The sequence below is a fragment of the Aquarana catesbeiana genome, linkage group LG06 (genome assembly GCF_042186555.1).
Source record: "Aquarana catesbeiana isolate 2022-GZ linkage group LG06, ASM4218655v1, whole genome shotgun sequence".
In the NCBI taxonomy this organism is placed as follows: Eukaryota; Metazoa; Chordata; class Amphibia; order Anura; family Ranidae; genus Aquarana; species Aquarana catesbeiana.
In genome coordinates this window covers 184,892,925-184,965,013 of record NC_133329.1, presented here as the reverse complement: position 1 = coordinate 184,965,013, position 72,089 = coordinate 184,892,925, and positions in this window count along the sequence as shown.

Genomic DNA, 72,089 nt, shown 5'->3' with positions numbered 1-72,089 from the left:
CCCCATCAACATGGGGACAAAGTGCTTTGGCACTTGGCAAAGCACTCCCCCGTGTTGAGGGCTAGTGGCCTGGTATGGTTCCGGAGGGGGGGCTTGCTCACCCCCCCTTTCCTGGCCTGCCAGGCTGCATGCTCGGATAATGGTCTGGTATTGATTTTGGGGGGACCCCACTGCATTTTTTCTTTACATTTGGTGTGGGGTTGCCCTTAAAATCCATACCAGACCCAAAGGGCTGACAAGGTTTTTTATTTTTAATTCAGCTGTCAGTTGACAGCTGATGACTCATCCGTTGTTAAGGACACAGTGGCCAGATTCCCGGCCCTCTCCTTAACAACCAGCTATACACTGTGCCCCAACTGAGCAAAGCCTATGTGCATTGCTTCAGCCAATCAGAGTAGCGTGTTCGGGAGTTCTCCGAACGGGCGATGTTTGGGCCAAACTTATGCTTGGCCGAACCGCTCGCCCAACACTAATGGCGGCTTTGAAGATTTCCATCTTTAATATCTGACACATTATCTTTGACTTTCTGCCAAAACATACTTTTGTTCTTGCCTAAATAGTTACATATAGTTGGTAAGGTTGAAAAAAGACACAAGTCCATCAAGTCCAACCTGTGTGTTTTTTTAAACTATCTATGCTCCCTGCTGAAACCACTGCTTGTAGAAGAGAATGCCACATTCTTAAGGCTCTTACTGTAAAGAACCCTCTACGCAGTTTCCGGTTAAATCGATTTTCCTCTAATTTTGGTGAATGACCGTGACTCTTTTTAAATGCCCTTTTGCTGAAAAATTTTATCCCTATTGTGGGGTCACCAGTACGGTATTTGTACATTGAAATCATATCCCCTCTCAAGCATCTCTTCTCCAGAGAGAATAAGTTCAATGCTTGTAATCTTACCTCATAACCAAGATCCTCCAGTCCTTTTATTAGCTTTGTTGCCCTACTCTGTACTCTTTCCATTTCCAGCACATCCTTCCTGAGGACATAAAAAGCTTCACGGCCGCAAGTCGACAGATATACTACACCCTTAGTTTTGCAATTTACAAAGTGCTTGGTAAAAGTTAATGACCCTATTTGTCATGGGCCTTTTTCAAATCACAAACATTTTCAAAAGGGGCAGTGGCCACACTGGAAGGAGCCTTTAGGGCACGTTCCGCATGGGTCATCCCCTTGTCCTCTATCAAAAGGACTACATACCAGTATATCCCTCAGGGAACAACCTCTTCTGAAGGTAATACATGAATGTTCATTCACTAAATGTTTAATAACATTGTCCTGTGTAAGCTAGTTCCAGCGTTCACCCAAGATGGTCCTTACCTCCTTACTTTGTTTGTTAAATTTAATAATGGGCCTAATTTTAACCTTTTCCTGCCAGTGTTCACCTTGAAATAGCAACAGTTTACGAGGCTGTCCCTGGCTCTCTGATATGCTAGTTTAAATGACTTACAACTGTAACCTTTATTTAGAAACCTGTCTCTTAGAAGATCTGCTTGCTTGTGGAAGTCCTGGTCGTTAGTACAGTTCATGCAAAGATGCAGGTACTGTCTACTAGTATTCCACTTATAACATGTCTAGGATGAGTGCTCTTAGCGTGCAGCAGAGAGTTACCAGCTGTCAGTTTTCTATATAGACTGGTGGAGAGCAGGCCAATCAAAAATTAGTAGGTCCAGGAAAGGTAAAGTTTCCAGATCAAAGCTGAGAGTGAAGCATTGATTTAGATTGTTCTTATTAAGTTTCTCCACAAATTCAACTAATACTTCTTGGTCCTGTCCACAGGATCAAGAAGTCATTAATATATCTGCCATAGGGATACATGGAGGAGATAATCTGACCCTCTCGTCTGACCTGTAAATTAACCGCTTCCACACCCCCAGGCACAGGTTGACATAAGAAGGGGCATAAGTGGTCCCCATGGCTACCCCCTGCACCGGAGGTAGTGGGAGCGGTCAAAGACATTATGTATGAGTGTAACTCCAAGTAACTCCAGAACAAAAGCATTATACTTATAGTATTCTGTACTTTTTCTCAAGAAATTTGGCTACCATTCTAAGGCCCTGGTCATGTGGAATGCAGAAATACAGAAAGTCCACATCAGTTGATATGAGAATGGTACTTGTTTCTACTTGTATTCCGTCTACATTTGTTAACACATGTATAGTATCTTTAAAAAAGGATGGCAAGCTTTCTACATGTGGTCATTGACCAATCTGCTGGCCTTCGATGTTAGACTGTTAATTCCAGAGACGATTAGTCGCCCCGGGGGGTTATGTGGATTTTTACTGTATGCATTTTGGGAAGTGCATAAAGCGTTGGTGTTATAGGGTGCATGACTTTTAGAAAAACCTCATGTTTGCTTAGTGAGGATGTGATGTCTCTATGCATTATCCACTATTTTGAAAAAAAAAACTTCCTGAAAAAATGTTGTGGTGATAGGGGATTTTTTTCTGTACCGCGCCAGTATCCTTTAGCACATGTCTATACATGCATCATCAGAACAATGTTTTCCCCCTTATCGGAAGGTTTGATAAGTAGGTTACATCGCTCTCATAATTTAGCCTAAGCCTCACGTTCATTTTTACCCAAACTGGATGTTTTTGAGGTACCATTGTTATGTTTTTCAATATCTCTCATCACTAAATGCAAAACGAGATCAACCCTTACATTACTTTGAGTGGTAAAGCATTTTGAAATGTTTTTGTAGCTAACTGTACACTCCTTTGGCTCCGGTTGTAAATTTCTCTCGTGTTCTATGTCTTCATCATTTAGCAATGCTTCAAAGTTAACATCAGTGCTCTCTCTTTCCAATTCAGTAAGTATTTTTAATGCTCTATAGCCTGAGTGTGAGCAATCCCACCAGTGGGATATGGTACCTTCCCATGGTAACTCCCTCCATCTATACTTGGGGCCCTCAAATTGGTGCTTAAAATTAAGTTTCCGTGTAAACAGATTAGGATCCTATACCAAGGATAACACCAGTGATTAACACACTGAGTTCCTCAAGATTCCGATCAAGGGCGAACGCTGCTGCACAAAATGTGAGTAGGTTGCTTTTTTTGGAAGCCCAGGTCCTGAATCTAGGGAAGCAGCTGTCATCACTGCAAAGCATCTCCAACCTGAAAGCGAGCTTGGAACGTACCCGATAGGTGCTGGAAGGAGCCAGCACAGAAGTGGTTGGAGATACAAGGGTGGAGGCACCAGAGCAGAGTAGTTGGGTGACATTTAGGAGGGGTAGAGGGGAAAGCGTCAAGGAGTCCGGTCCTGGGCTGGAACATCCCAATAAGTAAGCCTTGTTGAATGATGTTGGGGAAACCAGTCAAAGATTGGCATTGCTGGAGCAGAGCAACACCCCTAGCTGCCAGAAGAAAAACTCCTCCAGTGAGGGTGGGGGTAAGGCTAAGGGTAAGGAAAGACAGATCCTGGTGGTAGGGGGTTCAATTATTAGAAGGACAAAGAGGGCTATCCATCACAAAGACAGTAGGTGCCGAACTGTATGTTGTTTACCAGGGGCTTAAGGTTTGGCACATTGGGTGGACAGACTATTGGGTGGGGCTGGGAGGACCCAGCTATCATAGTGCATGTTGGTACCAAGGACAAAGTTACAGGAAGATGGAGAGTCCTAAAAAATGATTTCAGGGACTTAGGAGCTAAATTGAAGAGAAGGACCTCGAAAGTAGTATTCTCAGAAATACTACTGGTACCTCGAGCCACACCAGAGAGGGAGCAGGAAATTAGGGAAATTAACAAATGGCTGAGGATCTGGTGTAGAAAGGAGGGGTTTGGATTTCTGGAGAACTGGGCTGACTTCTCAATTGTTTATCGGCTCTTTAGTAGGGACGGACTGCATCAAAATAGGGAGGGTTCAGCTCTGCTGGGAGAGAAGATGGCCAAAAAGTTAAAGGGGCTTTTAAACCAGGTGTTGGGGGGAGGGTCCTGATGTAGAGCTAGCCAGCATTGAGCAAGGTTTAGTGGGTAATATTGGGGGGCATTAGTGGTAGGGTGAATAGAATACCAAAAGCCAAGGCAAGTAAGTTGGCAATTCCAAATTACAGCCTCATAACAATTGACATGGAAATAGTATGACAGGACAAAAGTAGGAGGCTTGTATATCAATGCTAGAAGCCTAGCTAATAAAATGGGAGAACTGGAGCTGCTAATGTACGAGGAGGATTTTGATTTTGTGGGAATTTCAAAAACTTGGTTTGACAGCTCACATGATTGGCTGGCAACCATTCAGGAGTATTCCCTATCTCGTGGAGATAGGGAGGGTAGGAAAAGGGGAGGGGTATGGCTGTTTGTCAAGAATGATGTGCAAGTGGAATCCTTGTGGGTGGAACTCCAAAGGGAGGAAAATAATGGAAAAGTAATAGTGGGTGTATGCTACAGGCCCCCTAAAATGAGGGAGGACGGGGAGGCGGTCTCTTATCATAGCTTGAAATAGCGGCAAGACTGGGGAATGTTATTATAATTGGGGATTTTAATTATCCAGATATCGACTGGGCAGAAGGAACTGCACATTTCCAAGGCTCGGCATTTCCTAAATGTCTTGCAGGATAATTTCTGTGGGGTCAGTTAGTGAACGCACCAACAAGAGATAATGCACTAGTAGACCTACTGTTTACAAACAAAATAGACCTGATCTCAGATGAGGAAATATGGGGTAATTTAGGAAACAGCAACCGCAGGTCAATTAGATTCTATATATATATATACACACACACACACACACACGCACGCACACACATATACACAGTATCTCACAAAAGTGAGTACACCCCTCACATTTTTGTAAATATTTTATTATATCTTTTCATGTGACAACACTAAAGAAATTACACTTTGCTACAATGTAAAGTAGTGAGTGTACAGCTTGTATAACAGTGTAAATTTGCTGTTCCCTCAAAATAACTCAACACACAGCCATTAATGTCTAAACCGCTGGCAACAAAAGTGAGTACACCCCTAAGTGAAAATGTCCAAATTGGGCCCAATTAGCCATTTTCTCTCCCCGAGGTCATGTGACTCGTTAGTGTTACAAGGTCTCAAGTGTGAATGGGGAGCAGGTTTGTTAAATTTGGTGTTATCGCTCTCACTCTCTCATACTGGTCACTGGAAGTTAAACGTGCCACCTCATGGCAAATAACTCTCTGATGATCTAAAAAAAAAAGAATTGTTGCTCTACATAAAGATGGCCTAGGCTATAAGAAGATTGCCAAGACCCTGAAACTGAGCTGCAGCACGGTGACCAAGACCATACAGCACTTTAACAGGACAGGTTCCACTCAGAACAGTCCTCACCATGGTCGACAAAAGAAGTTGAGTGCACGTGCTCAGTGTCATATCCAGAGGTTGTCTTTAGGAAAAAGACGTATGAGTGCTGCCAGCATTGTTGCAGAGGTTGAAGAAGTGGGGGGGTCAGCCTGTCAGTGCTCAGACCATACGCTGCACACTGCATCAATTTGGTCTGCATGGCTGTCATCCCAGATGGAAGCTTCTTCTTAAGATGATGTACAAGAAAGCCCGCAAACAGTTTGCCAAAGACAAGGAGACTAAGGATATGGAATACTGGAACCATGTCCTGTGGTCTGTTGAGACCAAGATAAACCTATTTGGTTTAGATGGTGTGTGTGGCAGCAACCAAGTGAGGAGTACAAAGACAAGTGTGTCTTGCCTACAGACAAGCATGGTGGTGGAAGTGTCATGGTCTGGGGCTGCATGAGTGCTGTAGACACTGGGGAGCTACAGTTCATTGAGGGAACCATGAATACCAACATGCACTGTGACATACTAAGCAGAGCATGATCCCCTCCCTTCGGAGACTGGGCGGCAGGTCAGTTTTCCAACTTGACAATGACCCCAAACACACCTCCAAGACGACCACTGCCTTGCTAAAGAAGCTGAGGGTAAAGTATTCCATGTCCTTAGTCTCCTTGTCTTTGGCAAACTGTTTGCGGGCTTTCTTGTACATCATCTTAAGAAGAAGCTTCCATCTGGGATGACAGCCATGCAGACCAAATTGATGCAGTGTGCAGCGTATGGTCTGAGCACTGACAGGCTGACCCCCCCACTTCTTCAACCTCTGCAACAATGCTGGCAGCACTCATACGTCTTTTTCCTAAAGACAACCTCTGGATATGACACTGAGCACGTGCACTCAACTTCTTTTGTCGACCATGGTGAGGACTGTTCTGAGTGGAACCTGTCCTGTTAAAGTGCTGTATGGTCTTGGTCACCGTGCTGCAGCTCAGTTTCAGGGTCTTGGCAATCTTCTTATAGCCTAGGCCATCTTTATGTAGAGCAACAATTCTTTTTTTTTTAGATCATCAGAGAGTTATTTGCCATGAGGTGGCACGTTTAACTTCCAGTGACCAGTATGAGAGAGTGAGAGCGATAACACCAAATTTAACAAACCTGCTCCCCATTCACACCTGAGACCTTGTAACACTAACGAGTCACATGACCTCGGGGAGAGAAAATGGCTAATTGGGCCCAATTTGGACATTTTCACTTAGGGGTGTACTCACTTTTGTTGCCAGCTGTTTAGACATTAATGACTGTGTGTTGAGTTATTTTAAGGAGACAGCAAATTTACACTTTTATAAAAGCTGTACACTCATTACTTTACATTGTAGCAAAGTGTAATTTCTTCAGTGTTGTCACATGAAAAGATATAATAAAATATTTACAAAAATGTGAGGGGTGTACTCCCTTTTGTGAGATACTATATATATATATATATATATATATATATATTTTTTTTTTTTTTTCAGGCCCAGATTGCAATAAAAAAAAGTTTTTTTGACAGCAACATGGTTTGCTTTCACGATACGTAAATCAGCAACTCCAGCGCTATAGGAGGTGATTTCACCACCATAGTTAAAAAAAAAAAAAGGTGAATGTATGCCCATGATTAGAAGTGGGTGGATGCAGGGCGGGATTCTAATAGTGGGCATACCACCGTTCAATCAATTTTTCCATTCAGCCCACAGGCTGCATGAAAGAAAAAGAGAACATTACAATATATGCCCAACAAGGACCAGCGACTTACTGGTATGTTGCTGGACTTTGAGTGGTAATACCAGAATGATGCCTGCAGGTTTAGGTATCATCTTGGTATCGTTCTTTTCAGCCAGAGGTCGGCTTTCAGGTAAAAGCAATCCTGGAGGCTAATTAGCTGCTAGACTGCTTTTACAAGCAGTGGGAGGGAATATCCCTCCTCCCGCCATCTTGCATGGTTTCCTCTGGCTCTCCTGTCCAACCGGGGAACCAGAGAATGCAGCTGGTGGCTCCACCAGCTGACCATAGAGCTGATTGGAGATCAGAATGTAGGCATGAGCTCGATGTTCGAGTCGAACGTAAGTAACATAGGGTGTTTACCTGTTCGCCGAACAATATACAGTGTTCGCGGCAAATTCGAAAGCCGCCGGAACACCGTTAAAGTCCATGGGACACAAACATGAAAAATCAACCGTGTTAATTTTAAAGGCTAATATGCAAGTTATTGTCATGAAAAGTGTTTGGGGACCTGGGTCCTGCCACAGGGGACATGTATCAATGCTAAAAATGTTTTTAAAAACAGCTGTTTTTTCAGGAGCAGTGATTTTTTTAATGCTTAACCACTTCCGGACCGCCGCATGCCGATGTACGTCCCTACTTTGTGGACGGATATCATTGTTATGGCAGCAGCTAGCTGCTATAACCCCGGTATCCCCGTGTTCAGCCGGCGGTCTGGTACAAGATAAAAGTGGTCTCTGCAGTGGATTCACCGCAAGCTCACTTTTATCGGAGGTGGGAGAGGGGCCCCCCTCCCGCCGTGATCTGGTGCCCTCTGTCACTTACCAGAGCCGTCGGCAGCGGCGGAGGTGATCGTGTCTGTCCCCTGGGTTGACATGGAGACGAGTGAGGGGAAGATCGCCCCCACCCGTCTCCATGACACTGCAGGGCGGTAGCAATGTCAAAATGTCACTTTCGCCCATAGCTCTTAAAGGACCAATTTATTTTGTTTATTTTTTTAAATGACAATTTTTTTTATTGCATTTTAGTGTAAATATGAGATCTGAGGTCTTTTTGACCCCAGATCTCATATTTAAGAGGTCCTGTCATGCTTTTTTCTATTACAAGGGAGCCTAGCACTCAGCATCAGCAGCAGTCTTTAAGGTATCATTTACAATCCAAAGAAACCCATGGACTTGTATGTAGCTGGGAGGAGGCGGCTGTGGATCATGTCATCCTTAGTGACCCAGAGGACTCCAGACCGAATGCCTCAGCAAACCTACGCTGCATGGCCTCCCTGATCCTGCAAAGCCTGCGGAAGGATCCTTGTATTCGTGGTATCAAGGAGAGGGATCATTACTGGCCTGAAAACCTCCTTGATCCACGTTACAAGGGTAAGGTTGCTGACCTTATCTTGCCATTGCAGAGGGAGCAGAAGATGGAACATCTTCAGGAGGCCTTGCAGAAAGGTTAGTGCAACGCGTTTCCAGAGCCTGGGAGGTTACAATTTCCTGGTCCTCTGAGGCTTCGGTCAGTCACAGAAGGAGCGGTGGAGAAGGTGGCCATCTGACCGATGCGTTCAGACAATTTTTTAGTCCACAGCCCCAAGGTATGATCGGTTCCAGCAACCATCACCAGCATCTGATTCACATGGTGCAGGAATACCTAGGGGCAAGATCAGACTTGGACACCTTTCCCACCGAAAATCCTCTGAGTTACTGGGTGTTGAGGATGGATCACTGGCCAGAGCTTGCACAGTATGCAATTGAGCTACTGGCCTTTCCTGCATCCAGCATTCTTTCAGAACGCACATTCAGTGCTGCTGGAGGCTTTGTAACCGATCACAGGATTCGCCTGTCCATGGAATCGGTCGATCGGCTGACCTTCATAAAAATGAATCAGTCTTGGATCACCAGCTACCAAGCACCTGATGCTGATGTAACCGAATATTTTTTTTTTTTGAACAATGTGAGTTCCCTTCAAGACTGCCTAGCTGATGCCGAGTGACTATCCTCTTCCTCCTCAATGTTCATGCTGATAGCTTGTAAGAACATTTTTGGTTCTGGGCACCGCCACCAGTGGCTAAGGCTCAATTTTTCTGCCCGTGTGTAAGGTGTGTAATTACAGTTTTTGATGCAATACTTTGCAGCAGGGCTCATTCCTGCGCTCCAACTAGAGTATTTGTGAGGGGCTGCAGTGTTGTGGCAACGGCACCAGTGCCTAAGGCCCAATTTTTCAGCCACTGTTTAACAGGGGCATGTAATTACAATTTTTGATCTAATATTTCACAGCAGGGCCTGTTCCTGCGCCCACCAAGAGTAACTGTGAGGGATTACAGTGTTGTGGCAACACCAACACCTAAGGCCCAAATTTCTGCAGAGTATATAGGGCAGGCCCCTGCTTTCAAACATCCAACTTACAAATGACTCCTATTTGCAAACGGAAGGAGACAACAGGAAGTGAGATGAAATCTACCCCTAGGAAGGGAAATTCTCTCCTGTAAGAGTTCCTTGTTTCACTAAAACTCCCAAATTTTCAAAATCCAATTGTCATTGGGACAGAAAGTGAGGTGAAATCTTCTGAAGAGGTGCACAGACAGCAAAACAAATGTTACAGGGGTGATAATCATTCCCTATGTTTTCCAAAAAGCTTAAAAATAGATTTTTTGGCTGGAGCTACACGTAAAAAATGTAGTTCAAAATTGCAAACAAATTCTACTTAACACCAAACCTACAGTCCCTGTCTTGTTTGCACCGCCTGTATACTGCTGTTCAGAGTATATAGGGCCTGGGGGCCCCACGCATTTCCTTTCTTTTATTTGGGTGCGAGGTTCCCCTTAATATCCATACAAGACCCAAAGGGGCTGGTAATGGGCTGGGGGGGTTCTCAATGATTTTCATCCATATTGCCGAGATCCAGACATGACATTAAAGCCGCAAGCAGTTTTAAATGACTTTATTTCCCTTTAGAAATGTCATTTTGAGCAGGGACTGTTCTAAACACGGGAAACACATACCACTTTACAGGCATACTATAGACACCCCCCAGGCACAATATTTAAAGGAATATTTCACTTTTATTTTTTCACTTTAAGCATCATTAAAATCACTGCTCATGAAAAAACGGCTGTTTTTAAAACTTTTTTTTGCATTGATACATGTACCCTGGGGCAGGACTCGGGTCCCCAAACCCTATTAAGGACAATAACTTGCATATTAGCCTTTAAAATTCGCACTTTTGATTTCTCATGTTCCTGTTCCATAGAGTTTGCGCAAACTTTCGGTCCGTTTGAATGTTCTGATGCGAACCGAACCGGGGGTGTTCAGCTCATCCCTATTCTTTACCTAAGCCCATATTTTACCTCAGAACTTAGTTTCCTAACTTTGCAATACATGATTATCATAATCAAATAAAAACAGTAATACATATTTAATCAGTATAACAACAAATATGACAATCCAAAAAGGTAGTCATTTTAGGACTATACTTAAATAATAGACTTGTGCACACTGAAATATTTTGTTTCGGAATTTCGTTTTCGTCCGAAAAATAAATGTATTTAGTTACTCCCAAAATTCGTTTTTATTTCGTTTTTCGTTAAAAATTGCATTCGTCCGAAAATCCAAATTAGGGTCGAATCTGTCATTGAAGGCTTATGGTGTCTGTCGAATGTTCAAAGAAGATTCGACGGAGCAGCTAAACTGTACGGTGCCGTATAGTTTACCTGCTCCGTCGAATCTTCTTAGAACTTTCAAAAGACACCATCAGCCAAAGTACATGTGCACTTAGTTCTAGCTATTTTACTGCTCCTCCTCTTTGGTTACAATCAGCCAATAACATTCATCATCATCATTATTTTTATTTATCTTTTCTCCCCTACGTCGAATCTTTTCTCCCCTACGTCAAATCTTTTCTCTCTGTGTTGAATCTTTTCTCTCTATGTAGAATAATCTTGGACTAATAGAGTTAAGGTTAGGCACATTCGACCACAGATTGTTATTGTCAGCATCATGTCGAATCTCCTATCTATATCGAACTGTTCTAGCAACGAAAACGAAAATAAAGCATTTGTTTATGTCGGATCTTTCGTTTTTCAGATTCTGCACTTTCGTTATTGTTTGTTAAAACAATAACGAAAATACCTGAAATTCAGAAGAAAATGCATTTGGACAAAAACGAATGCACATGTCTATTACATAAACTTTCCCACCAAGAAACCCAAGTATCTTCTTTAGGGGCATACATGTAACACTTGCAAAACTTGATTTCGGTCATTAAAGCTTAACCTAAGTAGCTCTTAAAGCATTTATAATGTCACATTTTTTACCAAACTTCTACTTCAGCTCCAAACCCTAGGGGAATCTTTTGTAAATATATAGAGGTATTAGGCTTATGCCGCGTACACACGGTCGGACTTTTCGTCTACAAAAGTCCGACAGCCTGTCCGACAGACTTCTGGCGGACTTTCGGCGGACTTGCAGCAGACTTTCTAACGAACGGACTTGCCTACACACGACCACACAAAAGTCCGACGGATTCGTACGTGATGACGTACACCGGACTAAAATAAGGAAGTTCATAGCCAGTAGCCAATAGCTGCCCTAGCATGGGTTTTTGTCCGTCGGACTAGCACACAGACGAGCGGATTTCGGGGTCCGTCGTAGTTACGACGTAAAGATTTGAAGCATGTTTCAAATCTAAAGTCCGTCGGATTTGAGGCTGAAAAAGTCTGCTGAAAGTCCGGAGAAGCCCACACACGATCGGATTACCAGCCAGCTTTAGTCCGTCGGCGTCCGTTGGACTTTTGTAGACGAAAAGTCCGACCGTGTGTACGCGGCATTAGTATTTAACTTTTCTCCATAAAAAACAGGGGTAGTCTTTTTGGCTTAGCAACATCTACTCTTATGCCTCGTACACACGATCGGATTTCCAACAAATGTTGGATGTGAGCCTGTTGGCGGAAAGTCCAACCGTGTGTATGCTCCGTATGGCGGACTTTCCACCAACAAAATGTTGGCTAGCAGGTTCTCAAATTTTCCGCCAACAAATGTTTGTTGTCGGACTTTCCTATCGTGTGTACATAAGTCTGTCGGACAAAAGTCCACGCATGCTCGGAATCAAGTACGAGCCGGAAGCGCTCTGTTTTGTAAAACTAGCATTCGTAATGAAAATATCACGTATGTCTTGTACGTCACTACATTCGTAATTGTTGGTCAACATTTCTGTGACCGTGTGTATGCAAGACAAGTTGGAGCCAACATCCTTCAAACAAAGATCCACGGTTTTGTTGTCGGAAAGTCCGATCGTGTGTACGGGGCATTAGGGTGATGCCGCATACAGACGATCGGAATTTCTGACAACCAAACCGTGGATTTATTTCCAACAGATGTTGCCTCAAACTTGTCTTGCATACACAAGGTCGCACAACTGTTGTCAGAAATTCCGATTGCCAAGAACACGCTGACGTACAATACGTACAACGGGGATAGAAAAAGGAAGTTCAGTACCAAGTGCACCACCCTTTGGGCTCCTTCTGCTAATATCGTGTTAGTAGAAGTTTGGTGAGAGACGATTCGCGCTTTTCAGCCTCATGCTTTTCAGTTCATTACTGCTCTTCAGTTTGTGCTTGTGGGTTTGTATCTGTTTTTCAGTGCGTGTAGTCAGTTCGTATCTGTTTTGCAGTGCGTTCTTGTCCACTAGTTTCTGATTTTCAACTCGCTCTTCTCAGGCCTTTCTGATTTTCAGTGCGTTCTGTTCTGACCAGCCGACCATTTTGAAGCCATGATGCGGTTACATACTCATCATAGAGTTCATGCTATGCAGGGGCTTGGTGTTGGGGTTCTTACTTTGACCCAAGTCCAGTCCATGAACAGGGGGAGGAGGAGTTCATGGATGAAGAATTGGTTGCTCCAGCATAACCAATTCTTGCACATGCCTTTGTTGCGGGAGATCCAGGAGAATAATCCTGATGATTTCAGGAATTATCTCCGGATGACGGACCTCATTTTTCACCGTCTGTTGGCTTTGCTGTCTCTTTATATTATCAAGCAGGACACCTGCATGCGGCAAGCCATCACTCCGGAACAAAGGCTTGTCGCCACCTTGCGGTACTTGGCAACGGGGAGAATTCTGCAGGACATCAAGTTCTCGACAGGCATATCCCCCCAGGCTCTGGGGATCATTATTCCAGAGACCTGTTCTGCCATCATTCAGGTCCTGCAGAAGGACTATATATATTTCTCCTTTAACATCACATTCTATGTATTTAATGTTTGCTAATGTATTGTATTTATTTCATTATTCCCTAATTACCATGATTGTAATATGCTGTGTATATCCTCTTTGTCCTCATGCATGCTGGAAGCTTCCAATGCTCCTTTTTTGTCCTTCATGCATATGTGCCTTCACTAACCTCCCCAGCATGCTTTCCTGGGCCCATACACGCCTAGCCTAGTCACTTAATGTATTTTGTCAGCTCCATAGTAGTGTTTTACCCTAAACACCCCCTAAAATCTTTACAAATGTTATTTGTGTCCTTAAATTCAGGCAGAGTACAAGAGACTTTTTTTTGGGGCCCAAACTCATTTGGAACCCTCCCCCCCAACCGCTAAGTCAACCGATACTAATCCTCCATCTGCTGACTTTGCCAAACCCATACACAATATACCTACCTCTTTTGTGTTCATATTTAAGGATGAATTCACCAAAGCATGTAGTGCAAGGGCCTGCCTGAATACTTTCAAATGGTACTGTTTAAAGTTTTGTTCTCCTATTATCTTGATAGGGAATTGCAGAATGTAAAAATGTGCTTCAATTTGTACAATGTGTATTCCTATTATTGTATTATGACACTTCTTACCTGTCCAGTGGGCTGCCAATAGTGTAAGTAAGGAGGGGCTGGCCAAAGTAGCACACATTATTTATGCATTCAGCTCTCAATGAAGTGTAAAGGGTTACCTGTCCAAAACATCTCCCCCCGTAAAATTTTTACAATGGGCCATCAGAGGGGGTGAGGAATCTGATAGGTGGACCTTATACTTTTGTCTTTAAATACTCCTTAAAATACATGTTATACTGATGTTATCCAAGAATGTTTGTGTCTAATCTGCTTGCAATGTTATGTGCAAAAGTACTTATGTGGAAAAGTGCAGCTCTAAAGAATGTTTAAATACTATATAAGGTTATTGGATATATTACAACCAGTACTGTTTTGAAAATTTGTGATGCCACGTGAAGATATCGTGTAGAAAGTAATTATAATAAAATAGTGGTCTAAATTGCATTAACCTAGTCCATACATAAGTGACACATATATTCAGTCCATAAAAGTGATGCAACAAAATGTGACACAGGAAAAGTAGAAAGTGTGTTGATAGGAGATCCACCACCACTCTGTATGGAGGCTTACCGGAAAATATGGACGTAAGTGGGCTTATATCCACTGGGTCAGTCAGGCTTGTAAAGTGGGGATCCTTGTTGGCAGCTACCACGGAAGGCATGGTTCAAAGTGGCCCGGGTGCTTTTCAACTGTTTGAACTGGCAAACATTAGATCTTTATTCAAATAGTGCATCTGCCACCACTATTAATCCATGATAGGGGGGTGATTGTAATAATGAGTCATGGTCGTGAAATGTATTGTAGTAACTGTGTCTCCTAGGGGAATCTGTAGAGACCCGATTTCGCTGTTCATAGGGTGGCCTGAGGTCATATTGGTTACCTTTGGGTTTACCCCTCTTCCTTTTTTGGTGAAATTGCCAGTGTCACCTCTAGGTGTATAAGGTGGAGTGTAGTAACTGGGGTGTCTTCCTCTCTGAGGGGGTGGACACTCCCTGCTACTGTAAGAATTAATCCTAGGTTTAGATAAAACTCTGGGGTATCCGTTGTTGGGTGGGTTGGTATTACCCTGGTCCCCATTAGGTTGTATAGCTGGTTGATTAACTGCAATGGGAGGGTCAGGAGTGGTGGTAGATGTAATAGTTGACTGCCATCTAAACACCATCCCTGATTTGTAGTCCCCAATATCCCTAGAATATTGTTTGTGTTTCTTGTTTTTTTGATCTCTATCTTCTTTCTCCAGATGTATCTGGAGATTGGAAGAGAGAGAGTTATACTCAGAGGAGTTCTTATGGGCTGAGAGTTTGTCTTTCAGTTCCTTGATCTCCTTGTCTAGTGCTTGAAGTCTGATGGGTTTTTTGAAATGAGAAAACCAAGAAGTTTGGTACCCATCTCATTGAAAAAATTATACCAAGATTGTAAGTCTACATCTCCTTGCTGTGGATTGACTTCCCACCTCAAGCGCCAAGGGACTAGGGATGAGCCGAACAGCCCCCGGTTCGGTTCGCACCAGAACCTGCGAACGGACCGAAAATTTGCACGAACGTTAGAACCCCATTGACGTCTATAGGACTCGAACGTTCGAAATCAAAAGTGCTCATTTTAAAGGCTAATTTGCATGGTATTGTCCTAAAAAGGGTTTGGGGACCCGGGTCCTGCCCCGGGGGACATGTATCAATGCAAAAAAAACTTTTAAAAATGGCCGTTTTTTCGGGAGCAGTGATTTTAATGATGCTTAAAGTAAAAAAAAAAAAAGTGAAATATTTCTTTAAATATCATACCTGGGGGGTGTCTATAGTATAATATCAGATAGTGCAGCGCTAAAATCCAAATAAAACATAAAGAAACATAAATTCAGTCCATAAAGGAGATTAATATCTTCAAGTGCGAGCGGACACCCGTAGGAAGAGAAGTGGTTCAGGCAGCCCTCCACCTAAGGATAAGATGGCCTTTCACCTGGGGGAATGGACCCTTTAAATTACAGAGGGTCAGAAATCGCCTTTAAATTGTGGTCACACAAGGTGCAGCATCCGTCAGAGTACAGGTAACAAACACTCCAATGGGACCATAGGGCTCCGGAACCAAACACTCCAATAGGACCGGGACATGAAACAGAATGGCAAAGAAATAGTGCTCTCTGTTTGCAAACTCTTTATTAATAAAAAGCTAAAATATTGAACTCACATGAGAAGCACTCAATAAGTGCATGTCAGCAGTCAGAAAGAGGAGATCCTCCGTATAGCTGTGTGGACGAGCGGCAGTCGCAGGTGACGTCACGGCGTATCCTCGTTCTGGACGTGTTGCGTCCCAGTGGGCGGGGACTTCATCAGCAGATGAGGATACGTCGTGGGCACCCGCACTGTATACAAGGTAAGTAACCATGACAATGGAAGGACATGGTAAAATCAACCTCTCGCTAAACCCGGAAGTCAATCCGGACGTGACCCCTTATAATGATTGCACAGAACGGAATTAAATAATCCCACACATATAACTACAAAAAAGGGGGTAAATAAAACTACAGTAAAATATGCATCAATCCTAAAAGGAAAAGTGCACTAAACTGGATATAAAACATCTATAGATTCGAAATGCTAAAATAGTCATTTTGGAACCGATTATAAAATATATGACGGTCATCCGCAGTCACCATCATCCACACAGAAATAATGCAATATGCCTTCAAATAATACATACAATCAAATGTAAACAGTAATCAATCTAAAACATTCTAATGTTAAAACATTTAACGATCCGATATAAAGCAGTTTGTGTCAAAATCCACGTTTAACCCTTCAGGGCAAAGAATCGGTTCCAAAATGACTATTTTAGCATTTGAAGATATTAATCTCCTTTATGGACTGAATTTATGTTTCTTTATGTTTTATTTGGATTTTAGCGCTGCACTATCTGATATTCCTATTGTTTTTAGGGATTTGTTTTTTGACCCTAGTGTTCAGCAGCTTAAGTACGTATCTGTACCATTTCGCGCTGATTTATCATTTTTATTTTTATAGGTGTCTATAGTATGCCTGTAAAGTGGCGCATGTTTCCCATGCTTAGAACAGTCCCTGCACAAAATGTAATTTTTAAAGGAAAAAAAGTCATTTAAAACTGCTTGAGGCTTTAATGTAATGTCAGGTCCTGGCAATATGGATGAAAATCAGTGAGACAAACAGCATGGGTACCCCCCAGTCCATTACCAGGCCCTTTGGGTCTTCTATGGAAATTAAGGGGAACCCCGCACCTAAATTAAAAAAAGGAAAGGCGTGGGGCCACCAGGCCCTATATACTCTGAACAGCAGTATACAGGCGGTGCAAACAAGACAGGGACTGTAGGTTTGTTGTTAAGTAGAATCTGTTTGTAATTTTGAACTGGTACATTTTTAACGTGTTTAGCTCCAGCCAAAAAATCTATTTTAAGCTTTTTGGAAAACATAGGGAAGAGTTATCACCCCTGTGACATTTGTTTTGCTGTCTGTGCTCCTCTTCAGAAGATTTCAGCTCATTTTTTGTCCCATTGACAAACGTTTTTTGAAAATTTGGGTTTTTTTGTGAAACAAGGATTCGTGATAAAGCATCAGTGGAAAGGAGAAACGTTTTTCCCATGTTAACTCTTACAGGAGAGAATTTCCCTTCCTAGGGGTAGATTTCATCTCACTTCCTGTTGTCTCCTTCCGTTTGCAAGTAGGAGTCGTTTGTAAGTAGGATGTTTGAAGTAGGGGCCTGCCCTATATACTCAGTAGAAATTTGGGCCTTAGGTGTTGTTGTGGCCACAACACTGTAAGCCCTCACAGGGCCCTGCTGTGAAATATTAGATCAAGAATTGTAATTACATGCCCCTGTTGAACAGGGGCAGAAAAATTGGGCCTTTGGTGGTGGTGGTGCTAGTGCCACAACACTGTAAGTCCTCACTCGCTCTTGGTGAGCGCAGAAACGGGTCCTGCTGTGAAAAATTAGATCAAGAATTGTAATTACATGCCCCTGTTGAACAGGGGCTGAAAAATTGGGTCTTAGGCACTGGTGCTGGTGCCACAACACTGCAACCCCTCACAGGTACTCTAGTTGGAATGCAGAAACGAGCCCTGCTGCAAAGTATTGCATCAAAAATTGTAATTACACGCTCCTGTTAAACAGGGCCTGAAAAATTGGGCCTTAGGCACTGGTGCTGGTGCCACAACACTGCAACCCCTGACAGATACTCTAGTTGAAATGCAGGAACGAGCCCTGCTGCAAAGTATTGCATCAAAAATTGTAATTACACGCCCCTGTTAAACAGAGGCTGAAAAATGGGGCCTTAGGCACTGGTGCTGGTGCCACAACACTGCAACCCCTCACAGATACTCTAGTTGGAACGCAAAAACGAGCCCTGCTGCAAAGTATTGCATCAAAAATTGTGACGCTGGCAATGGTTACTGGAACCGATCATACCTTGGGGCTGCGGACCAAAAAATTGTGTGAACGCATCAGTCAGACGACCACCTTCTCCACCACTCCTTCTTTGACTGACCGAAGCCTCAGCAACACATTGTCCAGAAACAGGAGTTTGTAACCTCCCAGTCTCTGGGAACGCGTTGCACAGACCATTCTGCAAGGCCTCCCAAAGATGTTTCATTCTCTGCTCCCTCTGCGATGGCAAGATAAGGTCTGCAACCTTACCCATGTAACGAGGATCCTTACGCAGGCTTTGCAGGATCAGGGAGGCCATGCAGCGTAGGTTTGCTGAGGCATTCGGTCCGGAGTCCTCTGGGTCACTAAGGACGACATGGTCCACAGCCACCTCCTCCCAGCCACATACAAGTCCATGTGTTTCTTGGGACTGATCCCTTAAAGACTGCTGCTGATGCTGAGTGCCAGGCTCCACCTCCATACTGACACAATCCTCCTCCTCCTCCTCCTCTTCCTGTGTGATCGGCGGGCACGCAGGAACACTGTCTGGATAAAGGGGGCCTTGAGAGCTAAGGAAGTCCTCCTCTTCCTGCCTCTGTTCTGCCTCAAGTGCCCTGTCCATTATTCCACACAGCGTGTGCTCCAACAGGTGGACAAGGGGGACAGTGTCACTGATCCATGCACTGTCACTGCTCACCATCCTCGTGGCCTCCTCAAATGGTAACAGGACAGTGCATGCATCCCTGATCATGGCCCACTGGCATGGGGAAAAAAAAAACAAGCTCCCCTGACCCTGTCCTGGTGCCATAGTCGCACAGGTACTCATTGATGGCCCTATGCTGCATGTGCAGCTGCTGCAGCATGGCCAACGTTGAGTTCCACCTGGTGGGCATGTCACAGATTAGGCGGTTAATGGGCAGGTTAAACTCCTTTTGGAGGGTGGTCGTGGGGGATCGTCGCACCGAGACCAGGGCTAACAGATGGCGAAATGATATTTACACACTATCTCAACCCCAAAATCTAGCAAAAACTGAAAAAGCAATTAAAGAATTTTTTTCCATCAATGCCCCCTCGGTGGACGATCCGTTCACGCTATGGAATGCCCATAAAGTTTATATGAGAGATCTGCTTATACAGATGAGTGCACGGGCACGGAGACTAAGATCGGAAAGGTTGAATGAATTATTTGTTAAAATCCAACAGTTAGAAAACACAAACAAACAGCAATCCACACAAGACACAAGAGAAGCACTGTTCAGGACTAGACAAGAATTGATAACACATCTGATAGCACACCATAACCACCAACTGAGATCTTTAAAAGCCCAGACATACAGATATGGGAATAGAGCAGGGAAGTTATTAGCTACACAACTAAAAGAAAAAATTATCAAACAAAAAATCCCATACCTCATCAACCCTAAATCTAAACAGAGAGTCAACAATCCAAAAGAAATAGCAGGCGCATTTAGCGATTATTACGAACAATTGTATAACCTTAATACTGACTCAGACACACACCAACCCAATGACGTGTTGATTTCTGATTTTTTGGAAACAATACGTCTCCCTAAAATATCCCAAGAAGACTTATCTTGTTTAAATCAACCCTTTACTTTACAGGAAATAGAAAAATCCATCAAGCACATCCCCCGCAACAAAGCCCCAGGCCCAGACGGATATTCCTCCGAATACTATCAATTATTTTCCTCCATCCTAGCCCCTCATTTACTTCCGGTTTTTGAAGAAGCCACAATCACAGCAAAATTTCCCCCAGAAATGCTCACAGCTACAATAATAACCCTCCCTAAACCAGGTAAAGAACCAAACCTCCCACAAAATTTTAGACCAATATCCTTATTAAATGTAGATGTTAAGCTACACGCCAAATTGATAGCGAATAGATTGTCAACTATTCTACCTAAACTGATACATTATGACCAGGTGGGATTTGTAATGGGCCGTCAAACTACGGATGCTACCAGAAGAATGTTAAACCTTCTACACTTGGTTGGGGAAAACAAAGAGCCTTCTCTGCTTCTGACTCTAGATGCAGAGAAGGCTTTTGATAGAGTGCACTGGGGATACTTGACCAAAGTCCTGGAAAAGTTTGGACTTGTCGGCCTATTGCAAAATGCCATAATGGCTTTATATTCCTCACCTTCCGCATTTGTATACACAGAAGGAATGTTCTATAAACCATTCCTCATCACAAATGGGACCAGACAGGGGTGCCCCCTATCCCCCATAATATTCACCATGCTTATGGAACCACTAGCGGAGAAAATAAGATCTCACCCGTCCATACAAGGTATCAAATCACAGGACCGTCAACATAAGATCTCATTATTTGCAGATGATGTCATCCTATCATTATCAAATCCAGCTACCTCATTACCCACAGCGCACAATGTTCTTAACCATTTCAGCAAGGTCCCCTAATATAAAGTAAATGCATCCAAATCCAACATACTAGGAATTCACATAAATAACAAACTCGAAAACCTCCTCAAAAATACCCTACCATATCCTTGGACAACAGACTCTATTAGTTACTTAGGTATCAAACTTACACACCCTGTATCAAACATATATATCATCAATTATATCCCATTACTGTCCTCCTTCCAGCCAGAACTATCTAAACTTGGGAAAAATCACTTGACGTGGTCAGGCAGATTGGCAGCATACAAAATGCTCATTCTTCCAAAATTAATGTATATCTTTAGAGTTTTACCAATACCAGTCCCAACATCCTTCTTTAGGTCAATGAAAAAACAACTCTCAAACTTCGTATGGGTGGGAAAAAGACCCAGGTGCTCCCCTGAAATACAAACCAAGAATAAAACAGTAGGTGGCATGGGTTTACCAATACTAAAAGATTATCACACAGCCTCAGTCCTGGACCAACTTAAAAATTGGTTCACTACTACCATCACAAAACCCTGGTGCCAATTAGAAATATCATGGCTAAATAAGAGATCACCACTGTCGTTTCTGATAGCTGCCCAGATGAACAAACAGAGTAAAAGACCCTTCTCTCTATCAATGCAAGCAACAGTACAATCCTGGGAGGAGATAAATGCGAAAGGGAATGACTTTTACCCCTCAACAAACATACCTATTCCTTTAGATACACTACAATGGATAATTCCCAACATCAAACTTCACAACTGGACTAGCAAAAAAATATTAAACTTAACAGATATCACCTGTAGAGATAAGATGCTACCATTTACAACAATACAACAGAAATTCAAACTTCCAAACTCTGAATTCTTAACTTATACCCAAATCTCCTCATATTTCCAAACAACAAAAATCACACACATATCCATAATAGAAAAAGTATGGTCCTTTCTCCAGTCTAACAACCCCAAACTGAAAGGTATAACAGTGATCTACAACTCGCTTCACTCGAAAGATGCATTTACAAAGAATAAGCCACTTACTAAATGGGAAAAAGAAATAGGTAAAGAATTTACAGATCTCCAATGGAAACATGCGATTACTACCAATCGCAAATTTTCAAGATGCGCAAATTATGAAGAATTAACACAGAAACTTATGTTGAGATGGTACTATACCCCTTACATTACAGCAAAATTTTCTAATGACAACTCAAATTTATGTTGGAGAGGGTGTGGGCAGGGGGGGACCCTAACCCATATGTTATGGTCATGTCCAGAGGTAAAGAAATTCTGGTGGACAGTTTATACTATGCTATCAAAATTAACTGATAGCAGGATTGCTCCAAAGATAGAACAAGCTATCCTAGGTATAAATATGGATCAATTTCAACCCAGATATAGATGTATCGCAACACATGTTTTATTAGCAGCAAGAATGGAAATAATGTACTGGTGGAAATCTATTGATGTCCCAACCATTAGGGACATCAAAATTAAAATAAACACTATAATAGAATACGAAAAAATTCTAGAACACAGGGATGGTAGTTCATTTAGATTTGAAAAAAACTGGTCTCCATGGAAACTTTTCCTTTCTTCTGATTACTTTTTGTAATACCTTTCTTTATAAATAAATAGAGTACTTGCAGCTGGTAATTTTCATAGATTACTACACATTTATATTATCCGAGTTGTCTCATCTGACACATTTATTGTTAATGGTATGTACACTTTATAACAACAGAGGGGGGGGATCCTCTGCGAGCACAGATTGATCCCATTGGGGTGCCCGGGGGATTCCTTTCCTCTCCTTTATTATTCTCTCCTATCTAAAAGTAATGCTTTACAATTTACTTCTCACTTACAATTTGTCAGTAACAGTTTTACAACTCAAGCTATATCAACAAAATTGTTAATAAATATTCAAGGGATATTATTGTTTGGACATCCAGTTGTAACAAGATTTTTCACTATAATATTGTCTGAATGTACACTTGTAATATTCTAAAAAATTTTCAATAAATATGATTAAACTAGAAACTCCTTTTGGAGGTCTGCCAGCTGAGCACTGGCATTATATGACCGGCGGAAATGCACACAGACTTTCCTGGCCTGCCTCAGGACATCCTGTAAGCCCGGGTACCTGCCCAAGAACAGCTGCACCACCAAGTTAAGGATGTGAGCCAAACAGGGCACATGGGTCATTTGTCCCTGTCGGAGGGCAGAGAGGAGGTTGGTGCCATTGTCGCAAACCACCATTCCTGCCTTAAGTTGGCGTGGCGTCAACCACCTCTGAACCTGCCCCTGCAGAGCTGACAGAACCTCTGCCCCAGTGTGGCTCCTGTCCCCCAAGCACACCAGCTCAAGCACCGCATGGCATCTTTTGGCCTGCATACTTGCATAGCCCCTTGAACGGCTACGGAGCACCGCTGGTTCCGAGGACAAAGCACAGGAAGAGGCCATGGAGGAAGAAGAAGAGGAGGGGGTGGAGGAGAGAGGTGTGTCACAATCATTAGTAGTGGCATTTTGGAGGCGTGGTGGTGGAACAACCTCCAAAACTACTGCACCTTGTCCTGCATCCTTCCCAACTGCCAGCAGAGTCACCCAATGCACGGTGAAACTTAGGTAACGTCCCTGTCCATGCCTGCTGGACCATGAGTCAGCAGTAATATGCACCTTACCGCTGACCGCCCTGTCCAGCGAGGTCAAGACATTGCCTTCAACATGCCGGTAGAGAGCCGGAATCGCCTTCCGTGAGAAAAAGTGGCGTTTGGGTACCTGCCACTGAGGAACCGCACATTCCACAAACTCACGGAAGGGGACAGAGTCTACCAACTGAAAAGGCAGCAGTTGAAGTGCTAGCAATTTTGCCAAGCTAGCATTCAACCGCTGGGCATGTGGATGGCTCGGAGCGAACTTCTTTCGGCGGTGCAGCAGCTGGGGCAGGGAAATTTGCCTGGTACAATCTGATGTCGGTGTACCGAAAGCAAATTGCCCACAAGTACTTGGCTGTGACACACCTAATTCTACACCTTCATTCCTCTCAGTGCAGGTCTCAGAGAGGACTGAAGGTATAGTGGGGTTGGAGATCTCAGCTGATGAGGAGCAAGGAGAGGTCCTCTTTGTTCTTTGGTGTGGGTCTTTTAAATACGCTTGCCAACGAACTGCATGGCAGGTCAACATATGTCTGGTCAAGCATGTGGTGCCCAAGCGGGAGATGTTTTGGCCACGCGAGATATGCTTGAGACATATGTTGCAAATAGCAGCGGTGCGATCTGATGCACTCATCTCAAAAAAGGCCCACACCAAAGAACTTTTAGAATAACGCACAGAGACTGCAGCGCCCTGCACATGTGGAGCTTTGGGGTGTGATTCAGTCAGTGTGCTGCCCTTAGGCTGGCCCCTGGAGGGCATCCTGCCTCGTTGGTGATGTGCCTCCTCCTCCTCCTCCACCTCCCCTCTCCTATCAGGCACCCACATTGAGTCAGTGACCTCATCATCCCCTCCCTCCTCATCACTGGAGCAAACCTGGCAGTATGCTGCAGCAGTGGGAGCATGACTGCCAGATTGCTGTCCTTCTTGGGCACCCCCTCTGTCTGTGCTCACATTACTGCCTTCATCTAGCTCAGTATCATCATCAGAGCCTTCCAAACGCTGGGCATCCTCCTGGAGCATGTACCCAACACTGTGGTCAAACAGTTCGAGGGACTCCTCAGGAGGACATGGTGGGGCTAGGGAAGGAGTCACTAATGACATTGAGCCGAGGGAAGAGGCCGCTGCTTTGCCAGACAAAGTACCCTGAGCATGGGTGAGAGAGGATGAGGAGGATGAGGACGGCTTGGTCATCCACTCGACCAAGTCTTCTGCATGTTGCGGCTCAACACGGCCAGCTGCCGAAAAAAAGGCCAAGCGTGTCCCACGGCCACGTGCTGATGAAGATGCACCGTCTCCACGACCAGCACTGTTGCCTCTAGACACAGAGCCTGCTTGCCCTCTTTTATTGGCTTGTGACTGTCTGCCTCTCCTTGTTGGCCTTCCATACATACTAATGGCCTGCAGCTGCACTAAGCTGGGATATATACATATATCTATATATATAGATATATATATAGATCTATATATATAGATATATATATATATCTATATATATAGATCTATATATATATATCTATATATATGTATGTACTGATACTGCAGCTAGCAAAATCAACTGCCTGCCTATAGTATGAGAACACCACCAACCTTCTACAGTTAGCTTTAGGTGAACGCTGTGCAGAGCTCGCACTACACTAACTTGTAGCTTATTTAGCTGCCTGTGGTAGTGATAGGATCAGGAAAACACCACCAACCTTTGACAGGTAGCTTTAGGTGAACACTGTGCAGAGCTCGCCAAAAAATAACTTGTAGCTTATTTAGCTGCCTGCGGTAATGATAGAATCAGGAAAACACCACCAACCTTCTACAGGTAGCTTTAGCTGAACACTGTGCAGAGCTCGCAAAAAAATAACTTGTAGGTTTAGCTGAACACTGTGAGGAGGATGCACTACATTAACTTGTAGCTTTAGCTGAACACTGTGCAGAGGTCGCACTACACTAACTTGTAGTTTTAGCTGAACACTGTGAGCAGGACGCACTACACTAATTTGTAGCTTAGCTGAACACTGTGCAGAGGTCTCACTACACTAACTTGTAGCTTTAGCTGAACACTGTGTAGAGGTCACACTACACTAACTTGTAGTTTTAGCTGAACACTGTGAGCAGGACGCACTACACTAACTTGTAGCTTTAGCTGAACACTGTGCAGAGGTCTCACTACACTAACTTCTAGTTTTAGCTGAACACTGTGAGGAGGACGCACTACACTAACTTGTAGCTTTAGCTGAACACTGTGCAGTGGTCGCACTACACTAACTTGTAGTTTTCGCTGAACACTGTGAGCAAGACGCACTACACTAACTTGTAGCTTTAGCTGAACACTGTGCAGTGGTCTCACTACACTAACTTGTAGCTTTAGCTGAACACTGTGCAGAGGTCGCACTACACTAACTTGTAGTTTTAGCTAGAGAGGGTGAAGAAAGGAAGTGCCACCTTAGTGCAGCATTAGTAGGTACTTTTAATGACACAAAGTAAAAAATCACTTACAAGAAAGACATAATTAAAAAGGCTCATCTGTAGATAGGTAATCCTGGTGAATTCCTTGGGCTCCAGTCTGGATGGTGTGTCAGCGGTGTAAGGCTGCAGGGGAAGCTGTTCAGCAGGTGGTTCGTCCTGTGGCCATCAGGGGGAAGCTGGGGTCGGCGTGGAGCGCACAGAGGGTGTGCGTGACATCACGGATCGTTCAGCGGCTTCCGGCTTCTGGGTACACTCCAGGGGGAGGGCTCACATCGAGGGAGGATTCAGGCAGTGGGAGAGCACTGGGTAGGCTACGCGCTCAGAGCAGCTGCTCCTTCAATAGGCCTGAGGGGGCAGTGTGTCAGTGCTGTGCTATTTATAGGCCGGCGCTGTGGGACAACAAGGCTCAGCGCCGGCTGATAGCACAACACTGTTAAGGAGCGGTAAAGTGCAGTAGACTCAAAAGGGGAGGGGGTATGGAGCAAAGTTTGTGAGAGACCGCACTGGAGTAAAAGAAGGAACACAAAGAGAATGACATCTGGGGAGGGGGCACATAGTGGCTGAGGGAATGTTAATAAATATAAATCAAATATAATATGCATATAAATAAATTAAATTATAAAAAATAATATGTAGAAAAACAAACAAGTACAAAAAACTAGTACAAAAAAATTATATATATATAAAAAAAGAGATAATGTGTGAAAAAAATGATATGAAACAGATATGTGTACATGCATGTATGCACACACACATATACATGTATGTACACATACATACGAAATATGGCAAGGATTACGGACAGTATGTATGTAAATAATCAGTACAAAAGAGATATATATATATATATATATATATATATATATATATATATATATATATATTTATATGTAAAATTAAAAAAAATATAAAAAATTTAAAATATAAAAATATATAAATATATATATGAATATGTAATAATGCATATATATATATATGTGAAATTAGTATATGGAGAGTAAGAGATATATATGAATATGGGAGTATGGTAAGCCGAGGGGGGGTGGGGTTATGTATTAGTATGCGTGTGCCTGTGCACAATGTGGTGTGTGCATATGTAAGAATGTACAAAGTCAGAAGAAAGAGGATAGACCGGGGCGTGGGCTGGTAAGGGGGGGAAGAGGGGAGGGGAAAAGTCAAAGGAAAAAAAAGGAAGGGGTGGGGAAGAGAGGGGGGGGAGGAAGGAAGGAAGGTGGTATGGGGGGAGGACAGGGGAGGAAGGGAGGGGAGAAAGAAAGAGGAAGAGAGGAGGAAGAAAGATGAAAGGGAGGAAGAGGGGAAGTGGGGGAAGCTAGATGGTGTGGTGAGAGGGCGAGGTGGCTCATAACAGTGTGTGTGCCTCGATTTCTTCATTTAGCCCACTGGGTGTAAGGGTGCCCAAGGAGTAGATCCAGTAGGTTTCTTGTTGGCACAGACATTTGAAGCGTTCAGCTGTAGGGAATGTGGCGGGATGGACTCAATAACCCACATGCCTAGGCCAGCAGTGGACCGGCCGTGGTGTGTAAGAAAGTGTTTGGGGACGCTGTGATGGTCACGACCCTTTTCGATGAAGCGCCGGTGTTCCCCAAATCGTGGTCTGAGTGCCCTTATGGTGTGACCAACATAGAATTGCCCACAGGGGCAGGTCAGGCAGTATACGACAAAGTCCATAGAGCAGTTGTAGAATTCTTTGAGGGTATAACTTTCGCCTTTGATGTTAAAAGTTTTCTGACCATGTTGTACGAATGGACAAGTGAGACAGAGGGGTTTTTTACATTGGTACATCCCTCTGAGGGGTATAAGGACAGGTTGCAGGGGGGTGGGTTGGGAGGACTTGATTTTGCTGGGTGCAATTTTGCAATTAATGTTCCTTGATCTCCTATATGTTACTTTTGGTTTTGTCCCAACTGTGGCTTTCAAGTGAAAATACACAGCCCTAAAACAAAGATATTACAATTGCGTGACATCTGAAATGAAGACAGAAGAAACACACCACCATCGACAATGAGAAGGCTTACCGGATCTCGTGGACCCAAGAGGACATACGCCCCATTGGGTCAAATAAGGCTTGGGTGGTGGGTTATGATAGATGTTCCGGAGGAATAGTAGAGATAGACATCCAAGAGTAAACCACGGATTGGTGTGTCCCTCAGGATGATGTTGAGAAGTAGGTGGTAATGATGTAAGGCAAGAAGAAAAAAGGCCACATAGCGTAATTCCATAAAACAAGTATCAAATTTATTTAAAATAAGGGATACACTCACATGTACATCTTTAAAATCAGCGCTGTAAAAGTATGGCGGCAGTGGGGTCCTAACCGACGCGTTTCGTCCTCTTAGACAGCCCTAAAAGACAAAATCACTACCCTTTGCCAAACCATTTGTGACACTATTCCTCATTTACCGCACACTTAATTCAGCATGCTCAAAAGGAACACAATAAGAAATGAGGATCATACTATTGCCAATAAACTCGGTAAATTCAGAAGGGACCTATTTGACTACAACAACAACCAAATATTTACCTGGAAAAGGAAGAAATACCCCAGCCTTAATCCAGGTCCTGGTCCTCGTCCACTCATGTCTATCCAGCCACATGGGAGCCTTTTTAGATCCCATCAGGCACCAAAACCCTTGTTGCCACATCCATCTCAACACCCGCCCAGACCCGGGCCGATGTCCCGGCACACCCCACAATTTCCCACTGGACCCAAACCACTCACCCCCAAACCTAAACGCCTCAAGAACAGACCTACTAAAGCCTGTGCAGGCCCCACTCAGGCGCAGACACCTTCTACTAATCATGACCACCAGACACAACAACCTGCCTCTACCCAAGGTCTAGATCTCACAGACGTCTCCCTATGCAACCCAGTACTTGTCACTGACCCGATAAATAAACCTCCTGATGATTCACACAGGATTATCCATGATCACCTTGATACCACCAGTGAATCACAGTCATTAGCCTGGATAGAGAATCTCCCTCTTACACAATTACAGAATTCCAAACCCCCGTTAAACATAGCCACCAGTCTAGAAAACGATTTTTTAGCACTTACCCCCCCACCACTCCTCATAAAAAGAAAACACGTAGAAGAGGACGGAGGGGGGGACGAGGAAGAAAAAAAGTCAGTAAAGATGCGGAAACTGTAAAAATCTACAATCTATCACACACTTCATTAACCGCATATGACCTATCCCTCCTCAGAAAGGGGCTCACTTTTGCCCCTACTATGCAGCCCAACAGTTTCACACTATTCAAAGATCTCAGTAAATTCATTAGAGACCTTACAGTCCAGAGATACTACAATATCCAATCATCCAAACAAGCCCCCACGTCTGATATCATCAACTCCATTCCATGTTCTACAGACCTTGATTCACTTGACAAATCAGACAGACCCGCACTTGCCCTACTTGAGGAGTTATATGACGAGAACTACAATGCTGACTTTGAATGGCTCACCCAACATGGTTCTACCTCACCCCCAGTCAAACACACTTCACTACGCCCTAAATCCATCTTTAACCCAACATCCAACAAAGGTCCGTACTTACAAACTTTCTACCAAGTAGTCTATACGGACCTTATTAATATGTGCAGCCGCACTTCCAAGCACACCTACATCAAATCCAACCTTCCTCCACTGGAACACAAGGCCCTGGAACAGCTGACCCACAACTAATCTATCGTTATCAAACCTGTGGACAAAAGGGGAAGTATAGTCATCCAGGAAAAAGAAGACTACATCCTCGAATCACGAAGATTGCTTTCTGATATAAACACCTATGCCAAGCTCCCTAGTGACCCCACATTCCAGTTTTCGCAAGAAGCAACTACACTTGTCAACAAAGCCCTCACTGACGAAATTATTTCCAAATCTGAAGCCTCGTTCCTAAAGAAAAACTTCTACAAAGTTCCTTATTTCTACCATTTGCCAAAAATTCATAAAGATCTTACCCGTCCCCCAGGCCGTCCAATAGTGGCTGCCATGGAGAGTGTCACCAGTGGCTTCTCCATATATATTGACCAATTCCTCCAACCCCTAGCACAGAACCTCCCTTCCTATATACGTGATGGACCCCATCTACTCGAGATGCTCAAACCCTATACATGGAATAAGAACTACTGGTGGCTTTCACTTGATGTGTCATCACTCTACACATCTATACCCCATGATATAGGAGCCAGGGCTGTCGGGCATTTTTTGGCCAACGATCCCCTCATCAACCCCCGGCAAGCCAATTTCATACTACAAGCCCTAACCTTCTGCCTAACTATTTTGAGTCAGAAGGTACACACTACCTTCAGATCAATGGTACAGCCATGGGGGCCAACTTTGCCCCCAGCTATGCCAATCTCACCATGGGATATTGGGAACACACGTACCTCGCAGCAGAACACCCCTTTGCCGCAAACATTATATACTATGGTCGATACATTGATGACATAGTTATCATCTGGGATGGTACACTCGATGGCATACTCACCTTCGTCCAGTATTGCAACACCAACACCTTGGGCCTATCATTCACCCACGTGGCTGACCCCGAAACCCTGGCATTCCTAGACCTCGAACTTTGCCATGACAATGAAACCATATATGCCAAAAACTTCATCAAACCTACTGCAGGCAATTCCTTCATACACTATACCAGCTGCCACCATCCCAGATGGGTGAACAATATTCCCCGGAGCCAGTTTTGCCGTCTTCGGAGGAACTGCACCAGAGACTCAGACTATGAAGCCCATGGCCAACTTCTATCTAAAAAATTTCAAGATAAAGGATACCCTGCCCCTCTCATAGAGACAGCCTTCAACAACTACCGCAAGCCTCAAACCAGTCGTCATAACTCCTCTCCTGTTGCCAAACAACCAACCCGCTTCATCACACAGTTTCACGACAAACATAAGAAAATGGAAAAAATGCTAGAATCACACTGGTCCATTCTCCTGGAAGACCCTCACTTGAAAGCCACAGTTGGGACAAAACCAAAAGTAACATATAGGAGATCAAGGAACATTAAGAGCAAAATTGCACCCAGCAAAATCAAGTCCTCCCAAACCCATCCCCCTGCAACCTGTCCTTATACCCTTCAGAGGGATGTACCAATGTAAAAAAACCCTCTGTCTCACTTGTCCATTCGTACAACATGGTCAGAAAACTTTTAACGTCAAAGGCGAAAGTTATACCCTCAAAGAATTCTACAACTGCTCTACAGACTTTGTTGTATACTGCCTGACCTGCCCCTGTGGGCAATTCTATGTTGGTCACACCATAAGGGCACTCAGACCATGATTTGGGGAACACCGACGCTTCATCGAAAAGGGTTGTGACCATCACAGCGTCCCCAAACACTTTCTTACACACCACGGCCGGTCCACTGCTGGCCTAGGCATGTGGGTTATTGAGTCCAACCCCCCAACATTCCCTACAGCTGAACGCTTCAAACGTCTGTGCCAACAAGAAACCTACTGGATCTACTCCTTGGGCACCCTTACACCCGGTGGGCTAAACGAAGAAATCAAGGCACACACACTGTTATGAGCCACCTCGCCCTCCCACCACACCATCTAGCTTCCCCCACTTCCCCTCTTCCTCCCTTTCATCTTTCTTCCTCCTCTTTTCCTCTTTCTTTCTCCCCTCCCTTCCTCCCCTGTCCCCCCCATACCACCTTCCTTCCTTCCTTCCCCCCTCTCTCCCCCCCTTCCTTTTTTTTTTTCTTTGACTTTTCCCCTCCCCTCTTCCCCCCTTACCAGCCCACACCCTGGTCTATCCTCTTTCTTCTGACTTTGTACATTCTTACATATGCACACACCACATTGTGCGCAGGCACATGCATACTAATACATAACCCCCCCTCCCTCAGCTTACCATACTCCCATATTCATTGTGACAGACCTATCCGGGAAAGAGACTTTTGGAGGGGACTGTATGCTAGCCTCTTGCCGATCGATCGGGGGCCCTTGCATTTGGGGGAATGGTGCTCTTTGTGAGCTGTATGTCTGGGGACCCTGGATTTGCCATATTGGAATAGTGGCTGATTCATAATGCTGGGACAGATACTGTTAGGAGATGCTTATGTAAATTCCAACACCTGTCTGTCTATTGTCTGCTAAAATGTATATTGTAAATAAGTCTACTATGGGATCTAAGAGTCATTAGATCCCCATTGTTATTTGTGTTAATTAACTCTGCTATGGTGTGAAGAAGAGTCTATGTTGGTTGTGATAATGTTGATTGGACTTTCTGAACTACAAGACGGCCAGCCTGGTCTAACGGTCATGTCTGAGTCATCTAGGCTGTCTAAAGGGATTAGTTAATTAGCTCATGTTAATTAGGTTAATTAGGTTACAGCTGTATTGATAGAGTAATATGAGCAGGAGGTCTGCACCTCCACGTTGAGTGTATAAAAGCCTGTATTTTGTCAATAAAGATAGATTCCTGTTTGAACTTACATACAGTCTGCCTGGTGTTTGTTCTGAGCTATCACAACTGGACTAGAACGGCACAGAGCTGTGGTTCTAGTCCCGGACCATTGGATGACCGAACCATCAGACGTTGCAATCTGATTCTATAGCTGCAGAGGAGTGTTGGGAGAGTGGAACCGAGCGAGCAAAGGGGCTTGTTACATTGGTGGCAGCAGTGGGATTTGCTCTCCAGTTACTGGGACACTCCAAACCAGCCTGCAGGAGAGCCACGCTGAAAGACTTACTTGAGAGCCGTGCAGGGAATGGTGGGATCATGCTTCCTTGCCGTGAACACATCCAAACCATCACCTGGATCCAAGGTAGCAGGATAGCAGGAGAGGAGAAATACCAGCCACCATGGATGAGGAATTCAGAAGGAGGTTGCGAGAGGAGTTACAGCACAGAAGACCAGTATCAGAGCAGGTCCTGCTAGGATGGTTTGATTCTGTCCGCTGTGAGCTCTGGAAGGAAGCACTAGCCCGTGAGCAGCGACACCAGGGAAAAGTTCTCCCCTCCGTCCATGTGAGGTACTGGTCTGAGTATGAAGTGCGAATGCTGTTTTTGGGGGAACAGCCGAACCAGGAGTGGACAGCCGAGTTAAGCAGGCTGATCCGGGCAGAAATGCGGTTGGACGAGAGCTACAGAGCCCTCCAGTGGTATGTAGCCCAAGTGTGCCCATGGACAGCGGATGACAGCCCCACGGAAGGCTTTGACTACGATGGCCTGGGATTGTTATACTGGAGGCTGTCCAGGGACCCTGACTTTGGAAGTGATCGGGAGTGGCGTTTAGAGGAAATAATGAAGCACAGAGAGCGGAGACTGAATGTCTCAGAAGTGCACTGGGCACTGGAAGATTTGGAGTTTCTGGCCGTTCAGGAATGGGAGTTGGAGATCGCCTACAAACAGCTGTTAGACTCTGCTCAGCAGCAGGGTGGTGCTCCCTTTCCCTGGGACTATCATGAAATGCCAGTTGACAACTCTGAAATCCTGGCTGAAGAGTTGACAATGTGGCAGAGTAACGGTGTACTTTGCCAACCTGCCCCCACAGCTATGGAGGCGGAGGTCTTATGGCGGATGCAGCAAGTGCTGACTGACCTTGATGAACCTGTTTCTGCATTGGATGATCTTGGAGGGAGGAATGTGCCTGTCCAGCAGAATGCCAGAGAATCGGCAGTGGAAAATCTGAAGATTGCCGTCCCCAAACCTGAAGCGCTGACAACAGGGCAGAGCTCTGCTAACCTCTGCCCAGCACTGATAGCATCTTCTGGGTTCCACGGAGAGGAGATGGTGAATCTTTATCCCCAGACACCAGTTGCAGAGACAGGGGATTTGATAGACTTTTCTGCTGAGGAAGAACAACCTGGTGAGCCTCCAGCAGAAGAAGAGCTGTTATTAGGGCCAAACTTCACTGTGCTCTGCCCAGCACTGATAGCATCTTCTGGGTTCCAGGGACAGGAGATGGTGAACCTTTATCCCCAGACACCAGTTGCAGAGACAGGGGATTTGATAGACTTTTGTGCTGAGGAAGAACAACCAGGTGAGCCTCCAGCAAAAGAGGAGCTGTTATTAGGGCCAAACTTCACTATGCTCTGCCCAGCACCAACAGAAATATCTGTGAAGTTACAAGGAACTTCCCCAGCTGAAGCGCTGGCAACCGGACAGAGGGTCCAAGATCTCTGCCCTACACCTGCGGCGGTTCCGGAGGCTCAGGGTGCGAAGGAGGTGGTCACTTCCCAGCAGCAGATCAGGATACAGGGGGAGGAGGGAGAGGAGGTGTTCGTCGTCCCTCCCCAACAGTTAGTCGGAGCAGATGGTGTGGGGTTTCCAGCAGAAGGGCTGGCAACAGGGCCAAGTACTGCTGGACTCTGCTCTCAACTAACAGAGGATGGATGTCCTGTGAAGGTGGATGGGACTTCAGTCTCCACCTGTATACCCCAGAGAGGCTGGGCAGTCGGCCCAGATCCACAACAGCATGACGGAGTGAGCCCAGACACCCTGTCTTCTCTCCAGCGGCAGAAAGGACTCCAGGGAGAAGGGCCAGTCCAGGCCTCTCCCCAGTGGCAGATATGTTCTCTGAGAGAGGCAGAAGTTGGCTGAGTGAGTAATACTTTATTTGGAACAATTTGTTTGGGGTACTGTGTGGGTACAGGCATTAGAGGACTGGAACTACTGACTAACTTCGGAGTCAACCCGTCTGGGGTCTCCTCCTGTGTTAGTCTCCTGCCGAAAGGGGAGAAATGTGACAGACCTAGCCGGGAAAGAGACTTTTGGAGGGGACTGTATGCTAGCCTCTTGCCGATCGATCGGGGGCCCTTGCATTTGGGGGAACGGTGCTCTTTGTGAGCTGTATGTCTGGGGACCCTGGATTTGCCAGTATTGGAATAGTGGCTGATTCATAATGCTTGGACAGATACTGTTAGGAGATGCTGATGTAAATTCCAACACCTGTCTGTCTATTGTCTGCTAAAATGTATATTGTAAATAAGTCTACTATGGGATCTAAGAGTCATTAGATCCCCATTGTTATTTGTGTTAATTAACTCTGCTATGGTGTGAAGAAGAGTCTATGTTGGTTGTGATAATGTTGATTGGACTTTCTGAACTACAAGACGGCCAGTCTGGCCTAACGGTCATGTCTGAGTCATCTAGGCTGTCTAAAGGGATTAGTTAATTAGCTCATGTTAATTAGGTTAATTAGGTTACAGCTGTATTGTTAGAGTAATATGAGCAGGAGGTCTGCACCTCCACGTTGAGTGTATAAAAGTCTGTATTTTGTCAATAAAGATAGATTCCTGTTTGAACTTACATACAGCCTGCCTGGTGTTTGTTCTGAGCTATCACAACTGGACTAGAACGGCACAGAGCTGTGGTTCTAGTCCCGGACCATTGGATGACCGAACCATCAGACTTTGCAATCTGATTCTATAGCTGCAGAGGAGTGTTGGGAGAGTGGAACCGAGCGAGCAAAGGGGCTCCTTACATTCATATATATCTCTTACTCTCCATATACTAATTTCACATATATATATGCATTATTACATATTCATATATATATGTATATATTTTTATATTTTAAATTTTGTATATATTTTTTTAATTTTACATATAAATATATATATATATCTTTTGTACTAATTATTTACATACATACTGTCCGTAATCCTTGCCATATTTCATATGTATGTGTACATGCATGTATATGTGTGTGTGCATACATGCATGTACACATATTTGTTTCATATAATTTTTTTCACACATTATCTCCTTTTTTATATGTATCATTTTTTTGTACTAGTTTTTTGTACTTGTTTGTTTTTTCTACATATAATTTTTATAATTTAATTTATTTATATGCATATTATATTTGATATATATTTATTAACATTCCCTCAGCCACTATGTGCCCCCTCCCCAGATGTCATTCTCTTCGTGTTCCCTCTTTTACTCCAGTGCGGTCTCTCACAAACTTTGCTCCATACCCCCTCCCCCTTTGAGTCCACCGCACTTTACCGCTCCTTAACAGTGTTGTGCTATCAGCCTGAGCTGAGCCTTGTTGTCCCACAGCGCCGGCCTATAAATAGCACAGCACTGACACACTGCCCCCTCAGGCCTATTGAAGGAGCAGTCGCTCCGAGAGCGTAGCCTACCCAGTGCTCTCCCACTGCCTGAATCCTCCCTCGATGTGAGCCCTCCCCCTGGAGTGTACCCGGAAGCCGCTGAACAATCCGTGATGTCACGCAAACCCTCTGTGCGCTCCACGCCGACCCCAGCTTCCCCCTGATGGCCACAGGACGAACCACCTGCTGAACAGCTTCCCCTGCAGCCTTACACCGCTGACACACCATCCAGACTGGAGCCCAAGGAATTCACCAGGATTACCTATCTACAGATGAGCCTTTTTAATTATGTCTTTCTTGTAAGTGTTTTTTTACTTTGTGTCATTAAGTACCTACTAATGCTGCACTCAGGTGGCGCTTCCTTTCTTCACCCTCTCTTGCATACCACAGAGCCAGCTCTCTGAGGACAGCAGCCGCCTCCTAGATCCACTGCTCCACCAACCCACTCCACATACTCTGAACTGTCAGATCCTTATTAACCCCTGGACTGCCAACACTTTAGCCATGTAACCTACTTTACATGCTCCGAACTATCAGACCCTTATTAACCCCTGGGTTGCCAACACTTTAGCCATGGACTATATGCCTGGCCAACCTGATTAATTCTGATTACTGTATGCTGTATATGCGCTTTAAGTTATTATTACTTATATTTGTAGTTTTAGCTGAACACTGTGAGCAGGATGCACTACATTAACTTGTAGCTTTAGCTGAACACTGTGCTGAGGTCTCACTACACTAACTTGTAGTTTTAGCTGAACACTGTGAGGAGGACGCACTACACAAACTTGTAGCTTTAGCTGAACACTGTACAGGGGTCGCACTACACTAACTTGTAGTTTTAGCTGAACACTGTGAGCAGGACGCACTACACTAACTTGTAGCTTTAGCTGAACACTGTGCAGAGGTCTCACTACACTAACTTGTAGCTTTAGCTGAATACTGTGCAGAGGTCGCACTACACTAACTTGTAGTTTTAGCTGAACACTGTGAGGAGGACGCACTACACTAACTTGTAGCTTTAGCTGAACACTGTTCAGAGGTCTCACTACACTAACTTGTAGTTTTAGCTGAACACTGTGAGGAGGACGCACTACACTAACTTGTAGCTTTAGCTGAACACTGTGCAGAGGTCGCACTACACTAACTTGTAGTTTTAGCTGAACACTGTGAGCAGGACGCACTACACTAACTTGTAGCTTTAGCTGAACACTGTGCAGAGGTCTCACTACACTAACTTGTAGTTTTAGCTGAACACTGTGAGGAGGACGCACTACACTAACTGTAAATAGTCTAGCTGCCTGACTGTGGTACTAATAGGATCAAAAGAACACCAGCAATTTTCTTCAGGTAGCTGTAAATACTGTAACAAGACAAGCCTGCTTGTCAGTAGGAAGATAACAGGAACGGATCTAGCTAAACTGAATACAGTGTGTATATATATATATATATATATATATGCAACACCTGGGATGCATATATATACACAATACACTGTAAGTGCAGCTAACTCACTGACTGTCCTGCCTAATCTAGCTAACTCAAATGAAATGACACTGTCTCTCTCTCTCTCAGCACGCCGGAACACATTACACAGGGCCACCGTGCAGGCGGCCTTATATAGTGTGGTCGTGTTCTAAACCCCCTGAGCCATAATTGCCAAAGCCACCCTGGCTTTGGCCAATTACAGCTCTCTCTACCGACAGCGCTGTGATTGGCCAAGCATGCGGGTCATAGTGCATGCTTGGCCAATCATCAGCCAGCAATGCACTGCGATGCCGCAGTGAATTATGGGCCATGACGCGCCACATGAACTTGGCGCGAACGGCCCATAACGTTCGCAATTCGGCGAACGATCGAACAGCTGATGTTCGAGTCGAACATGGGTTCGACTCGAACGCGAAGCTCATCCCTACTAGGGACCATGTTTTCTGATACATACTGTTCCAGAAAGGCTATATCCCACTGAAGGTGTAGTTCAGAGGTCATAGCGTTCTTCAATCTTAAAAAAAGCCCTCCTATTTCTGTATCATTATTAGTTAATGTGAATACACCCTCAGTGTTAACTTTATGTGTTGCCCTATAATCAAATACATCCATTTAGAGGTGTGAACCTGTATATATGTGACTGCAGCAATATAAATAGATCAAACAAAATGTGAAAACAAAAGTGTGTATATATCGCGCTGTCTGCTATAAATTAAATGAGCAGCTGATACATAACAAGCAATCTAATCTTGCAAAGGAATGTACTTATGTGGAAAAGTGCAGCGCTAAAGAATATTTAAATACTATATAAGGTTATTGGATATATTACAACCAGTACTGTTTTGCAAATCTGTGATACCACATGAAGATATCGTGTAGAAAGTAATTATAATAAAATAGTCGTCTAAATTGATCCACCACCGCTCTGAATAGAGGCTTACTGGAAAATATTAACCCAAGTGGGCTTATACCCACTGGGTCAGTCAGGCTTGTAAAGTGGGGATCCTTGTTGGCAGCTACCATGGAAGGCATGGTTCATAGTGGCCCGGGTGCTTTTCAACTGTTTGAACTGGCAAACATTAGATCTTTATTCAAATAGTGCATCTATCACCACTATTAATCCATGTGCAAAAGTACTAATTTTTGTTTTTCTTGTTTGACTTCACAGTTTCCTTCAACCCCACAGGAATGGTAGACTGTGGCATCCCACTTTGCCCAGTGGTGGGACTTTCCTAACTGCGGAGGGGCAATCAATGGGAAACATGTCCACATCGTCCCACCTCCCCCACCTTGGGGTCATACTATTATAATTACAAGGGGTTTAATAGTATAGTGATGTTGGTGGTGGTGTCGGCGAAATAAGAGTTTTGATATGTAGACGTGGGGAAGAAAGGCCAGATGTCGGATGGTGGAGTCATCGTCAACACAGAGTTCTACAGACGGCTCCAGAATTGTGGCTTGGGCTTGCCACCTGCGGAAGACAATGTGGGTGGTCTTCCATTTGTTTTCATTGCTGATGGGGCTAGGAGAACATCTGATGCGGCCGTTCCCCATGAGGACCCTCGTCCCAGACCAAAGGGTTTTTAATTATTGGCTGGTCAGAGCCAGAAGAGTGGTGGAGAATGCTGTCGGCATAATGGCCAGCCGGTTCCACCTATTTCTAACACCAATCCACATGGCGGAATATAAACTCAACCATATGGTGCTTGCCTGCTGCATTATGCACAATTTCCTACATAAAAAAGCTACGAACTCTGTGGCCTCAGTTGGGACTGGAGCCGGATTTCCTGATCAATCAACCGTGACGGTACTTGAAACTGGCTGTCCTGGCTTGCCCCCCCAAAGTGCCTGCGAAGTCAGACAAAAATATTTGGAGTACTTTGCGGTTAGGGGGGCCAGTGATATGCCAGCAAATGTGCAAAACATTTTTTTAATAATTAAAAAAAAAATGAACTAATATTTCATTGGATTTACTGCTTGTGTTTCTTTTAGCTGTCTCCTAGGTTCTCCAATGGGCTTTTCTTTTTGGCCATTTTCTACAATACTGCAAACATAATTTATTTGATACATGAGGTGACAATCTCTTCTTCAGCTAACTATTATGTTGTGGGTCTGCTACACACACACACACACATTGTTTTTGTTGTTAATGTATGTAATGCATTAATGATAAAAATAATCATCCTTTTCAGCACCATGAATTAATTCATTGGGGCCAATTTTAGAGCACTGTGGGGGTTATTTACTAAAGGCAACTCCACTTTGCACTACAAGTCCACTTGTAGTGCAAAGTGGAGTTGCCTTTAGTAAATAACTCCCATTGTCACTGTAAACTAAACACCAACTTACTCCAAAAACTGGTATCAAGCATTGAAAGAAGAAGCCACACATTGTTGAGTATAAACACATTTTACTCTGTGCACATTCATATGTGCGTTAGAAAAGGGTTTTTGAACAAACCAACATCTTTGGTGTATAACAAATTGTAGAATTTTTTGTTTGACAGTAGAAATATCCTTTTTTTGGTTAAACAGGCATGTTTAAAACCATAACATACACAACTCAGGAACTTACAAAGTTCAACTTTGAAAAAAATGAAGGCAATATCAAACATTAGTATGTCCAAACTGTGTCAATCTTGCCTTCATCAGATGGGGTGATGTTATCCCTGTAAATGCCAAATTTTGAAGATGCACACAAATTGGGACTCAAAATGTGAATTTCCCTCCTGATCCCATGCCTAATTTCAACATGTGCTAGCACCATCATGGGGGATCAATGGACGTGTTTCGGGGATGCAACCCCTTCCTCCCACCTACTTGAGTTGGGAGGAAGGGGTTGCACCCCCAAAACGCATACATTGATATCCCGTGATGGCAGATAGCACATGTTGACACACTGTGCATCTTCAAAATTTGGCTTTTAAAATACTTTAAAACTTGATTTAAAATAAAAAAAGTCCTTGACAAAACGGTACAATTGTTGTGTGTTTTAGATTCTGCCTAAAACATCAATGATGTTCTTCATTTTTTGTTAAACATCATTGATGGTTTCCTTTATCTTTTCTAAATCACAATTGCACACCATGATCTCCCCGATGAGGACATGTGCACTTGCACTGGTGAAATGAGTTTCTTCTTCCACAACATTCACATCACCTAAAAAGAATAAAACACACCATGTATTATAAATATGCAGGCATACATCAGACACTCACCTGTTGTGATTACCATTTTGCCCAATTCATGTACCTCTGAATCCACATCTTCATGTTGTGGTGTGGGGATTTCCCCTTCTTTAGAAGTTTAGGGGTCCCTGGTGTCCTCTGATGTCCCGAGTCTTTTCTCCCCTATGTGAATAAAAAAAAAGGTATACTTAGCACACAGATATTTGAGGCAAGAATTAGGAATATGAAACATTGCTTGGAAGTGTCATACAATTGTCTGTTTTGGCAGAGTTCCAAGCTGAAGACATGATTTTTTCCCTTTCTTCAAGCTGGAATACTTACCTTTTATGGTAAAGTTTCCCACATGGAGACACCCCTAGTGTCCACTGGAGCACCTGTGTGGGACACCCTAAAAAGGGTGTTCTGGTGTCCCACACTAATGCTCCTGCAATTAGATGTGTAAACAGCTTCTGAGTGTCCTCTACCTACACTGAATCAAGTTTGCATTTCATTCTAGTTACAAACCCATCTAGACAACAAACTTCTTTTAATACAAATAGGCATGAACAAATGTAGTTAACCTGCAACTGCCAAAAACACTGTTTAGTGAGTGAATGAACTATGTTTACTATGAATGATTACTGTGCCCACAAACCTGAAACTTGCCATTTAAAAAGCCATTTTAAACTGTACAACAGTAAAGAAAAGCACATGGAGCACAACGAAAGTAATAATAATAATACCGTAGGAACACACGACAAAATATTTACTTTTTTGCAGCACTCTTGATTCATCTGTACTGATCAATTTGAGGTCTGACCATCGTTTCCTCAGTTGATCCTTGGATCGCCGTACCCCAAAATTCTTCTGCAGACTTTCACAGCTTTACTTATGATTTTGGCCTTTCTCACATTTGGGTTTCTGTACAGTCCATATTTCCCGTCATACAGTAGGTGACCACGATATTGTGTCAATCTCGCCGCATTTATCGGCGAGATTTGACACCTGCGAGCCTTGTCGCGGGAGCCAGCGCCAAGCTGGCTCACTGATCGGGAAAGGAAAACTTTTTTTTCCTTTCACGATGAGCGATAGGCAGTGCTGACAGCTGTCTGCTATGAATCATGAGGAGGAACGCTGCGCCAAATTTTAAATGAAAAAAACAGCGTGGGTTCCCCCTCAGGGGCATACCAGGCCCTTAGGTCTGGTATGGATTGTAAGGGGAACCCCCTACGCTGAAAAATCGGTGTGGGGGCCCCCCAAATCCATACCAGACCCTTATTTGAGCACGCAGCCCGGCCGGCCAGGAAAGGGGGTGGGGACGTGCGAGCACCCTCCCTCCTGAACCGTACCAGGCTGCATGCCCACAACATGGGGGGTGGGTGCTTTGGGGGAGGGGGGCGCCTTGCGGGCCCCGCACCCCAAAGCACCTTGTCCCCAAGTTGATGAGGACAAGGGCCTCTTCCCAACAACCCTGTCCGTTGGTTGTCGGGGTCTGCGGGCGGGGGGGCTTATCGGAATCTGGGAGCCCCCTTTAATAAGAGGGGCCCCCAGATCACAGCCCCCACACCCCATGTGAAGAAGTATGGGGTACCATGGTACCCCTACTCATTCACCTAGGAAAAAAAGTGTCAATAAAAAAACACACTACACAGGTTTTAAAAGTAATTTATTAGGCAGCTCCGGGGTCTTCTTCCGACTTCTCTGCTCTCTCTGGCCTCAGTGTTCGGCCTCTTCTGCCGGGCCCCTCCGCTATCTTCTTCCAGCTCTTTTGCTAGCGGAGGCCCGGTCTTCTGTGCTGTCTTGTCCCCTCTTCTCTTCTTCTGATGTTGACACGATGCTCTCTCCTGCTAGAATGCTGTGTGTGAGCTGTGCAGCCATTTATATAGGCTGTGACCCCACCCCCTTGTGACGTCACAGTCCCAGCATGTGCAGGGACTCTGGGGTCACGCCCCCTTATGACGCCAGAGTCCCTGCGCATGCTGGGACTGTGACTACACAAGGGGGCGGGGTCACCACCTATATAAATGGCTGTGAAGACCGGGCCCCCACTAGCAAAAGAGCTGGAAGAAGAAAGCGGAGGGGCCCGGGAGAAGAGGCCGAACACCGGGAGAAGAAGCCGAACACCGGGAGAAGAGGCCGGAGAGAGCAGAGAAGTTGGAAGAAGACCCCTGAAGTCAGAAGAAGATCCTGAAGTCAGAAGAAGACCCCTGGAGCTGCCTAATAAATTACTTTTAAATGCTGTGTAGTGTGTTTTTTTTTATTGACACTTTTTTTTCCCTAGGTGAATGGGTAGGGGTACCATGTACCCCATACTCATTCACATAGGGTGGGGGGCCGGGATCTGGGTGCCCCCTTATTAAAGGGGGCTCCTGGATTCCGATAAGCCCCCCGCCCGCAGACCCCGACAACCAACGGCCAGGGTTGTCAGGAAGAGGCCCTTGTCCTCAACATGGGGACAAGGTGCTTTGGGGTGGGGGGCAATTTTTTGGCGTAGGGGGTTCCCCTTACAATCCACACCAGACCTAAGGGCCTGGTATGCCCCTGAGGGGGAACCCATGCCGGTTTTTTCATTTAAAATTTGGCGTAGCATTCCCCCTCATGATTCATACCAGGCAGCTGTCAGCACTGCCTGTCGCTCATCGTGAAAGGAAAAAAACGTTTTCCTTTCCTGATCAGCGAGCCAGCGCGACATGTACAGTACCCTGTCGCTGCGAACCAATGCGATGGGATCGTGCTGGAAACACAATCTCGCGGTCAGATACTGTAGTCGGCCCTCTTCAAGATGTCCACCATCTCCACAATCTCATCAAAGGGCATATTTGACACCTTAAATCTCCTGTATTGTGATGTTTGTGGCTCCGTGCTTTCCTTGTCGTTGCTGCTCTCCTCTGCATGCACCTGCTCTGTCTCCGCCATGTGCTCTCCCACTGTACTGAAAGAGAAGGGGAGGGGAATATACTAGAAAGAAGGTCAGGGGCAGGCGGAGTTTACGCATGCGCAGTGTATATAAAGTGTAACACGCATGCGTCGTACGTATGATCTGTGAGTGGAGGACAGAGTAGCATAAGCGCAGATCGTGCTAATGAAGGTACAATTTTAACTTGGGCATCAGTGGCCTATACTGCTTAGAGATTGAGGCCTATATTGGGACAAGATTAGGAGAGTTTAGCCTGACATTAGGGTTTGTCTTTCAGAAAAAATGGATAGATTCAACGATCACAACTTCCTCCCTAGTTTCATTGATAAATACAGGGAGCTGCCCTGTCTGTGGAAGGTGAAACACCCATTTTACAATAAAAAAATAAAGAGGAAGGCAGCACTAGATCAATTGCTAGAATTGGTGAAGCCGGAGATTCCCACAGCAAAAAGTGCAAAATTGGTGGCCTGAAAAGCACATATAATAGGGAGCGCAAGAAGGTCCAGGATTCCATGAGATCAGGAGCAGCAGCAGATGACATTTATGTCCCCAGGCTCTGGTACTACGACAGACTGCGGTTTTTGTCAGATCAGACTGAAACCAGGCTATCACTCTCAACCCTTCCTTCCACTCTTCCTTCCACATCAGATGAGGCTTCCAACATACAACCTGGGCCTTCCACCCAGGAAGATGTGGAGGAGCCCAGCTTGAGTCAGGTATAGCATTGTTCAACATATTTCTTGTCAAAAATAATGCTGTTAACTAGATGTTATTGTTGATCACTAATGTCGGATTTAACAAAGTGTTTTACATATCAATAGACAGTAGTAGCCAAAAATGATTGGGACGAGAATAAAAACATTCAATTTACAACAGTCATGAGCTCAAAATTGTGTGTGATTGATGACCAAAAAACTAAAACTATGTCCCATTTTCATACACAGGAAAGTCTCAGTCAGGAGGAGGCAGGGGAAAGTGGAGGCTAGGAGGTGGTTGGGGAAAGTGGCAGCCAGGAGGTGGCCGTGCCCAGTAGCCTGACCGAATCGCAGGGTCCTCCCCTCTGCCTTGCAACAAAAAGGCCCAGGAAGGGGAGTAACGTGGAGGCGTCAGCACTTTCTTTGATTCGGCAGGCTACTGAGGCCCTCAGAACCACCCCTAATCTTCAAGAGGCCTAATTGCAGCCAGAAAAATGCAAGAAATGGAGGTGGGCCAATGCCTCATTTGTGAGGAAGTCATCTATCAGGCCCTAAATAAGGGGGTGATGGGCGAACTCACAAAAAAAGTCACGTATGTGAGTTGGGCCATACTCCTCCTCCACCTCATGCCACAACTCCAACACCACAGCCAGGAAGGAAGCATGCAAGGAAGTCTTGAGAGTGATGGCCTGGGTTTGATCTGGTCTGGCAAAGGACGCAGGCTGTTGTAAGACCACAGCCTCAGATATGTCATCTGCTGCTGCTCCCGATCTCTCGCAGTCCTGGACCGGATTGTGCTCCCTATTAAATGGACTCTTCAGGCTACCAATTTTGCCTGTCAAATATTTGATGTCTGCTCTGGGGTATAAAGGCTTTGCCAATTTCAACAGTTTATCCAGCATTGCCTTCCTCTCTATTTTGTTATGACCCCTAATAAATGTCTATTTTTTTCACAAATACTTGGCTATGTATTTTACTTCAAAAAAGACAATTTGTTTGCGAGTAGGCAGGTACATTTCAAAAATACAAGATCAAATTAAAATTACCAAGGGACACCAACACTAACCAATCTCCTTGAGTTAAAAAAATATAAGATAATAATGGTGTTGTGGTGACTTGACACACAAAACGACAAAAAAAAATTATGGAGATCACTAGAAAAAAACATTAAAAAAAAAAAATTGGGAGATCTTGATAACAAAAAAAAGTAGATCACTATAAAAAATTCTAAACATTATTCTGGAGAGCTGGCGAAAAAAATAATAAAGAAATCAGTTTGTCAGAACTCTGGGTGAATATCAGCAGCAAAACAACTTCATTATTCTAGCACTATAAAGAAGAAGAGAATGCGCTGCATTAAAAGATTTAAAAATTTGCAGCGAGACGAATGTGCTATCTCCATTACGAACGCTAGTTTTACCAGACCGAGCGCTTCCGTCTCGTACTTGATTCAGAGCATGCATGGAATTTTGTGCATCAGAATTGTGTACACACGCTCGGAAGTTACGAGAACGGATTTTGTTGTCGGAAAATTTGGGATCCAGCTCTCAAACATCTGTTTTCGGAAATTTCGACACGAAATGTCCGATGGAGCCTACACATGGATGGAACTTCAGACAACAAGCTCACATCAAACATTTGTTGTCGGAAATTCTGATTGTCTGTACGCGGCATAAGAGTAGAGAGAAACACAATACATTTCATGAGGTAAACACTTATTTATATGTAGCGCTGGGGGTTTTTTCCATCTAAATGTTATGCAATAATGTCATGCTACTAGATTAGTGTTTGGCTCCCATCTCATCTAATGGGACTAAGACTGTTTTCACATAAGAACATGCTGCAAAGCATATGCAGGAAGTGACTCAAAAGTTCAAATGTGAAGAAAGACTTGCTTACCCACAGTGCCTCACTTACCTACCCACAGGGTGAGTGACAGCATGGCCTTGTGGGTAGGGTTATATAAGGGACATGCGTGGCATGTGTCGGGCTCTTCTGCCCAGGATGTGAGACCTGCCTGTAGGGACCAGTGGGTGTGTGCTCTGAAGAACCTTGCCCTGCTTGGCGTGGAGCGGAGTTGAAGCCTACGGAAAGGCCTAGAATACAGTGTGCTGGACCAGCGCGTGATCGAATCGGAGAATCCAGAACACCCAAAGAAGTCAACAAGATGGTTGCTGGTCATCCGATGGACCGGTGTAGCATGACGGTGCTGACTTGAAGCAGGACTCAGATCACGGAAGCGGAGCAGCACAATTGCCCGGGTCCAGTGTGGTGAGGGCTGTTGCCCAAGATTTATATAATACTTTGCTACGGTACAGACTATTTCAGAGTGTTGCTGAGATCTGTAGTTCTACGGAGCGGTCTCACTTGAATAGACTGAAATGAACCAGGCCTCAAAGTTTGAATTTCACATAACACCGAGTACGGTTTCGGTTGCACTCTTTATAGAAGAAGTTTGCAAGTGTTTTACATAATCAAGTTTACAGTTATCTACCACCTAATTTTACCTTACCATTTACTAACTCACTGGATTACAAATACTGCAGTATAATGAGCTAGCTGAAGAAAGAAGACAAGAGAATTTATCATTCATTATAAGCCCTTCTTATTCTGTTACACTCTCTAAAAACTGCATTGCAACGTAGGGGGAGCCCTTGAGCATATGTACTGTATTGCATTGTTTATCTAGTACTTAATAGTGTACTGCAGGTTTAGTGTGTGTTTTGCGTGGCTGCATTGGGAGTGGGAAGGTGCACAGTGTTAAAGTCTTACCATACTGTGCATCAGCCCCACTCTGGGACCCGCCCGAATGTGCTACTTATGTGATCATTGAGTCTGAACATTGACTACACCCTTATTGTCAATGTTTTCACTTTGTATATCAGAATTATTGTTATACTTGATATTCTGAGTAAGTTTCCAGTAAACTATTCATGTGGTTAAAATACTAATAGTGTGCGATTTGTCCATTATTACAGCACAGATGCAAGCATAGCAATTGAGCTCCCAGGAGAAGCCTGGGAGGAAGAATAGGTCAGCAAAGTTGTGAAGGTATTGTCCCCAGACAGGAAGGCCTGCGTGATTGCCGTCAGACCAGATCATGGGACTTCTCGCACTTATGCCCTATTGGAGTGGAGAAAGGGAGTTCCTGAGAACTTCAGAGGCATGAGTGTGCAACGAGCTGACAGGACCAAGTTTTACCTGACACATCCAGGGGGACCAGGTGAAAGCTCTGCCCGCTTTAGACAAGTAGAGCCAGCAACGTGGGAAGTCAGCTTTTGGTCAAATCCGAGCAGAAGTGGGAGAGGGCCCCCTTTGAAGAAAAAGAGCCGTTGTTGAAATGCTAAAGACTCACACGAGAGGTTCTCAGTCGGAACAACAATTAGCCGATCTTAAACAACAGTACCACTATATACAGGAGAGGTTCCAAGAAACCTCCAGCATGATTGTGGAACATATTAAAGAGCTAAATGTCACATGCAAAGACTCGAGTGACGGTCAGCCAAAGATAAGACCCGTTTCAGACATGCAAAGACGCACGCGGGGTCACTTGCCAAAGGTGACGATCAGGAAAGATTTCAAGATTGAAGGTCAGATAGGAGAGAAGGAACAGAAAGACAAGCTGTCCTACACAAACCTTCTGCATCAGATCGACCTGGGACTCCAAAAAGGTATCTTGAATCGTAGATTGTAGAAGCTGTGGTCAATGCCATTAATCCAGGGCTAAGTCTCAGAGGTATGCTGGAGATGAAGAATGGACTGACCCTAGTATAACTCAGGTGAATACTAAGGAGCTACTATAAAGGGGAAGATGCTTCTGAAATGTATCAGCAACTGGTAAAAATGGCACAGAGCAGTCAACAGACTCCCCAGGACTTTTTATTCAGAGCCAGTGAATTGAAAGACCGCCTGTTGTCTGTCTCAAAAGGAATCAGATGAACACTTTGGGGCTGAAATTTCTGAAGTCCGTTGCTACAGGACTTAGGAGTGACTGTCAAATTCCAGTTAAGGGAGTATTTCGATGACCCCTCCATTCCAGATGAGGTACTCATAGAAGAAACTAATGAAGCGGCCAAGATGGAGAGAAGAAAAAGAAAGTTCAGTCCAGTAGCACAACGAGAACTAAAGAATGCCAGTCCAATGTTTTACAGTGTTCTCAGGAACCAAATGTTCTGATGGTTTAAGTCACTATGTGGATCCACCAATGGGGGCTAAGAGTTGCCAATCCCGAATTAAATGTGAAAGAGTGAATACCCCCCCAGGTAAGTACTAGGGACTTTGTAGGCAAAAAGGGAAAAGGATATAAACAAAAATTTTATAAATGATATTTACCGTAATTTATTTAATTGTAGAAAATATAAAATTATTCAGGTGCAGACATCACCAAAAATAAAGTTGATAAAAGCAGCAAGTTTACAAAATGAATCGTTAGTGCGTTGCAATTGTGGATATTCGATCCAACGCGTTTCAGGACACTTGTGGGTTCCCTTCATTAGGGGAGTTCAAGCCAAGGTGAAATTACCATAGCACATTCTAAAAACACAAAACAGAAAAATAATAATAATAATAGAAAGCAAGCAGACAAAAAGTAATAAAAAAAGTAATAGAAAAAAAAAAGAAAGAAAAAAAAGGGCTCTGCCCATCATGGACAAGGGCCAAGGAGCGGGAGCATCGTTGAGACCGAGATTGAGAGATCACCTACCAATTGGATGAACTTGGTATTGCATACAACTTCAAAAAATATACATATGCCAGCTGATGTGAAGTCACAACGGATGCCGTGGAGCAGTGTGAGATGGAAATGGCTAATTAACTACAAATAGCCAAGGGATCTGTGTGGTTAACTGCAGGTTGGTTCAGAACCCAAGTGGGGCAAATAGCGACACTCATGGCAATAGAATGTCTGTAAGGAAGAAAATATATGCGATATCTTTAGATATAGGGCTCATGAGGAAACAGCCGTTATTTTTCACTCCAGTATTAACATTGATATAAATATATGCTTGTTGAGGAACCCCCCCTAAATCATTCATTAGTGGGCACAGGTGTTCATCAAAGCAATCAAAGTTAGAAATAGGAAGTGAAGCATTTCATTATTAATCATTGATAAATATCAATGAAAAAAAGAACCTAAAAGTAAAGTCAGTTGTGCAGGTGAACCCTTATGCTGATAATAAGCAAGAAGTGTTCAAAACAATTAAGTAGCATTAGCAAACATAAAATTGATCTGGAACAGACAGATATTTTATATAAATAAATGTTATAGCACTAGATCAGCCCATAGATAATGAGCCAGGCATCGTGCAAGCAATGGCGGGCAATATCCACCATAATTAATGTAATACAATAGAGATTGCAGCCAAAGACTGGGTGCTTTACCAACCTTGTTCAACACAGACAGAATGATCCCAGACATCAATGCAGCATGTCAGTCCTGGAGTGGAAGGAGGAGGCTAGTGATTGCACTTGGGCTTATGCATATGAATGAGAGGACGCCGGTGCATGCGCAGCATCTCATGCTGCGCGAGCTATGTGATTTGGAATAATGGAGGTATGGTGTGGGTGGAGCCTGACGTCAGTGCTAGCCCATGTGATGTACGCCCATCGTCTTTGACGTCTGTGGGTGGGCATGGAGGGTGGACTTAGCAGCGTACAGTACACTGCACGTCCACCTCCTCCACTGGCTGGGAGAGGAGGGGGGTGGAACTTCACCGCCAAGTAACTGGATGCGTCCGTCTCTTCAGTTTACAGTGAGGCTGTCCCTCACAGCAGTAGAAGCAGGAAAACAAAGGCTGCTAGTCAGGAGAAAAAGCGGCCACACAACACAGCCCCAGACAAAACCATATCTAAAAAACATAAGGGTATTAGTTGCGCTGAAGGACAATACCGATGGCATATATATCATGCATACTACCAATGCAAAGGTATATATGCGGTTATAATGTTACAATGTTATCATTAGAATAAGTAACCAAGGGCTTGTAATACTAGTCCTTTAGAATATGTGTTTACACTCAGCGTCCGGCCCAATAATATACTAGCCATGGTCACTAGACTGGCTCATACGGGCTGTGGTCAGTATGACAAGAGGACAGGAGTCCCCCTTAGTGTTGCATGGACCCAGTACATGCAAGAGAGACGTATAGTACATCTGGCAAAGGAGCAGTGACTCCCAAACACGGTCTCAAGGGATTATAAGGTCTAACACATTGAACCAAGAAGTGAAGGATGTGGGGTACATATCAAAAAACAGTTCAGCAAAAACAATAATGAAATATGCATACATAGTTATCTATACTTTTTTACTTGTGCATAGAATTGCATATGGCATATGTATAACATATTATGGAAGACATCCTCACATTTATCTTTACAATGGATGTTAATCCTAAACAAGATTTACCAACCATTTAAAGGGTATAAGGATCTCTACAGATCTTTCTCGCATCCCCTTGACTCAAAACCTTCCAAGAATGGCCTAAAACTGAGTTGGGTATTGAGGCCTGGGAAGAGTGGCATTCAACTCCACTGTCCATCGAGTTTCTCGTTGTAGGAGGAATTTATTCCAGTCATCTCCCCTGATGTTTGGATGGATTTGATCCAAAATAAGTAAGTTGAATTTAGGGCATGCTCCCCCACGGTGGTCAGCTACATGCCTACCCAATAGCAAATCTGGATTTGCTGTCAGCATACTGGTGATATGTCGCTTTGCTCGTTTTCAAAACTCCAGTTTGGTTTTGCCTATGTAAAAACACTTACAGTGGCAAGTCAACAGGTATATTACCCGAAGAGATTTACAGTTGGCATAGTGTCATGTTTTAAACACCATGCCATTGGGTAGTACTACATTTTTTTGGGTCTTCATATATCGGCACGTAGTGCATCCACCGCAGGTGAAAGTGCCCATATTTTTACAGGGGTCTGATCTAAATTTCCCAACAAATTCGCTCTGAACAAGTTGATCTTTTATTGATTTAGTTCTGCGGTATGTGACCACCGGATGTGGTCTTAAGGTTGGGTCGATGGTAAGTAAGTGCCAGTATTTTTCGAAAGTTTTCTTGATTATTTTATGCTGACTGTTATATCTTGTAATGATACGGGTAGTCTGTGGTTTGATGTTGTCAGAATTTTGGATTTCCGGGAAGAGGAGGCTAGTCCTAGATTGGTTACTCGCACGCTTGAAGGCTCTCTTCAGGCACTTGCGTGAATTGCCTCGATCTAGAAGTCTTGTCCTCAGGTGGTCAGTTTCTAAAAGAAAGGATTCCTCAGTCGAGCAATTCCTCCTCAGCCTGAGGTATTGGCTGTAGGAGGTGGATTGGATAAGAGGTCTAGGGTGTGCATTGGAGGCATAGAGGACAGTATTCCCCTCAGTGGGCTTCCTGAAAAGGCCACTGGAGAGAGTACCGTCCTCATTCCTGGAGATGGTAACATCCAGGAATGTGATCATGTCCTTACTGAAGGACATGGTAAAAAAACAAATTGAAGTTGTTTTTGTTGATAACCAGCAGAAACCAAACTGGAGTTTAGAAAACGAGCAAAGCGACATATCACCAGTATGCTGACAGCAAATCCAGATTTGCCAATGGGTAAATGGATAGGCATGTAGCTGACCACCATGGGGGAACATCAGGGGAGGTGACTGGAATAAACTCCTCCTACAATGAGAAACTCGATGGATAGTGGAGTTGAATGCCACTCTCTTCCCAGGCCTCAATACCCAACTCAGTTTTTGGCCCTTCTTGGAGGGTTTTGAGTCAAGGGGACAATATTCCCCCCCTTGTCCGCTGGTTTAATAGTTAGATCATGTTTGAACTTAAGCAATTTCAGTGCAATTTTTTCTGCTTGTGGTGGGGGAATTTGATTTCTTTTTGAAGAGAGGAGGACCTGATTTTTTTCATCGGCACGCTGTTGCCGCGCGCTAGTGGTGTCAGCACTAGGGATGAGCCGAACACCCCCCTGTTCGGTTCGCACCAGAACATGCGAACAGGCAAAAAATTTGTTTGAACAAGCGAACACTGTTAAAGTCTATGGGACACAAGCATGAATAATCAAAAGTGCTAATTTTAAAGGCTTATATGCAAGTTATTGTCATAAAAAGTGTTTGGGGACCTGGGTCCTGCCCCAGGGGACATGGATCAATGCAAAAAAAAGTTTTAAAAATGGACGTTTTTTCGGGAGCAGTGATTTTAATAATGCTTAAAGTGAAAAAATAAAAGTGTAATATTCCTTTAAATTTCGTACCTGGAGGGTGTCTATAGTATGCCTATAAAGGGGCGCATGTTTCCCGTGTTTAGAACAGTCTGACAGCAAAAGGACATTTCAAAGGAAAAAAAGTCATTTAAAACTACTCGCGGCTATTAATGAATTGCCGGTCCGACAATACACATAAAAGTTCATTGATAAAAACAGCATGGGAATTCCCCACAGGGGAACCCCGAACCAAATTAAAAAAAAAAAAGTGACGTGGGGGATCCCCCTAAATTCCTTACCAGGCCCTTTAGGTCTAGTATGGATATTAAAGGGAACCCCGGCCAAAATGAAAAAAAAAATGACGTAGGGTCCCCCTCAAAATCTATACCAGACCCTTATCCAAGCACGCAACCTGGCAGGCTGCAGGAAAAGAGGGGGGATGGGAGAGCACCCCCCCTCATGAACCGTACCAGGCCACATGCCCTCAACATTGGGAGGGTGCTTTGTGGTAGCCCCCCAAAACACCTTGTCCCCATGTTGATGGGGACAAGGGCCTCATCCCCACAACCCTTGCGCGGTGGTTGTGGGGGTCTGTGGGCGGGGGGCTTATCGGAATCTGGAAGCCCCTTTTAATAAGGGGACCCCCAGATCCTGGCCCTCCCCCCTGTGTGAAATAGGAAGGGGGTACAGAAGTACCCCTACCATTTCACAAAAAATTAAAGTTACGCTTACTGGTAACATCTTTTCCAGTAGTCTTTCAGGACAGCCACATTGAGAGACCTTGGATCCTCCTCTTCCTGGGAAACACTGCGCCAGCCCCCATAAATTTACACCTCCCCCTGCCAGCCTTTTTTCTAGAGCACCTCCAGTTAGCTAGGGAGACACAAGAACACGTTAATAACATACTATCACATATTAATATTGTGCCCCTTTTTTAGGTCTTCCTCAAGACCCCCCAAAACTTCGGGTGGGTACTAGGGCTGTCCTGAAAGACTACTGGAAAAGACGTTACCGGTAAGCGTAACTTTAATTCCCCCCCCGTCTTTCAGGACAGCCACATTGAGAGGATAGACGAGCACTTACCATTTAGGGTGGGACAACAGCTTGCAATGCTTTTCACCCAAAGGATTGCTCACTTGCTGATACCAGATCCACTCTGTAGTGTTTCACAAATGTGGTGAAACTGGACCATACGGCTGCCTTGCAAATCTGCTCTGGCGTTGCTCCAGCTCTTTCCGCCTGTGAAGCTGCCATAGCTCTAGTAGAGTGCGCTTTAATTCACATGGGGGCCTCTCTACCCGCTAGCCTGTAGGCCTGACTAATAGCTATTCTGAGCCATCTGGCAACGGTGCGTCTAGACGCCTCCTGTCCCTTTCTTGCTCCGCAAAAAGAAATAAAGAGAGAGTCTGACTTTCTAAAACTCTTCGTCAGCTCTAAATAACGTAGGATACATCTCCTGACATCTAAAGTATGAAACCTAAATTCCTTTTCACTTGAGGGATTAAGACAAAAAGTTGGCAAAATTACCTCCTGGCTTCTATAGTATTTCGAAGCCACCTTCGGTAAAAAAGCCAGGTCAGTCTTAAAAACGACTCTATCTGAAAACACAAGACAAAAGGGGGGTCTAATTGAAAGGGCCTCTATTTCACTGACCCTCCTGGCTGTGGTTACAGCTACCAAAAAACAGCTTTATATGTTAGGTCCTTTAGAGTACACTCTTCTAAAGGCTCAAACAGGGGGTTCTGTCATAACCTGTAAGACCAGGGAAAGGTCCCACTTAGGGAAGGAAGGACCCTGCACTGGTCTCTGTCTTGAAAGGGCTCTGAAAAACCTGACCACCCAGGTGTTGGTGGCCAGGGATTTCTCTAGACACGCGCTAAGCGCTGACACCTGGCTTTTAAGGGTACTGATGGCTAATCCCTTATCAGCCCCGCATTGCAGAAGCTCCAGAACTGCTATAGGGCTCTGCACCTTAAAAGAGTTTTCTAGGCACCAAGCTCTAAAATGCCCCCAAACCTTTTGGTAGATTTGGCGCGTCTCATCCTTTTTACTATCAAGGAGGGTGGATACCAGGTGATCGGAAAAGCCCTTGCTCTTTAGAATCTCTTCTTCAGAAGCCAGGCGGCTTAAGTTCCAGCGGCCTACCTGGGGACAGTGAACTGGGCCCTGCGATAGGAGATCCTTTCTGGTCGTAAGGAGCCAGGGAGGTTCCGCCACAAACTGACCGAGGATCGAGAACCAAGCTTTCCTGGGCCAGTACGGAGCCACTAAAATTAGCGTGGTGTTTTCTACCTGGAATTTTCTTAGAACTACTTGCAGGAGCATCGGAGGTGGGAAGGCGTACTTGCAGGAGCATCGGAGGTGGGAAGTGCCAGCTTTGTGTCAGAGCGTCTACCCCTAACGCATTCTCCCATCTGCTGAGGCAGAAGAAGTATGGGGTCTTTGTATCGCTTCTTGAGGCAAATAGGTCTACTTCTGGGAAGCCCCATCTCCTGACTATGAGGTCGAAAACCTCCTGATTGAGTACCCAGTCTGCCTCTCTCAGCTGGGTTCGACTGAGAAAATCTGTCACTATGTTTTCCTCCGCTTTTAGGAACACTGCTGAAAGGGACAGAGCTTTGGCTTCTACCCAGCCGAGGATCTCTGTGGCTAGGTTTAACAGAACCCCGCTTCTCGTGCCACCTTGCTTGTTTATATAAGCAATGACCGAAGAGTTGTCGGACCATACCTGGATATGTTGTCCCAGTAGGTCTTCCCTGAAAGCTCTGAGTGCCAGTCCCACTGCTTTTAGTTCCTTCCAGTTGGAGGACCTTTTGAGCTCCTCCTTTTCCCATGTCCCCTGCGCCAACCGAGGTCCCAGATGTGCCCCCCAGCCTCTGCCACTTGCATCCGTAGTAATCACTCTGGACACTGGAATGATCCACAGGCGCCCTTGTGACAGATTTATCTGCTTCCTCCACCACCAGAGAGACCTTTTGACCCGAGGAGGGATTGAAAGCAGAGTGTCTAAAGACTCCTGACTGTGGTCCCACACCTTTAGAATCAGTGCCTGCAGGGGACGGAAGTGAAGGCCTGCCCACTGGACTGCTGGGATGGCAGAAGTTAGTAGGCCGAGGGTTGACATGGCCACCCGAATTGATACCTGCTGATTGCTCTGAAGGCACGCTACTGCTTGGTCTAGCTTCAGAATTTTCTCTGGTGGGAGAAAAACTCTCAGTTGAGTAGAATCCAGCAGGTATCCTAGATAGAAAATCTGTTGAGCTGGAATAAGGCTGGATTTTTCCAGATTTAGTAGCCATCCTAGCCCTCTCAGGGTTGTCTTTGTTAATTGCAGTTTCCTGATTAATTGTTCTGAGGATGGTGTGAAGAGAAGTAGATCGTCTAGCTATGCAATAATTGATACCCCCCTGATTCGCAAAAAAAAGCCATGGCCTCTGCCATGATACGTAAATACTCGGGGTGACGAGGATAGGCCAAATGGCAGTGCCTGAAACTGCAGGTGAATAGTTTTGTCTTCTACCTTTACTGCCAGGTGTAGGAATCTTTGAAAGGCCTCCGCAATGGGGATGTGGAGGTAAGCGTCTTTCAAATCCAGTGACACCATGTAACAGTTCTGGGGAAGTAACGCCCTGACTGTGAATATCGATTCCATATGGAATCTTTTGTAGACAATCACTTCGTTCAGAGGTTTCGGGTTTAGAATTAACCTGTAACTCCCCGAGGGTTTTCTCACCGCGAAAACGTGTGAATAAAAGCCTGTCCCTTATTCTTCTTTTGGAACTCTGCACACTACATTCTGTTGTTCTAGATCCTTTAATGCCCCTAGTAGGGCTTCTGCTTTTGCTGTACACCTGGGAAGAAGCGTTATTAAGCTTCGACGTGGAGGAAGCTTTGTAAATTCCAGACAGTACCCCCTTCATATGATCCCCAGGATAAATTGGTTGGGGGAGATTACTTCCCATTGTGGAAGGAAGGCTCCCAATCTTCCCCCCACTGTGACCTCTGAGTCACTGGGTCTTACTGGGCTGCTCAGGAGGGTGAAAAATCGCTCCTCCTTTGCCCTTACCACTTTGGCTCCAAGTCTTTCTCTCCTGTGACTTGGGAGGCCTTCTTTTTTGTGGACGAAACCCTCTTGGGTTGATCTGGGGTTTTCGTTTTACTGGGAACGCCTTCTTTTTATCGGCAGTAAGGTCTAATACTATCTCAAGACCTGGGCCGAAGAGCAGATCACCATTGAGCGGAATGCCACATAGTTTAACTTTTGAGGCATTGTCGCTTGGCCGTGCTTTGAGCCAGAGGGCTCTTCTGGCTGAGTTGGCAAGTGCAGCAGTCCTAGCTGACATGCGCACTGACTCAGCCGAAGCATCAGCTATATATGCTACTCCTCTTAGAATTGTTGGAAAGGATGACAAAATAGTCTCCTTTTCCGTACCTGCCTCAATATGAGCCTGGATTTGTGTAAACCAGTGATCGGGGTTTTGGACCACCACCGTGACTGCCATCTCTGGTTTCAGATTACCTAGAGTTGATTCCCAGTTCTTTTTTAACAGGGAATCCATTCTCTTGTCCATGGTATCTGTCAGAGCTCCCAGATCCTCGAAGGCCAGATCTGCGTGTCTGGACACTTGCGAGAATGCTGCGTCCAATCTGAGGTTCTTGTTCCAGATCGAGGCAGGATTGTCCGAAAAAGGGAACCTTCTTTTTAGGGACCCAGAAAAGAAGGGTTTCCGTTCGGGATCCTGCCATTCTTTTTTGACCGTATCTATTAGGCCCTCATGAACAGGAAATACCTTTCTTTTCTGTTCCTTTAAGCCCCTATACATCTGGTCATGGAGAGATAGGGTTTTTTGTCCTCCTGGATACCCAGGGTAGTGTAGATAGCCCCTAGGAGGTCCTCTACCTCGTCAAGGGACAACTTGTACCTTGAGGGCTTTCTGCACCCCCCTCCCTACTTTCTTCCTCCGAATCATCCTGAGAACCGAGGTAGCACTGTCTGGTTCCTCTCTGGCTTCCTCTCTGGAAGTACCTGCCATCTCTTCTGCTGAAGTAGTGGCCCCCGGTTGGGAAGACGCAGAGTCCTGTGCTAAGAGTGGGGTTGTATTCTGCAATGCAGGTGAGGGTTTAAGGGGAACCTGTAACCCTTCAAACAGGGTTTTAAATGATTGGAGAGTTGAGGATAGTTCCTTGACTGATGCTGCTAACCCTGCCTCCTGCTTAGATGTTCTTTCATTAACTAGTGCATCAATACAGTCCTTACATAAGACCTTTTTTCCAAGCCTCCCCTAGGATATCCCTACACGAGGCACACTTTCTTTTAGAGCTATGTGGGGTTTTTTCTCAGAAGATTTCTAAAATACATGGAAAAAACAAACACCAATCAACATCCCCATAAACCTCACACAGAAATACAACCATGGGGAGAGTCAAGTCCCCCTATAAAATGAGGGACCTGGACTCCCCCCCCTCTGCCCACCTAGAGGGGTTCCTTCCCCTCCCCCCACTACAGGAACCATAAGGGGGAGGGAGAGCCTAGGTAGAGGGGGAACCCTTCCCCAGGGTACCCTTACCTTAGGCGAGCTGGAGCTGGCATCGCTGAGCGCCGTCTGAGCATCTGCTTCCGACATGCTGGTGGGCGGCCTGTGGAGTCTTCACACCGCCTGTGCAGTGAAACTCATCTCCAGCCTGTGCCCGGCCCACTATCAGCGCCGCGTGACCCGGAACTGGAAGTCACGGGTCAAAGGACACACATCCGCCCCCCCGCCTGAAATGACTTCACCCGCCGTCCGGCCCGCTCGGCTCCACTGCGGCCTACACGCTGTACAGGGGGGACAGAGATGCCTCCTGCGAACAGCCCTGTGGCTGTGAAAGAGGGCCCCCCCAGACTTCCACCAGCGCTCGGCAAAGTGGGGGAGGCGGACGAGATGCGACCGGTAAGCAGCCTGCCGCAGCTCCAGAGACCCCTGTCTCTTAGTTAGGGACTTTTTTTAGAAATATAGCCCCCAGTCTCCCTGACTGCTTAGGCCTGGTTCCTAACGCAGTGTCTCCCCACCGGGGGAAACACAAATAACTGAGGCTGTCAGGGGGAGGTGTAAATTTATGGGGGCTGGCGCAGTGTTTCCCAGGAAGAGGAGGAGCCAAGGTCTCTCAAAGACAGTTTTTGACAATTCCTTTATTTTAATGCTTCTTCTATCCTCTATCTTCTATCTTCTTCTGGTTCTTCTGGATCTTCATCCGGTGTTCTCGTCTGGCATCTTCCTCCGCGGCATCTTCTTCCCTTCTTCTTCTCGGGCCGCTCCATATCCACCATGATGGGAGGCTCCTGCTGTATGATGCTTCTCGTCTTCTGACGGTTCTTAAATAATGGAGGGCGGGGCCACCCGGTGACCCCACCCCCTCTGACGTCACGGGGAATGCCACAGTGAAGTCCCCATCAAGTCCCTGTGCGTCAGAGAGGGCGGGGTCACCGGGTGGCCCCACCCTCCATTATTTAAGAACCGTCAGAAGACGAGAAGCGTCACACAGCGGGAGCCTCCCATCATGGTGAATGCGGCCCAAGAAGAAGAAGGGAAGAAGACAGAAGGAAGGAAGATGCCGGACGAGAACACTGGAGGAAGAACCAGAAGAACCAGAAGAAGAAGAAGATGGAGGAGGAAACTGAAGGAAGATAGAAGATAGAAGAAAGAAGAAGCATTTAAATAAAGGAAGTGTCAAAAACTGTCTCTTGTCATTTTTAACATTTTTGACACTTTTTTTGTGAAATGGTAGGGGTACTTTTGTACCCCTTACCATTTCATACAGGAGGGAGGGCCAGGATCTGGGTGTCCCCTTGTTAAAGGGGGCTTCCAGATTCCGATAAGCCCCCCGCCCGCAGACCCCCACAACCACCAGGCAAGGGTTGTGGGGATGAGGCCCTTGTCCCCATCAACATGGGGACAAGGTGTTTTGGGGGGCTACCCCAAAAGCACCCTCCCAATGTTGAGGGCATGTGGCCTGGTACGGTTCAGGAAGGGGGCGCTCTCTCATCCCCCCTCTTTTCCTGCGGTCTGCCAGGTTGCGTGCTTGGATAAGGGTCTGGTATGGATTTTTGGGGGACCCCTTGCCATTTTTTTTTATTTTGGCGCAGGGTTCCCCTTAAAATCCATACCAGGCCTGAAGGGTCTGGTATAGATTTTGAGGGGGACCCCACGCCATTTTTTAAAAAAAATTTTGGCCGGGGTTCCCCTTAATATCCATACCAGACCTGAAGGGCCTGGTATGGAATTTAGGGGGACCCACACATCATTTTTTTTTAAATTTTGGTTCGGGGTTCCCCTGTCGGGAATTCCCATGCTGTTTTTATCAATGAACTTTTATGTGTATTGTCGGACCGGCAATTCATTAATAGCCGCGAGTAGTTTTAAATGACTTTTTTTCCTTTGAAATGTCATTTTGCTGTCAGACTGTTCTAAACACGGGCAACATGCGCCCCTTTACAGGCATACTATAGACACCCCCCAGGTACGAAATTTAAAGGATTATTACACTTTTATTGTTTCACTTTAAGCATTATTAAAATCACAGCTCCCGAAAAAATGGCAGTTTTTAAAACTTTTTTTTGCATTGATCCATGTCCCCTGGGGCAGGACCCGGGTCCCCAAACACTTTTTATGACAAGACCATGCATATAAACCTTTAAAATTAGCACTTTTGATTTCTCCCATAGACTTTTAAAGGGTGTTCCGCGGCTTTCAAATTTGCTGCGAACACCCCAAATTGTTCGCTGTTCGGTGACCTGGCGAACAGCCGATGTTCGACTCGAACTCGAAGCTCATCCCTAGTCAGCACTATTGGATATATCACTTTGGATTCCTCCAATAGACTTACTAGAATTTCTAATGCTTCGTCTGTTTCAACGTTTTTAGTTCTTTCCCCTTCGTTTGTTTCTACACTTTTGGTTGTCTTAATTGTACTATTTCTGGAGTATAGACTTTTAAAGAATAGCCGCCTTGCAAATAGTTGGACATCTTTGATAGTGTCAAAGGTGTCCATGTCCAAATCAGGACAGAAATTTAGGCCCTTACATAGGACGGACACTTCTGCTTTAGATAGTACATGTTTGGTTAGGTTGATAATGTTTACGGTGTCAAAGTTGTCTGTAATTAAGCCAGTTTGTTCTATCGTCTGTTCATGTCAGAGTTTGTCCTCTTGTGTTGTGGTATCACTTGTTATATCATGTGAGGAGAGTGTTCCCAGGTGAGTGAGGGCAGGTAGCCCATCACTTGTGGGTCCTACCGTACAGGATCCTGCTACACCACGTGCGTTTCCTCGGACCATATGGGAAGTGTTTCCAGAGGAGAGTGTGGAGTGTTGTTGAAATGATGGTGGATCAACCACACTTTTCTTAGGTATGGCGTCATCACCAGAACATGAGCGTATTGTCTTTTGACTTTTTCTGCCTGATTTCTGTAAGAACAAAGAAGATGCTGATGAGTTAAGGGTAGAGTCAAAATCTTTTTCATAATGATGTTTTTTCTGTCTAGTATTCGGAGGGTTTGATTTATTGTTCTGCTGCCATCTGTATGCTGTTCCTTCTTGGAAGGCTCTTTGATCCTGCCAAAATTTCTTCTCCTTTATAGCTAGCGTCTCTCTAGTGAATGCATCCAAGTGGTTTTTGATTCTTTCCTCCTGTTCCCTAAATATAGCCAGTTTCTTAAAAGGTTGTAGTTTGTTAAAGATTAAATCAATATCTTTGTCCATGGCAGCGATGCATTTGAGGTGCTCCTCGATAAGGAGATGCATCATTACCATGGTGGAAATCAAATATTCCGTGCTTAGGATCAGTGATAACAAGGAACTGCAGCCCCCCAAGCAAAATGGAAACACTGAAGTGAAATCCACATAACCAAAATATTCTAAAAGGGGAATGGCGCTGTTCGCAAATATTGAAAAAATCAACAAACGTAATATACAACCCACCAAAAAAAAAAAAAATTATTTGTAATAGGAAAGAGAAAATGTGAAAAAAATTATATATATAAAACAAACAATAAATATGCAGAGTGCACCGAAGTCACAGCAACATGTCTTCTCACACATGTTGCTGTGACTTCGGTGCACTCTGCACATTTATTGTTTATTTTATATATATATAATTTTTTTCACATTTTCTCTTTCCTATTACAAATAATTTTTTTTTTTTTTTGGTGGGTTGTATATTACGTTTGTTGATTTTTTCAATATTTGCGAATAGCGCCATTCCCCTTTTAGAATATTATCATTACCATGGTACAATTTTGCAGATTTTTTTTTCCCATTTTAGTTTGAAAGATGCATCAATATCTTCTAAAATGGGGAAGATCTGAATTCTCAAGCCGAAAGGGTTAACATTTTCTCTTAAGTACCTTGAAAAACTCTCAATGTGCCAGAAGCAGGCCACCTTTTTTAGTTGAGTGAAAAGAGACAGTACCTCAGTATGGGAAGATTCCCTCTCATCATGGCCCTTGTAAGATGACGCCATACCTAAGAAATGTATGGTTGATCCACCATCATTTCAACAACACTCCACACCCTCCTCATCTGGAAACACTTCTAATATGGGCAGCGCACGTGGTGTAGTAGGATCCTGTACGGTAGGACCCACATGTGATGGGCTACCTGCCCTCACTCATGTGGGAGCACTCTCCTCACATGATATAACAAGTGATACCACAACACGAGAGGATAAACTCTGACATGAACAGACAATAGAGTTATCTGTAATTAAGCCAGTTTGTTCTAATACCCTGTACACACAGTCGGATTTTCTGAAAATGTGCGATCGGAGCTTGTTGTTGGAAATTCCGACTGTGTGTGGGGTCGGACTTTTTCCATCGGAATTTCTGACACACAAAGTTTGAGAGCAGGCTATAAAATTTTCCGACAACAAAATCCATTCGCATAAATATCGACCGTGTGTGGACAATTCCAATGCACAAAGTGCCATGCATGCTCAGAATAAATTCCGAGATGGAACTGCTCGGTCTGGTAAAATTAGCGTTCATAATGGATATAGCACTTTCGTCACGCTGCAATGTTTTAAATTATTTAATGCAGCGCACTCTCTTCTTCTTTATAATGCTAGAAGAATTAAGTTGTTTTGCTGCTCATATTCACACAGACTTCTCACAAACTTCTTTCTTTATTATTTATCGTGATTTCACGAATATAATATTTTGGTTTGTCACATCTCCCGAAAATATTTTTTTTTTAATGTTTTTAGGTTTTGTTTTTGTTTTTTTAGCTTTTAAATCCTGATCTTGTGTTATTTTTTGTATTTTTTTGTAACTCCAGAATAGTTTTGGGTGTGTTTTGTGTGTCAAGTTACCACAACAATTATTATCTTGTATTATTTAATCTCAAGGAGGCTGCTTGGTGTTGGTGCCTCTTGTTAATTTCACATTGTATTTTTGAAATGTACCTGCCTCCTCACAAACAAACTGTCCTTTTTGAAGGAAAACACATAGGCGAGTATTATTATTAAAAAAAAAAAAATTATTAAGGGGTCATAACCAAAGAAAGAGGGAAGGCAACGCTGGAGAAACAGCAGAAATTGGCAAAGCCTTTGGCCCCCAGGGCACACAACTATTTTAATGCTAAAAATTGGTGGCCTGAGGAGTCCATACATAATGGAGTACAATCTGGTCCAGAAGTCTAATGCCCCGTACACACGGTCGGACTTTGTTCGGACATTCCGACAACAAAATCCTAGGACTTTTTCCGACGGATGTTGGCTCAAACTTGTTTTGCGTACACACGGTCGCACAAAGTTGTCGGAATTTCCGATCGCCAAAAACGCGGTGACGTACACCACGTACGACGAGACTAGAAAAGGCTGGTTCAGAACCAAGCGCGGCACCCTTTGGGCTCCTTTTGCTAATCTCGTGTTAGTAAAAGTTTGGTGAGAGACGATTCGCATTTTTTCAGGCTCGTGGCTTTCAGATCGTTTTCTGCCGTTCAGTTTGTGCTTGTAGGTTTCTATCTGCTCTTCAGTGCGTGCAGTCAGTTCGTATCGGAGTTTTCTGTGCGATCTTGCCCGCTCGTTGCTGTTTTTCAGGTTGCTCTTCACAGGCCTTGCTGTTCTTCAGTGCGTTCTGTTACTTCGTTCTGAGCAGCCGACCGTTTTCTAGCCATGTTTCGTATGCGTACTCCTCGTAGAGTTCGTGCTGTGCGGGGGCTTGGTGTTGGGGTCCTGACCTTGACACAAGTCCAGTCCATGAACAGGGTGAAGAGGAGTTCATGGACCAAGAATTGGTTGCTTCAGCGTGACCAGTTCTGTCATATGCCTTTGCTCCTTGAGATCCGTGAGAATAATCCTGATGATTTCAGGAACTTTCTCAGGATGACGGACCCCGTGTTTCACCGTTTGTTGGCTTCGCTGACCCCCTATATTAGCAGGCAGGATACCTGCATGAGGCAAGCCATCACTCCGGAGCAGAGGTTGGTCGCTACCTTGCGGTATTTGGCCACAGGGAGAAGCCTGCAGGACCTCAAGTTCTCGACAGGCATCTCCCCCCAGGCTCTGGGGATCATTATCCCAGAGACCTGTTCTGCCATCATCCAGGTCCTGCAGAAGGAGTATATGAAGGTAAGATTTTTATCCTTTTATATCACATTTTATTGTATTGAATGTTTGATAATATATTGTATTTCTTCCCTCATTCCCTAATTACCATGATTGTAATATGCTGTGAATGTCCCCTTTGTTCTCATGCATGATGGATTTTTAGGTAATTATTATTTTATGTCCTTCATACATATTTGCCCTTCACTAACCTCCCCAGCATGGTGTCTCCTGCCCTATATTCATGTAGTCACTTAACAATGTATTTTATCAGCTCCATAGTAGTGCTTTACCCCAAACACCCCCTAAAATGTTTGGAAATGTTATTTTTGATTTAAATTCAGGCAGAGTGCCAGAGGCTTTTTTTTGTGGTGTCCCCAAATTTTTTTTAACCCTCCCTCCCCCAACTGCTAAGTCAGCTGATCCCAATTCTCTATCCTCAATCATCTATCTGCTGACTTTGCCAAACCCATACACACTATACCCATCTCTTTACTGGTCAGATTTATGGATGAATTCCCCAAAGCATGTAGTGCAAGGGCCTGCCTGTATACTTTCCAATGGTACTGTTTAAAGTTTTTGTATCCTATTATTATCTTGAGAGGTAATAGCAGAATGTTCAAATGTCCTCAAATGTGTACAGTGTGTATTTATATCTTTGTATTATGACACTTCTTACCTGTCCAGTGGGCTGCCAATAGTGTAACTAAGGAGGGGCTGTTCCAAGTAATACCCTGTATTTAGGCATTCATCTCTCAATGAAGTGAAGAGGGTTACCCGTCCAAGAGTTCCCCCCTATAATGTTAGAAATGGCCCATGAGAGGGGGGGAGGGGGAATATGATAGGTGTACCTTATACTTTGTTGTTGTTAAATTCCCCTTAGTAAATGCTATCTGGAGGTTGCCCCATAATGTTTGTGTCTAATCTGCTTGCCATGTTTCTGTGAAAAAATAGTAATGTTTATTTTTTTTTCCTCAACAGTTTCCTTCAACGCCACAGGAATGGCAGACCGTGGCCTCCCACTTTGCCCAGCGGTGGGACTTTCCTAACTGCGGAGGGGCAATTGATGGGAAACATGTCCACATCGTCCCACCACCAAACTCGGGGTCGTACTATTATAATTACAAGGGGTTTAATAGTATAGTGATGTTGGCGGTGGTGTCGGCTAATTACGAGTTCTTGTATGTGGACGTGGGGAAGAATGGCCAGATGTCCGATGGTGGAGTGATCGCCCAGACGGAGTTCTACAGGCATCTCCAGAATGGCAGCTTGGCCTTGCCACCTCCAGAGGACAATGTTGAAGGTCTCCCATTTGTGTTTGTTGCTGATGAAGCATTTGCGCTGGGGGACCACCTGATGCGGCCATTCCCGATGAGGACCCTCACCCCGATACAGAGGGTTTTTAATTACCGGCTGGCCAGAGCCCGAAGAGTGGTGGAGAACACATTTGGAATCCTGGCCAGCCGGTTCCGATTATTTCTGACACCCATCCATATGGCGGAGTATAAACTGAACCATATAATACTTGCCTGCTGTGTTCTCCATAATTTTTTAAGAAAACATTCAGCCAACTATGCTGGCTCAGTTGGGCCTGAGGCCGGAATCCCTAATCCATCAACACTGACGGCGCTTGAAAGTGGCCGTCCTGGCTTGCCCTCCCTGAATGCCCGTGATGTCCGGTTACGCTACCTGGAGTTCTTTGTGGGTAGGGGGGCTATCAATATGCCAGACAATCTGTGACACCTTTTTCAAATAAAAAACAACCAAAAGAAATTCTTTGTGGACATTTACTGCTTGTGTTTGTTTTAGCTGACCCTGACAGAAATGTGTTGAGTGCAGAAAATGTCATGATTGGGTAACCTTATAAAAAACAGTGTTGGCTGGTACTTCCTAAATGCAAAAACACATTTCACTACAAGTGCACTTGCAACTGCACTGAACCTGCACTTGTAGTGCAAAGAGGATTTGCCCTTAGGAAATAACCCCCATTTTTGCATAAAACAGCTATTACATCACCCCAAAAGTGTTGTAGTGTTGAGACAACAATCCACACATTCTTGAGTAAGGCACTTTTTTATACCTGCACAATCACATGTGCATTTCCCAAAGGTTTTTAAAACAAACTAACATGTTTGTTGTATAACAATGTTTGCAGTAGCATTATCAAAAATCGAAATATCCATTTCAGATAAAACAGGCCTGTGTAAAACCAACAAGAAAGCCAAAAAACTTGAACTTACAAAGTTCACATATGGTAAAACCTGAAGGCTATATCAGACATGAGTATTTATGAACTGTGTTTGATATAGCGTTCAGATGGGGGGAAATCACCCCTGGAAAAGCCAAATTTGGAAGATGCACACCAATTTACGAATGTCAACATGTGCTATCTGCCATCAGGGGGGATCAAGGGACGTGTTTTGGGGGAGCAAGTCCTTCCTCAACGCTACTTTATAATTGAGGAAGGGGTTGCACCCCCAAAACGCGTCCATTGATCTCCCGTGATGGCAGATAGCACATGTTGGCACACTGTGTGCATCCTCCAAATTTGGCTATTCTAAACATTTAAAAAATGTTGGTACGATAAAACAGGTGATTTTGTGGGGTTTAAATTCGCCCCAAAACATCAATGATGTTATTATTTTTTTTAATAACATCACTGATTTGTTGCTGGATGTTTTGCAATTGGAGATTACACCCCATGATCTCCCCGATCAGTATCTGGGCACTTTCAGATGTAAAGCGTTCTGGATCACGATCACCTAAAAAGAGATAAAGAACAAAAAAAAAGGTCTCAAAAATCTGCCACCATCCATCTCTTTTACCTGAGCCTGTGGTCGCAGACACTCACCTGTTGTGGTGCCAATCTCCACCACGTCTTCTTCTTCCTCCTGCTCTTCTTCTTGTGTTGGTATTTCCCCTTCTTCCAGAGGGGGGGGGTCTGTGGTCTCCTCGGATGAGGGGTGTCCTCCGAGTCTTTTCTCCCCTATGTAAAACAAAAATGGTATACTTAGCACACAAATATTTGATGGCAGAACTAGAAATAGGAAACATTGCTCGGAAGTGGGGTACAATTGTCTATTTTAGCAGAGTTCAAAGATGTATATTTTTTATTGCCCTTTGTCAAGCTGCAATACTTTACCTGTTTGGTACAAGCTTCACAGATGTAGCCCCCCCTATAGTATACACTGGAGCACCTGTGTGCCCCCCCTAATAAAAATGGTGTTCTTGTGTCCCACACTAGTGCTCCAGTGTTCAGATGTGAAAACAGCTGCTCAGTGTCCTCTCCTTACACACAATCTAGTTTGCATTTCATTCTAGTAACAAACCCATCTACGCCAACAAATATTTGGCATCCAAGTAGGCCCCCAAAAATGTGTGAAAATGCATATGGCCTAAACAATGGTGTTCTAGAGGCCGAAAGAAAAATGTTTGATACGAACGAATAATGTGCCCATGAACATTAAAGTTGACCTTTTGAAACGTTACAACTAATAAAAGCATATGGAGCAGAACGAACGTAATAAAGACAGAAAGAATAGGAACACAGCACAACTACTTACTTTTTTGCAGCACTCTCCGGATCTTTCGGTACTGCTCTGGCTCTCTCAACTTCAGGTCCGACCACCGCTTCCTGAGCTGATCTTTAGACCTTTGTACCCCGAAATTCCGCTCTAGACTCCTGACCACTTTCGCCATGATCTTGGCCTTTCGGATGTTCGGGTTGGGGTAAGGCCCATATTTTCCGTCATAGTCGGACTTCCTCATGATGTCGACCATCTCCAACATCTCCCCAAACGACATATTTGTGGCCTTAAAACGTCTCCTTCTGGATCGGGACGTGCCTGGATCCGCCCTTTCCTCCTCCTCCTCCTCGTTGCTACAATTAGCCCGCACCTGTTGTATGTCTGCCATCATGCTCTTCCCCCACTGCGCCGAATGAAAAGGGGCGGGGAATACACTAGAAAGAACGTCAGGGGCGGGCAGAGTTACACGCATGCGCAGTGTATATAAAGCGTAACACGCGTGCGTATTACGTTTGATCTGTGAGCGGAGGAAGGAGCATTGGACGCGCCGATCGTAAGAACGAAGGTAAGAGACAAACTTGTGCCTATACTGCTTCTAGATTGAGGCCTATATTGTAACAAGATTAGGAGAGTTTTGTGTGACATTAGGCTTTGTCTTGTGTTGTGTCTTGCAGTGAACATGGATATGGTACTCAAAGATAAGGACTTCATTTCAGTATTCATAGAGATGCTAAGGGAGTTGCCCTGTCTGTGGGAGATTAAACACCCCCATTACAAGAACCAAGCAAAGAGGAAGGCAGCACTGGAGCAATTGTGTGAAATTGTGAAGCAGGTGATCCCCACGGCAGACATCACTTATTTAAAGATTTTCATTGGTGGCCTGAGGAGCACATATCTGAGGGAGCGCAATAAAGTCCTTGATTCGCAGAGATCCGGAGCAGCAGGTGACATCTATGTCCCCAGGATGTTGTACTACGACAGGCTGCACTTTCTGGCAGGCCAGACTGAACCCAGGCCATCCCTCTCCAGTCTTCCTTCCACGCTTCCTTCCCCCCCGGCTGAGGCTTCTGACGCCCAACCTGGGCCTTCCAGGCCGCATGTGGAGGAGCCCAGATTGAGCCAGGTATAGCATTCCTCTAAATATTTCTGCTTGTCCAATCAATGATGTGAACTATATGTTAGTTGGGAGTACTAATTAAGGATTGTGATTGATGATGCAAAACATTACAACTATGTCCCTTTTTCATACACAGGGAAGTCTCAGCCAGGAGGTGGCCGGGCCGAGCCGGCTGGCTGATATCAAGGTCCCTCCACCCCCCCTGAAAACAGAAAGTGGCAGTAGGACGAGCGCCCTAGAGGAGGCGGCTATCAGATTCTTTTGGAGGGCTACAGAGGTCCTGGGAGCACCACACACCAGGCAGGAGAACATTGCTGCATTCATAGCCTATAAAATGCAGAGGATGGAGGAGGGCCAAAAAGCCATGTGTGAGGCCCTCATATCGGAGGCTCTGGCGAAAAGTATGAGGGGCCAAATTACACCTCACACACAGCTTTGGGATGGTCCTCCTCCTCCTCCTGCAGGTCCTACTCCTCCTCCAGGTCCTACTCCTCCTCCTGCCACATCTCCAACTGCACAGCCACAGCCGGGAATGAAGCGTGAAAGGAAGACCAGACAGTGAGGACCCTGGATCCAGTCTGTTGGGCAAAAAAATGCAGCCTCTTGTGGTACCACAGCCTGCGGACACACATGTCATCTGCTGCTATCCAAGTCTCTGTGAATCCCGGACCAGACTGCCCTCCCTTACATATGGACTCCTCAGGCCACCAATTTTGATGTTGAAGAATTGATGTCTGCCGTGGGGGGTCCCAGGCTTCGCTAATTTCTCTTGTTGATCCAGTGTTGCCTTCCTCTTTGTTTGGTTCTGATCCCTTAATAAAGGATTTTTGTTTTGAATTATACTCTCCTATGTGTTTTACTTCAAAAAGGACAGTTTGTTTGTGAGGATTCAGGTACATTTCAAATATACAATGTGAAATGAACAAGGGACACCAACACCAAACAATCTCCTTGAGATTAAATAATAAAAGATATCAATGGTGTTGGGGTAACTTGACACACAAAACACACCCAAAAATATTCTGGAGTAAAAATAAAAATAACATTGAACAAAGATCAGCCTTGGAAAAAATACAAACATTAAATAAAAAAAAAGGCTTAAAATCCAAAATAAAAAAAAATAAAAAATATCAAACTGTCAGATGTGACAACTAATAACAATATATTCAGGGAATCCCACTAAAAAAACACAAATAAAAGTTTGTGAGAAGTGTGTGTGAATACGAGCAGCAAAACGACTTAATTCTTGTCACATTATAAAGAAGAAGAGAGTGCGCTGTATTAAACCATTTTTAACATTGCAGCGTGACGAAAGTGCTGTATCCATTGCGAACGCTAAGTTTACCAAAACGAGCTGTCCCGTGTTGGAATTTCTTCTGAGCATGCGTGGCACTTTGTGCGTCGGAACAGGCCACACACGGTCGGAATTGACGCGATCGGATTTTGTTGTCGGAAAATTTTATCTCCTGCTGTCCAACTTTGTGTGTCGGAAAATCCAATGGAAAATGTCCGATGGCGCCCACACACGGTCGGAATTTCCGACAACACGCTCCGATCGGACATTGTCCATCGGAAAATCCGACCGTGTGCACGGGGCATAAGAGATCATGAACAGCAGCAGATGACATACATGTCCCAAGGCTGTGGTCATACAAGAGCCTGTGTCTTTTGTCAGACCAGACTGAACCCAGGCCATCACTTTGTCTTCCTTACATGCTTCCTTCCAGGCTGTGTCTCTGGTGGTGGAGGTGTAGCAGAAGGAGGAGGAGGATGATGCAACTCACACAGGTGGGTATTGGGTGTGATTTCGCCCCTCACCCCCTTAGTTAATGTTTTATAAAGGATGTCCTCACACATGAGGCGTTGGCCCTCCTGCAAGTCCTTCAGTTTGGTGGCAGCCATGCAGACAAAGGCTTCTTCATGAGTGGGGGTGGCTCTGAGGGACGCAGAAGCCTCCTGAATCAGCCTGAGCGCTGACTCCTCCACATTACTCCCCTTCCTGGGTCTTTTGTTTGGAAGGCGGAGGGGAGGGACCTGCGATTCTGTGAGGCTCCTACTGAGCCCGGCCACCTCCTGGCTGTCACTTACCCCTGCCTCTTCCTGGCTGCCACTTACCCCGGACACCTCCTGTCTGCCACTAACCCCCACCTCCTCCCGTGTGCCACATTCCACAGCCAGTGGCGTCCACTAGGGTTGGTGTCACCCGGTGCGGAAAAAATTGGTGTCACCCCCCTCCACCAACTATAGTCCCCCCTCAGTACAGACCCCCTCTCTCAGTATAGACCCCCCACTAAGCACAGATCTTCCTCCCGCAGTATAGATCCCCCTCCCTCAGTACAGACCCCCCACTAAGTACAGACCCCCCCACATGAGTATTGACCTCCCCTCAGTACAGATCCCCCCTCCATAAGTATAGACCCACCCCTCAGTACAGATCCCCCTCACTAAGTACAGACCCCCCATCAGTATAGACACACCCCTCAGTGCAGACCCCCCATCATATAGCCACCCCCCTCAGTGCAGACCTCCCATCAGTATAGACCACCTTGGTGCAGACCTCCCCCCATCAGTATATACACCCCCATCTCAGTGCAGACCTCCCATCAGTATAGACCCCCTTGGTGCAGACCTCCCCCCAACAGTATACACCCCCATCTCAGTTCAGACCCCCTCCATTAGTATAGACACCCCCCCTCAGTGCAGACTCCCCCATCAATATAGACCCCCTTAGTGCAGACCCCCCAATTAGTATAAACATCCCCCTCAATGCAGACCCCCCTCTGTATAAACACCCCCCTCAATGCAGTCCCCCCTCAGTATAGATACCCCCCTCAATGCAGACCCCCCCATCAGTATAGATACCCCCTCCCCCTCAGTGCAGACCCCCCCATCAGTATAGACACCCCCTCCCCCTCAGTGCAGACCCCCCATCAGTATAGACACCCCCTCCCCCTCAGTGCAGACCCCCCATCAGTATAGACACCCCCTCCCCCTCAGTGCAGACCCCCCATCAGTATAGACACCCCCTCCCCCTCAGTGCAGACCCCCCATCAGTATAGAAACCCCCTCTGCCCTCCCTTAGTGCCCCCCATGTCCATCTAGACTATAAATAGTAAAGTGTACAGACCTCAGAACAGTCAGTTCGGATGTATACACACAGCAGTGTCCCTAGGTCTCCTCCTCCTGTGTGGATATGGGAGGAGGATGAGACGGCTTCAGTCCGCTCCACTGAGGGACATGAGAGATCTGAGAGGAGCAGATTAGTGTAGGGCAGCAGGTAGTGTTAGTGGTGCTGCTACCCATGGGTGTCACCCCTCTGGTGGGTGTCACCCGGGTGCAGACCGCACCCCCCTAGCAACACCTCTGTCCACAGCCTCCTCCTGGTTGAGGTCTTCCTGTGTATGAAAAAGGGACATAGTTTTAGTTTTTTCTTCATCAATCACACACAATTTTCAGCTCATGACTGTTGCAAATTGAATGTTAATAAATATAAAAGATTATCATTCTGAGCCCAGCATTTTTCATTCTTGTCCCAATTATTTTTGCCCACTACTGTCTATTGATA